General features: G+C 39.1%; 2 protein-coding genes and 1 non-coding gene across 4 annotated transcripts in view; 1 reads left to right on the top strand and 2 right to left on the bottom strand.

Moving 5' to 3' along the window:
• Nucleotides 1-2,458, bottom strand: part of HHIPL2 (HHIP like 2) — a 25,821-nt gene extending 23,363 nt beyond the window's left edge. The window contains 3 exon segments of the mRNA XM_007457025.1: nucleotides 2,140-2,276; nucleotides 2,279-2,353; nucleotides 2,356-2,458. Coding sequence (XP_007457087.1) covers nucleotides 2,140-2,276; nucleotides 2,279-2,353; nucleotides 2,356-2,458 — 315 coding nt within the window.
• A 4,718-nt stretch (nucleotides 2,459-7,176) lies between these two features.
• On the top strand, nucleotides 7,177-7,249 carry TRNAG-CCC (transfer RNA glycine (anticodon CCC)). Its single transcript has one exon. It is a non-coding gene; the product is annotated as a tRNA-Gly (tRNA).
• Nucleotides 7,250-9,216: 1,967 nt separating this feature from the next.
• Nucleotides 9,217-43,904, bottom strand: TAF1A (TATA-box binding protein associated factor, RNA polymerase I subunit A). Of its 2 annotated transcripts, none has more exons than XM_007457018.1 (11): nucleotides 43,830-43,904; nucleotides 42,334-42,456; nucleotides 38,276-38,445; nucleotides 33,628-33,741; nucleotides 28,336-28,534; nucleotides 22,951-23,081; nucleotides 22,017-22,175; nucleotides 15,483-15,549; nucleotides 14,253-14,376; nucleotides 12,586-12,740; nucleotides 9,217-9,690 (listed from the first exon to the last, which is right to left on the bottom strand). In XM_007457018.1, the coding sequence occupies exons 2-11, from the start codon at nucleotides 42,452-42,454 to the stop codon at nucleotides 9,578-9,580; spliced, it is 1,353 nt and encodes a 450-aa protein (XP_007457080.1). In that variant the 5' UTR covers nucleotides 42,455-42,456; nucleotides 43,830-43,904; the 3' UTR covers nucleotides 9,217-9,577. The 2 variants fall into 2 exon arrangements, with proteins under 2 accessions (XP_007457080.1, XP_007457079.1); XM_007457017.1 differs by lacking the exon at nucleotides 43,830-43,904 and adding an exon at nucleotides 42,696-42,789.
• Between the last annotated feature and the right edge of the window lie 20,590 nt (nucleotides 43,905-64,494).

Below are 64,494 nucleotides of genomic sequence, written 5' to 3' on the forward strand. Positions count from 1 at the left end.
TGAGTCCCTGACTGAGCTGTCCACCCCTGGGGAGTAGAAAGAGAGATGGAAGACAAAAATAAGGATGAAATACCCAGGAGCAAAGGAGGCTGTGGACATATAATCACTACCATGGCACACTCTTATGCAGCAATTTAGAGTTTGCACAGTTGCCTTTACTCAATCAGCTCAGTAACTGTCATTTCTCTGTCTTAGAAAATGAAGGCCCGGGCTTTCCTGGTGGCGCAGTGGTTGAGAGTCCACCTGCCGATGCAGGGGACACGGGTTCGTGCCCCGGTCCGGGAAGATCCCACATGCCACAGAGCGGCTGGGCCCGTGAGCCACGGCTGCTGAGCCTGCGCATCCGGAGCCTGTGCTACGCAACGCGAGAGGCCACTACAGTGAGAGGCCCGCGTACCGCAAAAAAAAAGAAAAAGAAAAAAAAAAAAGAAAATGAAGGCCCAGGAAGAGTCTCTACTGTGTGCCAAGCACTGTCCTCTGCACGGGGGCTATGACAGTGAGCAAGGTGCACAAAGGCTCTGTTCTAATGGACCTTACGCTTGCCCCAGGTCACAGAACCATCGAGTGGATGGGCCAGGGCTGTTGTGATTCTACTTTGGCGTGGTGTGATCAAAAGGGCACGAGACTTGGAGCCTGAGCCTCTGGATTTGTGCCCCGACACTGTTTGACCTTCAGTAAGTGCTTTAAAACTCCTGATTCCTCATCAGTAAAATGGGGGTCCTAGCAGCTGCCTACAGGATCATTGCTGGGAACACACCACGCGTGGGGGGGAAGAAAGAGGGAGAATAAAGTTGTGAATTTTAATAAATAGACACTTGTAGCTTATTCTTTTTTGTTTCACTTTTGGTTTTGTTTTTAATTTTACTGAAGTGTAGTTGATTTACAATGTTGTGTTAATTTCTGCTGTACAGCAAAGTGATTCAGTTATACATATATATATTCTTTTTTATATTCTTTCCCATTATAGACATGTGTAGGTTATTCTTATTCCTCAAATCCTTAAGGCAGGAGAGCTGTTGAATTTGGCTTTCTGAAACCTCACCCAAAAAGGAAGGGGGAGGCAGGAGAGAGGGAGGGAAGAGACATTTTTATCAGGGGAATATCTCAGAAATTAAGAGTCTCAGTGTTGCTCATAAGAGACCAGCTTCTGCCCAGATGGTTTTCCCAGAGTTAATTCTCCAGGAAGCAGCCAAGGGGTGGAACCCGAGGTAAGAGAGGACAGCCCGGAGCGATGCCTCACAGGTGGCTGGCTTCTGTGCCAGGCTCTGCTATGTTCCCTTCACTGGGAGTTGGGGTGGCCCGTTGGCTCTGGAATCACAGCAGGAGAGCCAAGTAATTGTGCTGACATGCCCAGGCGGGCCTTAGATCATAGGTCTGCCTGGATTTGCTGTGTCTCACCCCCAGCACATCATGAGAACACTCCTCCTCACGGCAACCTCTTTCACCTGCTCTCCAACACGGACTCTCCTCTGTACCCCTGAAGCCCTCTTCCCACAAAGTCAGTGTGTGCAGTCTGCATCCAGTGTGGGTTCGGGCTGAGCCCTGCGGAGGTGATGTCTGCCAAGGATGTGGGTTTTGGCTACTGGAGAGCCAGGAGAAGCAGAATCTCTGAGTCATTGCCACTCAGCAGCTTGAAGCTCTCCTAGGCCAGGTCTGGAAAGCTGGGGAGAGCCCCCATCATCACAACAGAGACCCCCTGGCACAAATGACCCGGACGAGGGCTGCATCCCCACGGATGCCACCACTCCCCCCCATGTGCTCTGTGAGCACCACAGGTGTGTGCTGTGCCCAGCTCTCAGAGCCCTGCAGGGAGGACCCAGACCACGGCTGCCCAGACAGCTCCATGAAGAATACCAATCGCATTCTTCTGGGGCCTGAGAAAGCATCAGGGCCCGCAGAACCCCAGAGGGAGAGCTTTGGGAAACCTGTGGAAACCAAACTCCGCCTCAGTGTGTCTGTCTAGAGCCCAAAGCCCCAGGTGGAGGCAGCTGGCAGGTGAGCAAGCTTCTAAAGGTCTGGGCACCCAAAGAGCCCTCCCTGCCAGGACCCCCACCGGCCAGCCCAGCACCCCATCAGCTGGGGCTGGGAGGCACTCTTCTAAGGTGGCTCCCTCACTTTCCCAGAGGGTTCCGCTCAGACCTACTGGCAAAGGATGTCTTTAATGTAACCGCTGCACAGGTCGTGGCCCTTCAGATCAAAGTATTCCATGATGTCCCAGTACCGGGCAGCAATGCAGTGGTCCTTACACTGGTCACAACAGCCAAAGGACTCATAGAGCAAAACTCGAAGTGCAGGAGGGGCTGGAAGGAGGGCCCATAATCCAGGCACTGGGGGTGCCCCTGAAGCAAGACCCCTGGCCCAACAAGACCATGAGGCAGAGGCAGAAAATTCGAGAAGAGGTAAGGAGCCAGGGGGCCTGCCAACTCCGACCACCCCTGGGAATGGACCTCCTGAGCATCCTGGTCCTGGCATTCTCCAGCTGCTGTGTGCTCAGGCTGGCTTCCTGCTCTCTGCAGTTTCCCTCCCTCCCTCCCTCCCTCCCTCCTGCGCTGACTTTTTCTTCCTTCCTTCTTTCCCCACCCCCCCATCACCAGGTTCACTGAGGCAGTTTCTGAGCCGTGTCCCTTCTGGGAGCTGGGTAGCTGTCTCTTGTGAAAGCAGTGAGAGGTGGCCCTGCCCCTCCAGTCCCCTAAACAGGAAGCTGGTACAAGGCCTGCCCTGACTGCGGAGCTACTGGGGTGCTGGCAGAAAGGTGCGGTGATGTCCACAGTAGATGTGCCATGGTTTATTAAAACTGCAAAGAATTCCTGCAGGAAATCCCCACTTTGTTTATAGCCCTTCACAAGCTGAGCAGCCCAGGATCTCCAAGGAGAACGTCACACGTTACGCGGTCCCAGACAGCAGATTGGAAGGCGATGCCGTGCCAGCAGCAACACGGGAACACGGGTGTGGGTCTGGGAAGACAGAGGGGGGATGTGGGAGGCAGTGGATGATGCAGTTCCTGCCATCCGGAAGGGTGCGTATTCTGAGGGGACATCTCACGAGTCAAGAGGAGACGGCAAATCGTAACTATCTTGGTGATCGTTCTGAAATGTATGGAAATAGCGAATCCCTACATTGTGTAAAAGGAACTAACATAGTGTTGTGGGTCAATTACACTTCAGAAACAAACAAACTTATAGAAAAAGAAATCAGATTCATGGTTACTGGCGGGGGCGGGGTGTGAGGAATTGGATGAAGGCCGTCAAAAGGTACAAACTTCCTCCTTATGTTATGTTATAAGCTAATTAAGTACTAGGGATGTATGTACAACATGATAAATATCGTTCACACTGCTGTATGTTTCATATGAAAGTTAAGAGAGTAAATCCTGAGTTCTCATCACAAGGAAAAAGCTTTTTTTCTATTTCCTTAATTTTGTATCTATGTGAGATGATAGATCATCACCAGACTTACTGTGGTAATCATTTCATGATATATGGAAGTCAAGTCATTATGCTGTACACCTTAAACTTATACAGTGCTGTAACACAATAAAACTGAAAGAAAAGAAAAAAAAAAAAGAGACGGTGAAGGAAAAGGAGGGAGGGTGGCCTGGTGAAAACACAGCATCGGCAAGGACTTTTAAGGACAGTTTCATCAGGAAGCACAGAACATCTGGGTTCTTTATTTTTGCCAAATCTATACTTGCTTTGGGGGCATCCCTCCTCACTTAGCATATGTTTCAACATTAGTACTGAAGAATACTAATACATGTTTTGCTTTATACATGTCCCTGGCACATAACGGGCCTTCGATAAATATTTCTTGAATGAGTGATAAAGGACACGGCACCCCAAACTCACACAGCCCCAAACCCAAACCCAAACACAGGCACGAACAGGGGATCAGGCTCACAGGGAACATTTGGTACCTGAGCTCACTTTCCTTTGGGTATTTTCCACAGTTTCACTCCAGCCTGAAATGTCCCTACTGGCAAAAACTGCCCTTTGAAATGCTGACAAAGTCAAAGATTCTTCTCACTGGCTCCCCATCACCACCACCACCAAGAGCCTTTGCCAGAGCGTCACAAAGAAGGGACACTGAGCCTCAATCTAGCCAAGGCTGTGCTCATGATGCTCTGGATTATGAAAGCCCAAAGTAGCTTTTAAAATACAAACAACGTTTTTGTAACTAAGAGAAAAGTCAAGGGGAGGGAGTCCTTAGAATGATCCCCAAACAGCCCTGCTCTCCTGGGGGTACTGTTCCACATCATACCTCATTGAATGTTGCTTTTTAAAACATAATACAGCATCAGTAATTCATTGGTGGCTGTGCTGATTCCATGGGGTTCCTGGGCCTTCTCAGAAATTCCTGAGGCCTTCTCAGAAATGGGAGGTGACCGTTTACCCTGCGACGTGTAAGAATGAGTGCATTCTCTTGTTCCGTGTAGGACCTGAAAGTACTTTTTGATTGTACTAACGTTTGTCTCAGTTTTCCTTTGCCATGAAAAAAGAAAATTGAGTCCAAAGGAATGCCTCCTTTTTGGAAAATAATTCTAAATGATTCTGTTTATAGAATTAGAACTCGGCATTAAAAAAATAAACTTGGACATATGAAAACACAAATCTTCCTACCTACCCAGGACATGTAAATCAGATCTTATTGCTTTGGGCAGAGTGATTACAAAATTAGCAGGGAGAGGTTGGCTTGCAGGTCCCATCAGATGTAATGACAGCATGAATTTCTCATTATTAAAATATGTAATATTTCAGATGGGACTGAATAATATTTTAGATATAATACCATAATACATGTGGTTATATAATAATTATGCAGTAATTAATTTTATAATAGATGTCTCAATGTCAGTTCAGTAGGTTTGTATGAGCATGTGCAAAGCATTATGCTGGAAGAGGAATGTTGAACAGAAAACTGATGTACGAAACAAACTTTTTCAAGAAATTTATGCTCTGAGAAGAAAAGTTAAAATAAATTTCCAAATAATACAAGGCAGATTACATTAAGATAATAAGGAAGGAACAAACTGTCAGTGGATTCCAAGGAAGGAGAGATGACATCAGGCTGGAGGGGACAAAGAAAAAAGTCTTAATGAAGGTTGATCAGGGTATTGAGATAAGGTACAGATGGGGAAGAACGGACTGTGAGGTGAGCTTAGGAGATAAACCTGGAACCACCAGCTGGGCCAAGACTGAGTATCTGAAATCACTTTAGCTCTCACTTTTGAAGTAGGCATGATATTTTCTTTAAAAATTATTGTATTAATTTGCTAGGGCTGCCGTAACCAAGTACCACAAATTGCGAGGCTTCAATAACAGACATTTATTGTCTCACAGTTCTGGAGGCTGGAAGTCTGAGATCAAGGTGTCAGCAGGGTGGGTTCCTTCTGAGGGCCAGGAGGGAGAATCTGGCCCCCGTCCCTCCCCTAGCTTTTCAGGGTTTACCAGCAATGTTTTGCATTCCTTAGCTTGTAGATACATCACCCCAATATCTGTCGTTGTGTTCATACAACTTTCTCCCTGTGTGCATGTCTGTGTCCAAATTTCCCCTTTTATAAAGACATCAGTCAGATTAGCATTCACTTTAATGGTCTTACTTTAACTTGATTACCTCTATAAAGATCCAATCTCCAAATAAAGTCACATTCTGAGGTACTGGGGGTTAGGATTTCAATGCATCTTTTGGGGGACACACAATTCATCCCATAGCAGTTACACACACACACACACGTTGTTTCCTATGGCAAGTGCCTTTTTTTTTTTTTTTTAATAAATCTATTTATTTTTGGCTGCATTGTGTCTTCGTTGCTGCACGCGGGCTTTCTCTAGTTGCGGCGAGTGGGGGCTACTCTTCATTGCGGTGCACAGGCTTCTTATTGTGGTGGCTTCTCTTGTTGCAGAGCATGGGCTCTAGGCACATGGGCTTCAGTAGTTGTGGCATGCAGGCTCAGTAGTTGTGGCTCATGGGATCTAGAGCACAGGCTCAGTAGTTGTGGCTCGTGGGCTCTAGGGCACACAGACTTCAGTAGTTGTGGTGCACGGGCTTAGTTGCTCTGTGGCATGCGGGATCTTCCCGGGCCAGGGTTTGAACCTGTGTCCCCTGCATTGGCAGGCGGATTCTTAACCACTGCACCACCAGGGAAGCCCAGCAAGTGCCTTTTAAAAACGTTATTGACTGAGTAATATTCCATTGTATATATGTGCCACTCGGCCATACAAAGAAACGAAATTGAGCTATTTGTAATGAGGTGGATAGACCTAGAGTCTGTCATACAGAGTGAAGTAAGTCAGAAAGAGAAAGACAAATACCGTATGCTAACACATATATATGGAATTTAAGGGGAAAAAAATGTCATGAAGAAGCTAGGGGTAAGACGAGAATAAAGACACAGACCTACTAGAGAATGGACTTGAGGATATGGGGAGGGGGCAGGGTAAGCTGTGACAAAGCGAGAGAGAGGCATGGACATATATACACTACCAAAGGTAGATAGCTAGTGGGAAGCAGCCGCATAGCACAGGGAGATCAGCTCGGTGCTTTGTGACCGCCTGGAGGGGTGGGATAGAAAGGGTGGGAGGGAGGGAGACGCAAGAGGGAAGAGATATGGGAACATATGTATATGTATAACTGATTCACTTTGTTATACAGCAGAAACTAACACACCATTGTAAAGCAATTATACTCCAATAAAGATGTTAAAAACGATATTGAGAGGTTAAGAGTCTGGTGTTTATCCTAGAATCAGGTCATGGAATAAAATAGAAAAAATATAAAAAGAAATGCTCCAGCTCAGTAGCCTTGCATATAGTTTACTGATTTCTCTGGCATCTACCTGCCTTCTCTCACAGTCTGAAAATGAGCAGGCGCGTTTGAGCTTAGGGAAAGTATTAACAATTCTTCTCATTTGTATTATGTACTATAGTTTATGAAGTACTTTCTCACTTCATCTCATGTGATCTTCACAATAATTCTATTAGCTAAACAAGGTAGATATGCCATTACCAATGTATAGACAAGTGGCTTAAGTCTGAGAGGTTTCATGAAACATTTAGGGTCACGCTTTAGGTGACTGTAAAAGATGGCAAGAAAATTTAGGTGTTCTGAATTACATCCCAGATTTTTCTCATTCCATCATGATGTATAAAAATATATTTTTTAAAAGAAAGTACACGAACTTCCCTGGTGGTCCAGTGGGTAAGACTCTGCACTCCCAATGCAGGCAGCCCAGGTTCGATCCCTGGTCAGGGAGCTAGATCCCACATGCATGCCGCAACTAAGAGTCCACATGCCACAACTAAGAAGCCCGCATATGGCAACTAAAGATCCTGCATGCTGCAACTAAGACACAGCACAACCAAAATAAATAAATAAATATTAAAATAAATAAAAAAGAAAGTACAGCAATTTTACTTGTCTCCATTCTGCAGCTAAAGAAACAATGAAAGCTTATGATAAACCCAGGTTTCAAACCTAACAGTCTCCTGAGGCCCTACCCTTGGCAGAAATTCACCAAGATTATTACTGCCTATGGGACAGGTGCACTCAGTCCATAGCTTTCATAAATTTTCATTCAGTTCTACTCAATATTTAATAAGCCATAAATTCTGTTAGGTGTTGGTGATATGGAGATTATTAAGGCTAGGTAATATACTACTGAGAAAGACAGATGTACAAAGACCATTAAACAATGTGGTGATTTCACAAGTCTGTATGGGGAGGGATCAGTGAGGACACAGAGAGGGAACCTTGCATGCCCAGGAGAAAGGATGGGTGATGGATCCCCTCTATTCTTTTTCTGCTCCCTAGCTCAGGGCGCTACAGGTTATAAACATGACTCAACTGGAAGGCAGTACACATAGCACAGAGTGTGACCTCTGGAACCACACTGATCGGGTTATAGTCCTGGAGCCAGCACCTACCAGCCGTGACCCTGGGCAAGTGACTTAATCTCTGAAGACACCACTTTCTTTCTTGTTAAGATAGGGATAATTCATAGGACTGCAGTGATGAGATGACGAAATGTAAAGCCCAAAGTTCTTGATAAATTTTAGGCATTATGACTCATGAAACTAGCTTTCAGTGGGCTTAAAAACATTTCACAGTTGGAAAAAATTTCACATTGCTCTTATTGCACAATTAGATACAAACATTTGATAACCATTTTCTCCCTCATTCTCAGCTCCATTCTGCTAGGGATCATGAGAATTCATAAATCCTATTTTAGGGTTTTTGACTATAGGTTTCAGGGAGTAGATGCCCTGACGATCTTGGCTTAGGCTTTGAGATTTTGTCCACATCCTCTGGGAATTTCACCCTTATAGTGTTGATCTTATACGGAACTCCTTTACCACCCAAGCATGGACTCCCAGTGGTGAAGCTGACCCTATTCATTGGTAGTTTTCACTTGCTTTACTTTGGTTCTGTGGGGCAACTACTTGTTTCACACAAATATTATAAAGTTGGGTAGTTATTTGTTGATATTTATTTATGAAGTATAAAATATCAAATTAAACTACTGACAAAGCATAATTTGTCCCCTAATTTTCTGACAGATGGTTTGAATTTGGTAGGAATATAAGCCAATGGGGAAAACGTGTGGTTTGCCATCTTAATATCGGACTTGCTCTGAAGTTAGGGAGCCTTCATGGAACTCAAATACTAGTTATCTGAACAGTAAATGTATATGAGCCAAGACAGTTTTCCAGAAGCACTTACTCCACCAGTTACCACAATATATTAGAAAGCTCAGCTGATATTCCAGGAAAGTTGTTCTTGGCTTCTGAGCAAAGCTTTCCAATGGGCTTCCTGGACGACCCTGGGACACTATTTCTCCACTGTCCAGCTACCTACTGCTGCATTCTGGTTCCCAAGAGAAAGGAGAGGGACACAGGAGTTCTGGAACATGTCTTCGATGCTGTGCAAGGCAAACAAGCAAAACCAACAAAGCTAGAATCCTTTAAAGTTAGGCCAGTGCCAGCTAAAAGCAACCAGGCCCCTCCTACCCTCTCTGACCCAAATGAGTCCTCCAGAGTCAAAGGTAGCTCTCTACCAGAAGTCACTTAACCCCACACTGCCATGTCTTACTACCAAGAGAGAAAGAGGAGAAGTTCTTTTCTAAATCCTTCTCTGTTTCCTCAACAGAACTCATCACCAATATGTTCTTCATGGTGGTAAACCTAACATGGATCATTTAGCATCTGAAAGAATACACACGTTCATTTAACAGTCCCACAAGTTATATTTTATTACACAATTATCAGAGGCAAATTATCTGCAAACAGCAATAACTGCTGTAGAGCTATATGCTCTGATTAAACAAATATATTTTTATTTGGAGATTATTCCTTAATAAATGTTACATTTAACAGTACAAAAGAAAGAAAAAATATATTTACAAAGAGCAAAGGCAATGAGACTGTTTCTTCAGCTACAACCGCTAGAAAAAGAAAATATAAATATAACCTTTTCATAGCCAAATAAGCTACCTTCTTAAAATATCAAATAAATAAATACATTTAAAGCTATCAACTGAGTTACTACTCTGTAGCTACTAATCTGAAGTAACTAAAATTCAGTATCAGAGTCCTGGATTTACAATGCTGTATTTTTTCACTGATTTCTTCATCTGCTTCATTTTCTTCTTTAAGACTTGATGATCTTGTTTTGAAATATTCCGAAAATATCTACAACCTAAGAACAAAACAAGGCAAAATAAAGTTTTAATACTTACCATCAAATTCTTCAAGTATATTTCTACATTTTAAAAATTTTGCTTCAACTCTGGCATACTGATGATTCTAAAAGTAGACGGATTTGTATTATCTATACCGATATGTCTAAGCCCATTCTCAGAGCTGTCACCAATGAAATGTACTGCTTCCTACATACAAAAATATTTCTGATGCATCATAATTAAAGCATATACTTTAGCTTGTTTTCTACCTTCCCTCCTAAACCTTAGTTAAGGTGATATGCATATTATATATATTCATATATTAAATGAGCCTTCTCCAGAAGCAAACTACTAGAGCTTCCTTCTCAATGATAAGTTGGTAAAAGAGCCAAAGACGCATCTATGACAATAAGGAAGTTCTCTGTAGAAAACCCTGATGTGAAGAATTAGAATAAACAAATCATAGGTTAGAAGAAATCAAAAATTTAATCTAGTCATTCCCGCCATCTAGCAGGCAGCTGGATGGTGATCATGCAGATATGCCAAAGGTGCCAAAGGTGCTCATCAGAAGTTCTACCTGCTTTTCATAGTCTTACAATGCTAAGAGGATCACTAGTTAAGTATTTCAGAGACATGAATCAAATTCCTGTAAGAAAAATGTAAACGGGGTATTATAAGAGATTTTCTCTATTTAATAAATGAGACCATAAAAAACATAGGAAAAATTAATTTTATTACAGTCTCAGTTTGCATTTATTCATATTCTCTGGGAACTTGCTAGAATATATATTGTACCTAGAGTAACAATTTTTTTTTTTTTTTTGTGGTACGCGGGCCTCTCACTGTTGTGGCCTCCCCCGTTGCGGAGCACAGGCTCCGGACGCGCAGGCTCAGTGGCCATGGCTCACGGGCCTAGCCGCTCCGCGGCATGTGGGATCTTCCTGGACCGGGGCACGAACCCATGTCCCCTGCATCGGCAGGCGGACTCTCAACCACTGCGCCACCAGGGAAGCCCTAGAGCAACAATTTTATTATCCCTGAAAATAGTAGGTGAGAACTGCTAATACTTTATTAGCTGGGAAGTGGTGGTGTGTGTGGTATTATATAATAATTTGTGTTTCTAAGCATATCTACCACTTTAGCAAAAACAAAATACTTTGTACACAGATTTCTGCTTCTGTCTAGAATACAGAAAACTGGAAAAAACTCTGCTACCAACCTAACACAGAGAAAAAGCCAAATAAACCACAATTCCTAACTTCAAGCCCACCAAGCTAAAGTCACAGGGCAGCCAAGCAGCCTGAACTGTTGGGAGGAAAGGCCCCTCCAAGGAGAAATAGGCCTGATTCACCTTGAGCAGAGCATGGGAGGAAGGGCAGCCACCGTACCCTACTCCAAGCACAAAGCAAAGGGAGGCCACGACTAAAATTCGAATCCCAGAATGTAATGAGGGTAACCAGATCAAGAACAAAACCCAGCACAACTCCCAACAGACTGACTCAACCCCCATACTAACAGCCTGAAAGAAGAAAAGGTAAGCCCATTCTCAGACATTTTATGCCTGATATTCGCAGGATACCTAAGAATGTATAAAGCACTTTGATGTGATGTTTGTGTGATGCTTAACAATCCTATAAGCAAATAGGGCCAGTGTTACACTGCCCATCTCAAACAGAAGGATCCCAAAAGTTAACTGCTTGACCTAAGTGACATGGCAAGTAAGGGACAGAATTGGAAGTTAACTCGGGTCTCCAGACCCCACTCAAAACAGGTACCTTTTGATATCTGTACCAGAAACCTCTACACTCATAAAGTAGAAAGTCACAGTCCAAATCACATTTGTTTCTTGTACATCAGAGAGACATCAGAGAGAAATTTTTAAACTACTTTCATGTTTACTAATCCCTTTCCTCCCATAAAATCAGTATTTTACTAATCTAAGTAACCATCTGAAACATTAACTGAGAATACTAATTCCAAATCAATACAAATTATATCTAAACCGACCTGAAGAATCACTTTAGGATACCTGAAATTCCCTGGCCACACTGTGCTTACTCATGGCCACTGTGAGGTCACTTTCTTCACCTCTGGACACGTTCTGTGGCAGTCTCATTTCAGTACTGGCTACCTTTCTATATTTCAGTGGTACAAAGCAGGTAAGGGTTTTAACAGCCAAGATATTCCCCAAAGAAAAGACCCATTTCCCTTTCTTTTAAGAGGACTTTTAAGTAAGTTAATAGGAGGTATTTTTTTTTTCTTTTCTGAAGGGGAAAAAATGTCTCATCCTTACAGCAACAGGTAAGTAAATATAAAGAACGTAAAGCTGTCATAAAAAATGAGGTCAAAAAAGAATATTTTTCTATGTCTAATATAGTAGATAATCTCAGTAAACTTTCTCTACAGCACAGCCAAATGGTCATTTGCTGTGAAAACGGTGCATCCTTTATCTTAATGGCCCCTAAAGATACTCAAGTTACAGCATAAAAACCAATGACGATCAACAATATGAAATCATGGGCTTCCCTGGTGGCGCAGTGGTTAAGAGTCCGCCTGCCGATGCAGGGGGCACGGGTTCGTGCCCCGGTCTGGGAAGATCCCACATGCTGTGCAGCCTGCGTGTCCGGAGCCTGTTCTCCGCAACGGGAGAAGCCACAACAGTGATGAGGCCCATGTACCGCAAAAAAAAAAAAACAATATGAAATCACTGTTTCTAATCCATGGAAATTCCCTACAAGCAGATCACCTGGCCCGAATTCAGTATTCATTTTTCCACTCAGCAGTTATTTTTCCAGCATCTAATACCCTTAGATACTGTTTAGGTAAACTCTAATATGAATGAATGGTCACACTTTGTAATTTCAAAATCACCTGAAAGCTATGGCTAGATAAAAAGAAAACAAAACATGTACCTTTTCCTAACAATAACCCAGCTACCAAAGCTTTCTCACAAGCCAAAGCTTTATCTTCCTTCCAATCACTTTTTGCCCGAAAGCAGCTGAAGTGAAAGCTTGGCCACCAGTTTTTCCTGGAGTTCCACTCTTCTTGAACCCAGGCAAGATGACTCCTGGAAAAGAAAAGTGTCAAAAGGGAAGGTCAGTGATGGAGACAGACCTATAGTGTCAGAATCTGAACTTAAGTAGGGTCTGTGGAAAGATGACAAGGAAGATGTTTCCAAACTAGCTTCCAAGTATGGCCATGGCATAGCACACGCATGAAAGCAAATCCTTTTTTGTCCTCTTTGATCTCCACGTCCCATTTTCCACTTAATGAAAGAGCCAGTTCAGTACAGCACAGCAGTTAACAGCATAGACTCTAAGGTCAAAATCTCAGATTCAAATCCCAGATGTTCCATCTACCATCTATGCGATCTTCAGCACATTGCTTAATCTTTCTGAGCCTCAATTTCCTTGAGGATATTAATGGTGTCCATCTCGTAGCATTGTTATTAGGATTAAACTGGTCCATAGTATAGCAAGTGTCATATAAAGCTCTTTGCATGCTGTCTGGTACAAAGTAAATTTTCAACAAATGTTAGCTACTGTTATTTATTTCTTAAAAGTTACTTTAAAACCTTACTTTAAAATTATATGCTACAAAGAATTACTATCCAAATTGAGATGGCCTTATTATACAAACACAGGAATACATAGGTTTGACAGTTGAACCCAGGCAGTGCTAAGTATTCCTCAATAATTTAATAGAGCAAAGACCTATTTAGTACCTATTTGCCCCTGTGGCAAAACTTCTAGAGGTTTAAAAAGTGAGCAGCACATTTCTCCGCCTTCAAGAACCTTGGGGTTAGTAAGGGTTTGTACAGTGCTTTAGATTTGGAAAGTGGTTTACAGTGAGTACATCAACATATCACACCAAAAATACTTCCTAATCAAGACTGTTCTAAGGTCAAGTCAGGTCTGAAGCCTGAAGCAAGTTCCCACTGATAATGAATTTCCTAAGCAACTAAAATGGATATAATAAATCAATGAAATTTAACTTTTGTGATATCCTTTATTCTCTCACACACAAGGTAAAAATGACAAGGGCCACTCCTTTTCTTTTACTCAAAATGTGGCACTGATGATTATTTTGATCAGAGGGATAGCTTTAGATACCCAGCTCACAAGGGACTTAATAAATATTTGCTGAATGAATAACCGTGACGATTTTATGAGGTCCTAAAAAAACCCACTGAAAATGACTGAGAACTGTTGGGAGAAAAGCTGCTTCCCATGTGATCTTACAAGTTGATGACACAAATCACAAACACCTTTACAAAGAATCTAGTGAAGAGTGGAGGTGACCCCTTCTGGTCCCTATTTCCAATTAGAAAGCACAAACTTAGCTCTTAGCAGAGTAGTGGTAAGGGCTATTACCCATTTTGATAGCACAAAAAAATCTGGATAGAATTTTTGTATGTTTTACTTGTGACTTCCTATTTCCTGTTCTTCTGACATACTCAGAAGAAAACAGCTGAAGACACAGTTCAAGAAATCCCAAAACATAGAACTTTATTAGCTAAAATATTATAAAACATTATTTATGTTGATCCAGTAATAAACGCTGTATGTTTCTTACTTACCCCATTAAAGTCTGTCTGAGATATTTTGCCAAGTATCTCCAAGCAGTTATATTTTTAGTGCATCCAGCAAAATCTAAGACTCCAAATAATACCTCCAACCCCAGTTTATGGTGTTCTTCGTTTTCTGCAATGGTCACAACAGTTAGAGTTTACAGAAAGCACTGAAGAGCACAAAGCTAAAAGATTATATTCCACTGATAAAGTATCACTGAATCATAAGCCTTCTAGTTTGATTAACAGTTTAAAACAATTCATTATGATCATACTCTCCTGTGATGAATCAGAAGAATTTGATAATTTAGTCCACATTAATGAAGGCAGGGTGGTGAGTCTGACCTCTATATGGGTTTATACTACTGAGAACATTACTTAAGGTACCGGCCCTATTTGCGCATTTTATATACGTTCTCTTCTATTAGGAGAAGAACCGAGGTAGTCCCAGTACCTACTGGACTTAGCAAGAGGATTTCCTATGAAGAATTATGTTCTTTTCTACACTGAGCTGAATCCCAGTAAAGATTAAAATGAGCTGAATCATATAAATTGAAGCCGTTTTTCTTTTGCTACCATTGCCTAAATTCTATAGCAGAGGTCAGCACACTTTTTCTGTAAAGGGCCAGACACTAAGTTTTGCAAGCCTTACAGGCTGTCATAACTACTCAACACTACTGTCGTAGGGCAAAAGCAGCCATAGACTGCTTTTATATTTACGTATATAAATAAATGGACATGGCTGTGCTCCAACAGAACTTGATTTATGGAAACAGGCAAGAGGGAACTTCCCTGGTGGTGCAGTGATTAAGAATCCGCCTGCTAATGCAGGGGACACGGGTTCTACCCCTGTTCCAGGAAGATCACACATGCCACAGAGCAACTAAACCCGTGCACCACAACTACTGAGCCTGCGCTCTAGAGCCTGTGTACCACAACTACTGAAGCCCGCGCACCTAGAGCCCGTGCTCCACAACGAGAAGCTACCGCAATGAGAAGCCCACACACTGCAACCAAGAGTAGTCCCCACTTGCCGTAACTGGAGAAGGCCCGGGTGCAGCAACGAAGACCCAATGCAGAAAGAAAGAAAGAAAAGAAAGAAAGGAAGGAAGGAAGAAAGAAAGAAATATTAAAAAAAAAAACAAAACAGGCAAGAGGTGGATCTGGTCCATAGCCACAGTCTGCTGAGCCCCAGTCTACAGCTTGTCTGCACAAAGAGATTTAAAACAAACTACTTACCTGATTTTCTCAGTAATCTATGGAATTCTAACATCAGTTTGTGAGATGGTACAATCTGATACAAAATCTGGAAGAAAGGATAATCTTGTAATTTTTACACATTCAAAAGGCGTTTCTGTAATTTCAGCTTACTTTCAAATAAAGTTCTTACTATCTAATATGCCCTTGGTAAAGGAATCAAGGATTTAAGAGATACTTTGTTTTGTTTTGGTTTTTTTTTTGCGGTACACGGGCCTCTCACTGTTGTGGCCTCTCCCGTTGTGGAGCACAGGCTCCGGACGCACAGGCTCAGCGTCCATGGCTCACGGGCCCAGCCACTCCGCGGCACTCCCAGTTCGATCCTCCCGAACCGGAGCACAAACCCGTGTCCCCTGCATCGGCAGGCAGACTCTCAACCACTGCGCCACCAGGGAAGCCCGAAAGATACTTTGTTTTTATCCAGTTCAATTTTGGTATAGAAAGGTGCTCTATGTAAAGCTATTAAAAAAAAAAAATCCCTCCTAATAACAAGATAGTTGGTTGGGAGGGTGGGGGGATGTGGATAGACGGAGACTTTTTATTTTCTCTATACTTATACTGTTTACCACACTTAAAAACTTAATTTCTTTTCAGTAGCCAGGACTGAGGAAAAAAAATAAAAAGAGAATCAATATCACATAGGAAAGATATTTAATATTTATTGATCACAAAAGGTCACAGAATATACAAAACAAAACCCAAAAAAGGCAAGGCTAGTTATTTTGGAAGATTGTGTTCAGGAACACAGTACATTAAGAGTATTCAAGAAAATATTTTTACAATCTTTTTACACAATAGGGAGAAGTTAAAGGTTTTTCTTTCTAAAAATAGGATGGACAATTTTTATGAATATGCAAAAAACAGGACTGAAAGTATATATCTCACTTAAACACATTTAATATTAGAGATGAATTTATTCTGTCTGCTGCTGAGGTAATTTAACCTTACACTGAAATAATTTCCCACAAAATGAAAAGTAAATTTGTTAATTTCTCTTAATAGTTTTTAAATTAGAGATCAATCAACATGATCAATATACCAATATCAGAGAGTATTATTAAAACTCAGTTTTTACAAAATCACATTTTTTTTTTTGATTTAGGGAATTCTGTATATGGTTCAATTCACTTAGATTTTTAAAAAATATTTTATTGAAATATAACATATGTACTAGAAAGGTACACAAATCATGAGTGTGCCATTCAATAAACTTTCACAAGTTATACACACTCACATACTCAGCACCCAGATCAAAAGATAGAACACTATCAGAACTCTGGAAGTCTTTCATCAGTTTTGTAAAATTCTTAGCCATTGACTCATTAAATATTGTCTTGCCTGTTTGCTTGCCTTTCAACCCCGTTCTCTCTCTCCTTTCCCTGGGCTCCAATTACAAGTAGCTCAGACCTTTCACCGAGTCTTTTGTACACTCTTTTCTGCACTTTTTATCCTTTTTGCTCTTCCTTCTTTAGCCTGATTTTCTACACAGTTCATTAATTCTCTCTTCTGCTATGTTCAATCTATCTAAACCCATTTATTGAGTTAATTTCAAATACTGTATTTTTCAAAAGGAAAACCAGAATTTCTCTAAATCTACCTTGTCTTGAAGATAAGTGTTGAATACAGTTATTTTGTATTCCATTTTTTAAAGTCTTTTCAGAACACCATTAATGAATGACAACCTGAGTGAAGTTCAGCATCTTGCTTTTGTTGTAACTGTCCTTAGTTATTTTCTTGCACAAATGCGTAAAGAGAAATCTTGAAGAGTAAAATTAAAATAGCAACTTTAAAAGTATATTACGCAGTCTGCAAGTACGACTGTGGTACTGATATTAAGACAGACATATAAATCAATGGAACAGAATTCAGTGTCCAGAAATAAACCATATATATCCATGATCAATTGATTTTGACAATGGTGCCAAGACAATTCAATGGGAGTAAGAAAATTCCTTTCAACAAACAGTGCTGGGACAACTGGATATCCACATGGCAAAAGAATGAAACTAGACCGCTACATCACACCACGTACAAAAATTAACTCAAAATGGATCAAATACCTAAAGGTAAAAACTAAAATTATAAAACTCTGAAGAAAACCTAGGTGTAAATATGTGTTACCTTAGATAACAGTAAATTGGACTTTATCAAAATGAATCATTTTTGTGCTTCAAAGAATACTATCAAGGGAACTCCCTGGCAGTCCAGTGGTTAGGACTCAGCACTTTCACTGCCGAGGGCCTGGGTTCAATCCCTCGTGGGGGAACTAAACTCCCACAAGCCGCACCACTCAGCCAAAAAAAAAAACCCATTATCAAGAAAGATAAAGATAACCCACAAAAAGGGAGAAAATAGAAAATAGTTGCAGATCATATACCTGATAAGGGTCTAGTACTCAGAATATATATAAAGAACTCTTACATGTCAACAACAAAAAGATAAGCAACCCAATTAAAAAATGGGCAAAGGAATATTTCTCCAAAGAACATAAACGAATAGCCCATAAGCACATGAAAAGTTGGTCAACATCATTAGTCATTAAGGAAATGCAAATCAAAACCACAATGAGATACTACTTTCCATCTACTAGGATGGCCATAATAATAATAGTAATATAGTAACAAATATGAGCGAGGATGTGGAGTAATTAGAACCCTCATACATTGCTGGGGAGAATGTAAAATTGTGAAGCTCCTTGGCAAAGCAGCTTGGCAGTTCCTCACAAAGTGAAACATAAAGTTAACATATGCTGGTGATTCAACTTCAAGGTATGTATACCCAAGAGAATTGAAAATGTATGTCCCACAAAAAGTTTTACACAAAAGTTCACAGAAGTATTATTCATAATAGCTGAAAAGTAAAAACAACCCAAATGTCTATCGATTGGTTAATGGATAAACAAATGTTTTATATTCATACAGTGGAATAATACTGAGACATAAAAAGGAGTGAAGTACTGACACATGCTACAACATGGATGAACTTAAAAATATGCTAAGTGAAAGAAACCAGTCACAAAAGGCCACATATTGTATGACTCCATTTATATGAAATGTCCAGAATAGACAAATCTATAGAGACAGAAAGTAAATTAGTGGTTACCTAGGGTTTGGGTGGAGAGGGTGGGCGTGGGCTAATGGGCATGGTGTTTATTTGGGGGGGGGGGGTCATTAAATGTTCTATAATAGATTATGATAATGGTTGCACAACACTGTACATACACTAAAAAAAATTGGATTGTGCATTTAAAACAGTGAGTTTTATGTTATGTAAATTCTATCTCAAAAAAGCTGTTAAGAAAATGTAAAGTGCCTTGAATCAAGAATAAACCAGATTTTCTTTAAGAACATTTTTTTAAGTATTATGCAGTAAAACAAAGCCTGTTGAAAACTTTATAAAATGTACAGTTTCCACATCTGAAGGTTTGATAATGTCAATTTTGATGACTATACAAGTACAGATTAGAGCTAATTGGCTTTTTAAAAGGAAGATTGGTAGAAGAGGATTTTTCTCAGTCGTTTGTTTAGGCTGAAAAGGACCTTTCTTTTTCTTATTCCTCTAAAATATGATTAGAAACTGACCATGAAATATATAAAGAACTCCTAAATTCAATAACAAAAAACTGAAACACCTAGTTCAAAAAAAGGATGTAAACAGACATTTCTCCAAAGAAGGTACACAAATAACCACTAAGCACATGAAAAGATGCTCAACATCAGGAAAATGCAAATCAAAATAAAAATGAGATACCGCTTCATACACCTCAGAAGACCTATTATCAATTTCTTAAAAAAGAAAAGTAACAAAGTGTTGGTGAGGATGTGGAGAAATTTAAACCCTCATGCACTGCTGGTGGGAATGTAAAATGGTACAGCTGCTGTGGAGACAGCTTGATGGTTCCTCAAAAGGTTAAACAAGGAAGTATCATATGATCCAGCAATTCCACTCCTAGGTATATACTTAAAATAACTGAAAGCAGGGACTCAGACACATACTGTACACCAATGCTCATAGTGGAGTTATCCACAAGAGCCAAAAACTGAAAACAACCCAAATGTCTACCAAGAGATGAATGGATAAATAAAATGTGGAATATATTTGTATAATATATAATATTCCATTATATATATATATAAAATGGAATATTATTCAGGCTTAAAAAGGAAGCAAATTCTGATACATGTTATAAGATGGATGAATCTTGAAAACATTATGAAATAAGCAAGACATAAAAGGACAAATACTATATGATTCCACTTAGATGAGGTTCCTAGAACGAGCAAATTTATAAAGAGACAGAAAGTAGAATAGAGGTTGCTGTATGCCTGAAACTAACACAGTACTGTAAATCGATTATATTTCAATATATTAAGAAAAAAAGGAGAATAGAGATTACTAGGGGTTGGGGGAGCCGTATTGTTTAATGGATACAGAGTTTCTGTTTGTGATGATGAAAAAGTTCAGGAAGTGGACAGTGGTGATGGTTGCACAAAATTGTGCATGTACTTAATGGCAACGCCACTAAAATGTGCACTTGAGGGACTTCCCTGGCGGTTCAGTGATTCAGACTTCGAGCTTCCAATGCAGGGGGCACAGGTTCGATCCCTGATCAGGGAACTAAGATCCCAGATGCCACATTGCACATGCCTGATCAGGGAACTAAGATCCCAGATACCCCATTGCGCATTTTCTTTTTTCAAAAAAAAAGAAAAAATGTGCACTTGAAAACGGTTAAAATGGTAAATTTCATATTACATATATTTTACCACAATAAAAAAAAATTTAAGGAATACCATATACAGTAACAATCCCAAACTTGAAACACTCAGGGGTAAATTTAACAAAATATATACACTAAAAACTACAAAACATTTCAGAGAGAAATAAAATACCTAAATTAATGGAGAGACATAACCATGTTCACAGTTCGGAAATCTCAGTATTACTAAGATGTCTATTCTCTCAAAATTGATCTACAGATTCAAAATCCCAACAAGATATTTTTATAGCAATTGACAAACTGATTATAAAATGTACATGAAAAGTCAAAAGACCTAGAGAAGCTAAAAGCAATTTTGAAAAAGGACAAATTTGTATGACTTTCATGACATGATTCCAAGACTCTCTGTAAAGCTACCATAGTCAGGATGTGCGGTATTGGTATACGAATGGAAAAACACATCACTAGAACACAATAGAGTCTATATGCATGGTCAATTGACTTTCAACCAAGTTACCAATGTAATTCAACAGGGAAAGGATAGTCTTTTCAATGACCCTTACCTCACACTACACAAAAAACATGAGCTCAAAACCTGTCCCAGACCTAAACATAAAACTGTAACACTTCTCACAAAAAAAAAACACAGAAGAGAATCTTCATTATCTTGGAGTAGGCAAAGATTTCTTAGACAAAAAATACTAACTGTAAAAGAAAAATAAGTAAATTGTACTTAATCAAAATTAGAAAGTTCTGCTCTTTCAAAGATACTGTAAAGAAAACAAAAAGGCAAGCCACAGACTGGGAGAACATATTTACCATCCATATAGCTGACAAAGGACTTGTACCCAGATTATATAAAAAAACTTCCAAATCAATAAGACAAATAAGAGAAACTGAACTTTCATACTTTGATGGTGGGAATGTCAATGGTATAGTCTCCTCAGAAAACAGTTGGGCAGTTTCTTAAGTTAAACATATACCTTCCAGCAATTCCACTCTTAGGTAACTACCAAAGAAAAATGAAAATATATGTGCAGACAAAAACTTGTACATGAATGTTCACAGTGGTATTCATAATAGGCAAAGAGTGAAAATAATCTAAATGTCCATCAAGAAGTGAATGTATAAAAATGGAATAATACTCAGCAGTAATAAGGAACAAATTACTGATATAATAATATGGATAAATCTCAAAAACATTCTACTGAGCAAGAAAATCCAGACCTAAAGAAAAAAAAAGAGTACATACTGTCAGATTTCATTTATATGAAATTCTAGAAGAGATAAAACTAATCTATAGTGACAGAAAGCAGATCAGTGACTGCCTGGGGCCAAGAGTACATGGGCGGCTTGGCTGCAAAGGGAAATGCAGGACTTTCTAGGGTGATGGAAATGTTCAATATCTTAATTATTATGGTGTTACATGGATGCAAATATTTGTAAAAATGCATCCCAGTGTACATTTAAAATATGTTTTATTGTATGTAAGTTAAATTTCAATAAAGATGATTTCCTAAAAAAAAAAGCAATGCAGAACTTTCCAACCAGGGTGACAAAACAGTTTCTGAAATATTGATCCTCTCCCCTCCATCTCACTTGGGCAGAAGATGGGGGAATGGTAGTGATGGTGGGTCTGCTGGGAGGCTGCAGCCTCCTGTCTTTACCTCAGGGTGCCATACATACACTGTCATTTTCTCTGGATGTTACAACATGAAAGTTGGAAAGCAGTGACCTAAGAATGTCTTAAAGTAGATCCCCAACCCTGTTCAAACACTGACATAAAAATTCTCTACCTTAAGCACACTTATCAGTTTCTCTCTTGGTGCCTTCTCTCTCTTTAAAAAGTTGTATAAGTAGATATGAGCATTTGGATTTGATGGGAACTTTTCATCATAGGCGTAATTGGTAAGCACCTCTCGGGCTCCATCTTGATCCCCATAGAATTCCAGCATCTATATAAAATAAGTCATGATATCTTAGCTAAATTCTGTAAGATAGCTATATGAAATATCACGTACAACTTAACTTTATTGATGAGCACAAAAAAAGTCATACAACTGAAAAACAGCATTTACTATATAGGGAACAATAGTGATGCCAGTTTTTGCTTCCACCAGCATATGTTACAACCTCCATAGAACACAGAAGATCATAAAAAAGGCCTACATGGTTTCCCATTTTTCCCTTATCATATTTCGTTACTGAAAAATGCAGCAACTTCAACATAAGAAGTGTTCCTATGAGAAATAAAGTCTTCAAAGTAGGGCACACTAGGACCAAAAAAAGACCATACGACGCAACTAACCTCAGTGCCCTACATAACTTTAGCCACAAAAGGAGTGCATAAGGAATTATAATTCCTTTCCTTTCATTCCTTCCCATCCTGACACAGGAATTTCCAGATTCACTAGCATATGGTTTCAGAGATTATCTTCAGATAACATAATTATCACTTTAGCACTAATGAAACTTTCAAAAAGCAAGGGACTTCAGCATCCATGGATACTGAGGGATGACTGTATTTGGCCATGACACATTATCCAGTGGTGAAAATAAACACAGTAACGTTTACAGTATATTGGTAAAATAAATAAAAATTATTCAGACCAAAAGAAAGCATCATATTCTTATTTTTAAACAATTTTCTCCATTAGTTCCTTTCTGATCAATAAAGATTAAGCTTATAACAAAATGAAACTAATAAAACCTTATGAAAAGTTCACTTACCTCTACATAACTCTTCACAAAAGGGTCCCAAACTCCAGGAATTTGAATCAATGCACAAAGGTTTATAGATGTCTTCCAGCTGTGGTTGAGCATATTCTGGGACGCTGTGTTGTAAGCATAATCATCCTCATCTGTCCAAAGAAAAGATTTTTTAAAGTTTTCAGTACTGAGGACTTCTTCACAATCAGTACTCAATAAACTACCCACAAGAAAAGCTCAGACCCTGATGGCTTCACTAGTGAATTCTAACAAACACTTCAAGTATAGTAATAATTCATCACAAACTCTCCCCCTAAAAAAGGACAGAGAGAAAACACTTTACAACTGATCTATGAGATCAGAATCACCCTGATACCAAAACCAGACAAAGACAACACAAGAAAATTACAGACCAATATCTCTTATAAGTATAGACGCAAAAATTCTCAACAAGATACTAGCAAACTGAGTCTAGCAACACATAAAGTGGGATCTATTCCAGGGATGCAAGGTTGTTTAACATCTGAAATCAATTAATACAATATTCCAAATCAATAGAATAATGACAAAAACCTCATAACCATCTCAATTGTTGCAGAAAAAGCATTTGGCAAAATTCAATAACCTTTCATGATAAACACACTGAACATCTAGAAAAGAAGGAAGTTCTTCAATCTGATAAAGGGCATCTTATGAAAAACCCACAACTAATATCAGAATTGATGGTGAATGGCTGCATGCAAGAGACAATGTCCTCTCTTGCAACTTCTATTCAACATTATAATGGAGGTTCTAGGCAGGGCAATTCAACAAGAAAACAATACAAACAATGTCCGGATTGGAAAGGAAGAAGTAAAACTATCTCTACTTGCAGATGACATGATCTTGTACACAGAAAATCCTACGAATACATTAAAAACTTATTATAACTAATAAATGAGTTGAAAGTTGCATAATATAAAATCAACACAAATAATCAATTGTATATCTATATACTTGCAATGAACAATCCAAAAATGAAATTAGGAAAATAATGCCATTTACAATAGCATCAAAAATGATAAACTACTTAGGTATGAATTTTACAAAAGAGACATAAAATTATAGTCTGAAAAGTAGTATTGTTCAAGGAAATTAAAGAAGACCTAAATAAATGGAAAGACATCCTGTGTTCATGGGTTGGAAGATTTATTAATCTATAGCTTTAATGCAATTCTTATCAAAGTCTCAGCTGGTCTATTTGCATAAATTGACAAGCTGATCCTATAATCCAAATGGAAATGCAAGGGACCAGGAATAGCCAAAACAATCTTTAAAAAGAAGAACAAATTTGGAGGATTCACACTGTGACCTCAAAAGTTACTATAAAGCTACAGTAATTAGGACTGTGACACGGGCATAAGTATGGATATATATAGATCAATGGAAGAAAATTTAGAGTCATAAATAAAACTTCATATATGGGCAACTGATTTTTGATAAGGGTACCAAGACAATTCAGTGGGAAAATAATAGCCTTTTCAATAAATATGCTGGAACAACTGAATACCCACATGCAAGATAAAGTTGAACCCCTACCTACCTCACGTGATACAAAAAAATTAACTCAAAATGAATTAAAAAAAAAACAACTGTAAAACTATATAACTCTCAGAAGAAAACATAAGTCTAAATCTTTGTGACCTTGGAGTAGGCAAAGGCTTCCTGGATGCGACAACAAAAGCACAAGCAACAAAAGAAAAAACAAACAACTTCATCAAAATTAAAACCTTTCGTGACTCAAGAAACACCATTAAGAAAGTAAAAAAGATAACCCACAGAATAGAAAAAAAACCATTTCCAAATCCTACACCTATCTGAAAAGGGACCTGTACCTAGAATATATAAAGAACTCTTATAACTCAATAATAAAATAATAAGTAATTCAATTAAAATACGAGGAAAGGATCTGAATGCAAATTTCTCCAAAGAAGATATACAAATGGCCCACAAGCACACGAAGAGATGCTCAACATTATTAGCCTCTAGGGAAATGCAAATCAAAACCACAGGATACTACTTCACACCCAGCAGGACAGCTATATCAAAGACAGATAATGGCAAGTGTTGGGAAGGATGCGGAGAAATTAGTACCCTCCTCATACACTGCTGGTAGGAATGGAAAATGGCACAGCTGCTTTGGAAAACAGTCCAGAGGTCCCTCAAAAGTTCACAGCAACATTATTCAAATAGCCAAAAAGCGGAAAACAACCCAAATGTCCATCACCCGATAATGGATACATAAATGTGGTGTATCCATACAATGGAATATTAATAAATAAAATAAATAAAAAGGAATGAAGTGCCATTACATGCTACAATGTGGGTGAACCTTTAAAAACATAAGGCTAAGTGAAAGAAGTCAGTAACAAAGAAGTCAGTCCTACATATTTTAGGACTCCATTTGAATGAACTGTCCAGAATAGACAGATCTCGAGAGACAGTAAGTAGTTTAGTGGTTGCCTAGGACAGGAGGAACTGGGGAGAGTCAAGAGTTACTGCTAATGGCTACAGCGTTTCTTTTTGGGGTGATAAGTGTTCTAAAATTGATTGTGGTAATGGATACACAACTATGAATATTCCACAAACCACTGAATTTATACTTTAAGTGGCTGAATCATATTAAGAATCAGATCTCAATTCTTAATAAAGCTGTTGTTCTTAAAAAAACCATGAGATTACCACACCCAATAAATTGGGTGACATGAAAACTCTGACAATAACAAATAATGAGAAGACAGACAAAAGAAAGCCCAAATCAGACTACTAGTGGAATATAAATTGGAAACCACTTTGGAAGGAGTTCAGCCTATATTATACAGTAAAGCTGAAGACATACATACTCTGTGACAACAATTCTACTCCTGGAAATACACACATATGTGTATCACTACACATGCCCAAGAATTTCAAAGCAGCATTAATTATAATAGCCCCAAACTATTAACAACCTAAATGGCCATCAATATATAGAAGGAATAAGTTGCATGAATATCATACAATGTATGGTTTTACAACAATAAAAATGAACAAACTAGAGCTAATTCAACTATGTGAACACATGTTAAATGTGGAACAAAATATGCAAGGCCCCAAAAGAATATATACAGTGTGAATTGAAATATGACACTGAGATATAGGCAAAACTAAATTACAGATACATATTTGAGTGGTAAAAGTATTTAAAGAAAACAAGGGAGTAATTACCCTTAAAGTCAGGACAGTCTTCTTGAGACAGTGGGAGGAGGTGTGATTAGGCACACATGGGGAACTTTTAGGGGGTCAGCAATGTTGTGATCCTTAATCTGGGTGTAGTTACATGGATGTTTGCTTTATAATTATCCATTCTACCAGACATTTGTCTTACACACTGTTTCAGGATATATTTCACAATCTTAAAGGTTTAAAAGGAGAATCAGTCTTTCGAAAGCAACAGCTGATAGAAGCACAAAACACTTTTTGGTACCAGTGCTACTTTTTGGCCAAAAAAGTAGCCCCCACACCCAAACAGGGATTGGTATTCTCTTCCCAGTGGGTCAGTTGAATAAATATCAATACGAACCTGGAAATGAAGTGATAACAGGAAAGTAGGTGTGAAATGATATCCAAAAAAATGGTTAAGAAAGAAAGGCAGATCCCTGAGTAAGTACAAGTTAGGTATGGATTTACCATGGAAGGGGATTCCCAGCCACCAAGTGCATCAAAACCAACAAGCACAGGCCACAGCAGCAAGGGAAAATCCCAAACCAGCTCTGAGCATACATTCACATGTTCCATTCTTATGAGTTGGTTATACAGAACTAGTCCTAACTTTTTTTGCTCTTTAAACAGACACATGAGGTTAAAGACCATCTAAAGAGCGCCATATATTATCCCATCTTTATCTCTTGTTGCTACAGAAGAGTGTCAGCTGCAGAAGGTACTGAATTATCTATCCATGGGAGTGATGGTGTAAATGCCACATTCCAACTGCTTTAATCATCATACATTTGCTTGAGTTCTACTTGAAGTGCAGGAAGAAAAGTAAATACTGACTTTAAAACTTACCTAAATCAGTATCAGCAAGCCTTTACGGCAGGCATTATGGCAAAGTTAGCAAAAGAAATAGAGGACAGATATATGACCTCAAAAGACTGATGAGTCTAGACAGGGAGATACAACACAAAATACACATGAAAAAACTTAGAATGACAAAAAAGCAAAAGGTGAAGAGCCAAATGATATAGGCTGAACATGCAGCTGATACGTTAGACTTAAGGTAAAAGAAGGTGGGGTCTAATGAGTCTTGAAGGGCAGATGGCATTCTAGAGGAGGAGAATGCACAAAGGCCTCACAATATTATCAGGATGAAGACAGCATTTCAGAAGTGTCTTGGGGGAGATCAAAGATGGGAAACAGGGGCTTCCCTGGTGGCGCAGTGGTTGAGAGTCCTCCTGCCGATGCAGGGGACACGGGTTCGTGCCCCGGTCCGGGAAGATCCCACATGCCGCGGAGCGGCTGGGCCCGTGAGCCATGGCCGCTGAGCCTGCGCGTCCGGAGCCTGTGCTCCGCAACGGGAGAGGCCACAACAGTGAGAGGCCCGCGTACCGCAAAAAAAAAAAAAAAAAAAAAGATGGGAAACAGGAAGGGAATTTTGAGATTAGTAGCCCACATGCCCAGAGACCAAGGAAATACTATCACATAAGGACAATAAGGAAACACTGCTTAACACAAATGACGTGATAAATGTCAGAACTGAGACTTGCATGGAGGATGTGAAAATAGAAAGGAAGGGGTCAATCCTAGAGGAGTTATGGAGAAAAACTATACAAGGGGAAAAAAAGTACAGAGAATCACACAGCTCCAAAGAACAGAAATTTAGGGACAGGAGAGGATGACATCACCACGGAAAGTGAGACTGAGAAGAACACACAGTCAATTTTTGGGGTGGTCAGTAAATCAAGAAAACTGTCTGTTCTGACCTTTACACAGAAATGAAACAACATTATCTTGCCCTACTTTTTAAACGTATTTTCCTAAGAAACAAACTAAACTCCACTGTAAACAGAGGAAATAATGTTTCTTATATGCAATAATGCCTGCTGAAGAAAATTTGTAACCTATCTTGGAAATCATGTTTAAGAAAGCAGTGAATCTAAAATGGTCATGAATTTAATCTATAAATCACCCATAACTGATGTCTGAAAAGTTTTTTTAAATATCAGAAATTTTATAAAGGACGATCAAGGATTAAACATCCACAGAAATGTCTGCTCTCTGTACTATCTGGATAAAGACAGGCTTGGAAGTAGGGGAATTAGATTACTCCTCCAGACCCCTTCTGTCCCTCTGAGTCAGTCTTACTACTTATCACTCATATTCACTCACCAAGCTGAGACAATTCCATCTTCTTTTTAGACCAAATATAATACTGCAAAAGCCCTTTATAGGCCTGAATAAGGTTGATTAACACTTCCTGAGAAGACGACTTTTCACCGTATCGCCATGTCTCTGCCTGGCTGAGATTTCTGTTCGCATCCTCAAGCATACCATGATGCAGAAGGTATAATGCATGTTGTAAGGAGATCTGCAACAATAAGAAAAAGCCCACCGTCATATAGGTCATTAGATAACCCTTAGTCAAAAAGCTCAGTAAATATATGATACATTCGGGCTAAGACCTTGGCAGGACACAAATGATGGAGCAATATTGTCCTCATTATCAAAAATTTCAATCTAGCAGAAAGACAAATGAAAAATTTTCATTATGTAAATGAGAACTAAATTATATAAACTTACAAACAGAAGGCAGTGTGAAAAGAACAGGGATGTTGAAGACAGAGTCCGGGCTCAAATGCTACTTTAAAGCTACATAAACCTGAGTAAGTTACTCTCACCCTTTGTGAGTCTCCTCTTTTCTATGGAACAATTATAATTAAACCTTTTGAAGGGCATTAAGGGGATTAAGTGAGATGATATATTTGTATACCACCTAATACCTAGTTTAGCCCATAGCAGACAATAAATTATTTTATACATGTTATATAAACTCAGAGAAAACATCTTAATAAGGGGTGTTGAAGAATGGCACTGGTTCAAATGGAAAGTGTATGCCTGATACAGGAGAAGCAATAAGAATAATTCCACACAGAAGGGAGGGGCAATATAGGTGTGGCAATCTTAATAAGAGGTACAAACTAATATGTGTAAAATAAGCTACAAGGATACATTGTACAACACAGGGAATATAGCCAATATTTTACAATAACTGTAAATGAAGTATAAGCTTTAAAAACTGTAAATCACTATACTGCACACCTGTAACTTACACAGTATTATACAGCAACTATACTGCAATTTAAAAAAAAGGAATAATTACACAAAGAACGAGCAATACAAATAGGGAGGACATTAAGGAGGAGAATAATGGGAAGTACAGTTAATCATCTGAACAGAGTCAGAGTTCAAACCTTCATCTTAAACTACTGTAATAATTTCTCAACTGGTGTCTCTAATCCTGCCCTGCTACAATCCATCTTCCACGTGACCGCCAAGGAAATCTCATTGGTCATTTGTGTAAAATCCTTCAATAGTTCCCATTGCCTATAGAATAAAAATCTAAGCTCCTTAGAAATGGCACACAGAGTTCAGCTTACTTCCCCTGGCTTCTACCCACATGATTTTTAGAGTAACTAAAGCATTAGACACAGAGCTATTAAACTCTTTATTTACTATCCCCTGCCATGCTAGACTACTCTTTCTCCCAGTATGCACTGTGAATACCCACTAGCTTTATCAGACTCATCTCAAGCCTCACTTCCTTTCTTTTCCGACTCCCCTATTCATTCAATCCCAGCCCTTTCCAAAATTCCAGAGAGCCGACCATTTTCCACTTTGTCTTCTCACTGTACAGTACACTTCTACTATGGCACCCATAACCATTTATTCCATTTACATGCCTGTCTCCCCCTACTGCAAGAACCATGGTTAGCACATTGTCTGGAAAACAGCAGCAAGTGTTTTTAAAATTGTTAACAGCAAAACATGTTTTATTGCCTATCCTAACTACCACCCTCAGACTCCAGAGTATGAAATAAGGTTCCTCTCAGGTTTCTTTACTTCAACTGAGTAGATTCTATGAGCTTAAAAGGATCTAACCAATACATTACTTAAAACTCTACCTTCCCTCCCCAATCAAATGGCTATCCAGTTTCTCCCTGAAAGAAGAAAATGGGAGCACACAACACCAAGGCAGGCCATTCCCTTTTTCCAATTGTTCACTTACAAAATTCTTCCTAAAGTAGAACCATATGCTGCCTCCATTTAGTTTCTACTTACAATGTATGTGGTCTACCAGAAAATAAGATCATAAGGGAGAACCTGGCACATAAGAGAAGCAAAAAACTTTTCCTAAATTAATAAAATCTGAAAAGAATCCTAAACTAGGTAAAATCATTTTTCAAAATTAGAGAGCAGTGGGAATATAAAATGCTACAGCCACTATGGGAAACATTTTGGTGATTCCTGAAAAAGTTAAACATAGAATTATATGTTCATACATACTTTATATATATATATATATGTATTTGTATATATGACAAAAAATATGATCCAGCAATTCTAGTCCTAGGTATATATCCAAAGGAATTGAAAGCAGGAACTCAAACAGATACTTGCACGCCAATGTTCACTGCAGTGTTATTCACAACAGCCAAAAGATGGAAACAACCAAACAAGAGATGAAAGGATAAACAAAATTTCACAGATACATACAACAGAATATCATATCGTATTGAGCCATAGAAAGGGATAAAGTCTGATACATGCCAACACATGGATAAATCTTGAAAACATTATGCTAAGCAAAACAGCAGAACATAAAAGGACATATATTATACAATTCCACTTATATGAAATACCTAGAATAGGCAAATGCATAGACACAGAAAACAGATTGGAGGTTACCAGGGCCTGGGAGGAGGAGGGAATGAGAAGTTATTGCTTAATGGGTACAGAGTTTCTATTTGGGGTGATGCAAAAGTTTTGGAAATACTGGTGAGGGTTACACAACAATGTGAATGTAATTAATGCCACTGAATTACACACTTAAAAATGTTTAGAATACCACATTTTATGTTATACATATTTTACAGCAATTTAAAAATATTTGGAAAATAGGAAAAGTAAAAACAAAAAACCAGAGGGTAAATATTTTAGGCTTTGCAGGCCATATGGTCTCTATCACAACTCTGCCATTGTCCTACTAAAAGCAGCTACTGACAATATGGAGATGAATGGGTGTGGCAATGTTCCAACAAAACTTTGTTTGGAGGCACTGAAAAAAAATTAAAAAGCAAAGCATTTAAAAACTTTATTGAGAAAGTGCTTTTAGTCTCATATATACCAGAGAGAGGGAGATGTCATAACATTTTGGAGTGTGTCAATTCTTTTGGATAAGGCTTTTATTAAGGGAGAAAGTTCCACCTAAACATTAGAAACATTGAAACATTTTCACACATGGATCAGAAGAGTCAATATTGTGAAAATGTCCTTACTACCTAAAGCAATCTGTAGATTCAATGCAATCCCTATCAAAATACCAATAGCATTTTTTACAAAAATGGAAAAAAATAATCCTACAATTTGTATGGAACCATAAAAGACCCTGAATAGCCAAAACAAACTTGAGAAAGAACAAAGCTACAGGTATCATATTTCCTGATTTCAATCTATATTACCAAGCTACAGTAATCAAAACAGGATGGTACTGGCATTAAAAACAGACACATCAGACAAGTGGAACAGAACTGGGAGTCCAGAAATAAACCCATCCATATATCATCAACTAATATTTGACAAGGGAGCCAAGAATACTCAAAGGGCAAAGGACAGTCTCTTCAATGAATGTTGTTGGGAAAACTAGATATTTACAAGCAAAAGAATGAAACTGGACCCCTAACTTACACCACTCACAAAAATTAACTCAAAATGGATTAAGGACTTAAATGTAAGATCTGAAACTATAACACTCTTAGAAGAAAATAGAGATAAAAATTCCTTGATATTGGTCTTGGCAATGATTTTTTAGGGTGTGACACCAAAAGCACAAGCAATAAAAGCAAGAATAAACAAGTGGGACTACATCAAACTAAAAAGCTTCTGCACAGCAAAGGAAACCATCAACAAAATGAAAATGCAGCCTACTGAATGGGAGAGAATATTTGCAAATCAAGTATCTGATAAGGGGTTAATACCCAAAATATATAAAGAATTCATACAACTCAATAGCAAACACAACAAAAAACACATTACAATTAAAATTAGACATTTTTCCAAAGAAGATACACAAATGGCCAACAAGTACATGAAAAGGTGCTCAACATCACTGTCAGGGAAATACAAATCAAAACTACAATGAGACATCACCTCACACCTGTCAGAATGGCTAGCATCAAAAAGACAAGAGATAACAAGTGTTGGTGAGGATGTGGATAAACAGGAACCTTTGTATACTGCTCATGTACATTCTCTTCAGGATGTAAAGTGGTCCAGCCACTATGGAGAATGGTATGGAGGTTCCTCAAACAAATTAAAAATAGATCTACCATATGAGTCAGCAATCCACTTCTGCATATATATCCAAAGGTGAAATCACTATCTCGACAAGATATCTGCACTCCCATGTTCACTGCAGCACTATTCACAAAAGCCCAGACATGGAAGCAATCTAAGTGAGCATTGATGGATGAATGGATAAGGAAAATGTTACACACACACACACACACACACACACGATGAAATATTATTCAGCCACACAAAAGAATGAAATAGTGCCATTTGTGACTACATGGATGGGCTCTGAGGGCATTATGCTTAGTGAAATAAGTCAGACAGAAAATCATAATATTGTATGATCTCACTTTTATGTGGAATCTACAAACATCCGACCCATAGAAAGAAAGTAAAATGCTGGCTGCCACAGGCTGAGGGGTGGAGAAAATGGGGAAATGTTGGTCAAAGGACACAAACTTTCAATCATAAGATGAGTAAGTTTGAGGATCTAATGTACAGCATGGTGACTATAGCACTGTTAACTTGAAAACTGCTATGAGGATAGAGCTTTAACATTTCTCACCATAACAACAACAACAAAATGGTAATTTGTGAGGGGATGGAGGCATTAACTAATCTCATTACGGTAAACATTTGGCAATATATCCATGCATCAAATCATCACATTTTACACCTTAAACTTACATGAGATATGTCAATTATATCTCAACAAAGCTGGAAACAATTTTTTTCTCAAGTATTCAAATTCCCAATTTGTTTAGCTGTTTCCCTTTTCCAAAAGCATCAATTCTCAGAGACCTCAACTGACTTAAGTAAACATATTAGAATTTGACCCATCATCATAATGAAGCACAACTGCCATCTCTGAAGGACTGACTCTGGCAGCCAGGGATACACAAAGAGAAGATACTTTCAGACAACGTGGTAGGCAACAGGAAATGGAAAAGTAAATGGTTCTCACGATGCTGCTTTCTTTCAGCTTCTCTTACTGACCCAGGTGTCTTACCCCTTTTCTCATGCTTTTTACATTACATACCTCATCACCGAGACAAGCAATTTTTAGAAATGAATGCCGCAGATGTAAATTCACAAAACCTATATACTCACCTTCAAGTAATTCATGACACCAATATTTTTCATCCGGTCAGCAAAGGTATTGAAAGTCTCCACACTGCTTTTGGGATGATAATAAAGAATTTCACTTCCAAGCCTCCAAATAATCTGTCAAAACAGAAATTACTAACAAAACTGTAAAATCCTTGCCTTAACCTATATCTAAGAAAGCTATTTTTTTCTGATTACAGCGTTAAAAAACCACCTATAGGGCTTCCCTGGTGGCGCAGTGGTTGAGAGTCCGCCTGCCGATGCAGGGGACACAGGTTCGTGCCCCGGTCTGGGAAGATCCCACGTGCCGCGGAGCGGCTGGGCCCGTGAGCCATGGCCGCTGAGCCTGCACGTCCGGAGCCTGTGCTCCGCAACGGGAGAGGCCACAACAGTGAGAGGCCCGCGTACAGAAGAAAAAAAAAAACAAAAAAAAACCACCTATAGTTCATTTTTCTAGACACCACTACCATCAACATTTTACTGTACTTTACCCAGTGAAACTAATATTATATCTTATGGGATAAAAATCTTTTCTGCTGATTAAATGAAAATACCAGGTAACTATTATAGTAGTTAGTAGTCTAAAGAAGGTAAGCAGTTGAGATACATATTGAAAATAACATTTTTAACTAGTATAGCAGGAAGAATATTAATGTCAGAAAACTTGGGTTCTATTAATATTGGCTTCTTCACTGCTATCAGCCTCATCTTTATTATCTACCAAATGAGAGCTATGGACTAGATGTTTCTTGAGATCCCATCAAGTACCTACAACTATTGACTATATTTAGTCTATATTTAGAGCTCCAATTTAAGAATTTTCATCAGCTATGGACAAATTTTAATAAAAATATTTTCACCCCAGAGCACCAAAACTCTGGTGACAGAACTTGGAGCTCTTCTTTTGCATGGTCTATTCTCTTACCCCAATTTAAAGTACTTCAATAATAGTGACTTCAAAGTAAAGTTAAGTGGATTTTAAATCAAGTCTTTCTCTGAACATACATACTGACTGTTTTGTGTAATCATAATACTCATCCTCCCAACTCAGAAAGACCAAGATTTCATTTACAGAACACCAAATTGCAGTATTTTGATGCTTAAAGAAAATGTGGAGATTATCCTATCACAGTGGTTCTTAAACCTTGTTGTATGTAAGAATTACCTGGGACACCACTTAAAAATAAATATTCTAGGGATTCAGACTTCAGTTCAGTAGAACTGGAGTGCAGCACAGGAATCTATATTTTAAACAAAAGCCCTATGTGATTTAAACAGAGCCCAAACAAGTGTCTGGAAACCACTGATTTAATCCTTTCATTTTGTAAAACAAACTCTGGACCAAAAGAGACTGTAACTTGCCCAATGTTTTACAGATCTATATAACTTTAGTCCATTACTAAACTTTCAATCAATGGTTAAATTTTTTCTTTAATATTTTTTGGCTCTATTAAATATCTAACTGATGCAATGGTTACTGTAATAGTAAAAGCTACTTGAGATATTCATGTGAAGTTATTTGTGGATAAACTGTCTTTTACAGAATAAATTTAACAATATATGCCAGGCACTGTTCTAGATCCTTGCCCTTGTGGAATTTACACTCTATTGTAGAGAGACTGACAATAACCAAGAAATATAATAATTAAATTGGCAAGTATTATGGGAAAAGAATGAAGCAGGATAAAGGGATCAGGAGTGCCAGTTGGAAAGTGAAGGGGGTTGGTGTGCAGTTGCAATTTTATTTTATTTATTTATTTATTTATTTATTTTTGGCTGCGTTGGGTCTTCATTCCTGCGCACAGGCTTTCTCTAGTTGCAGTGAGCGGTGGCTCTCTTTGTTGCGGTGCACAGGATTCTCATTGCGGTGGCTTCTCTTGCTGCGGAGCACGGGCTCTAGGCACGCGGGTTTCAGTAGTTGTGGCTCGCGGGCTCTGGAGCGCAGGCTCAGTAGTTGTGGCACATGGGCTTGCTCCACGGCATGTGGGATCTTCCCGGACCAGGACTTGAACCCGTGTCCCCAGCACTGGCAGGCGGATTCTTAACTACTGCGCCACCAGGGAAGCCCCAGTTGCAATTTTAAATAGTCAAGGTAGGGCCCACTGAAGGTGTGACTTGAAGGAGGGTGACCATAGTGATATCTGAAGAAAGACCTTCCTAAGTAAAAGAAATAGCAAAGGCAAAGGCAATCAGGAAGGAGTATGGTTGTTCAAGAAGAGCAAGGAGGCCAGTGAGGTTGGAGAAGGAAAAGCAAGTTGGACAGTAATAGGAGATGAGGTCAAAGGGGGAAAGGGAGTGGGCAGAGCACGGAGAACTTGCAGGCAATCAGAAGGACTCTGGCTCTTACTCTAAGTGAAATGGGAAGACACTGCAGTGTTTTCAGCAGAAGAGTGACATGATTTGACTTATGTTTTAAAAGGACTATGCTGGGCTTCCCCGGTGGCGCAGTGGTTGAGTCCGCCTGCCGATGCAGGGGACACGGGTTCGTGCCCCGGTCCGGGAAGATCCCACATGCCGCGGAGCGGCTGGGCCCATGAGCCATGACCGCTGAGCCTGTGTGTCCGGAGCCTGTGCTCCGCAACGGGAGAGGCCAAAACAGTGAGAGGCCCGCATACCGCAAAAAAAAAAAAAAAAAAAAAATAGGACTATGCTGCATCATTAATCATTAGGAAAATGCCAACCAAAGCTACAATGAGATACCACTTTAGAAACACTAGGATGGCTAAAATCAAGAAGACAGACAATAATACAGTTGGCGAGGATGTAGGGATGTTGGGACCCTCGTATATGGCTGGTGGGAACGTAAAATGGTGCAGTCACTCTGGAAAACAGTCTAGTGGTTCCTTAAGAGGTTACATGTATTTTATGCCCCCGCAATGCCACTCCTAGGTACACACCCAAGAGAAATTACAACAAACATCCATACAAAAACTTGTACATAAAAAAAAAAATCTTGTACATAAATGTTCAAAGCAGCATTATTCATAGTAACCAAAAGTGGAAACTACCCAAATGTCTAAAAACTGATGAATCGATACATAAAATGAGATAGAGCCATACATTGGAATATTATTTTGCAATAAAAAGAAATGATGTACTAATATGCTACAATATGGGAAGGCTTGAAAACATTATGTTCAGTGAAAGAATTCATTCACAAAAAGCCATATGTTATATGATTCCATTTATATGAAATGTCCAGAATATAAAGTAGATAAGTGGTTGCCAGGGGCTGGGGGTTGGAAAGGAGCAACTACAAGTGGGTACAGGGTATCGTCTGGACAAGACGAAACTATTCTAAATTTAGATTGCCATAATGGTTGCACATCTCTGTGCAACTGAACTGAACTGTTCAATTTAAATGGGCGAGTTGTATGGTGTGTTAATATATCTCAATAAAACCAGTTTTTTTTTAAAAAAGGGTCAGTCTGGTTATGCTTAAAATAGACTGCGGGGGTGGGGGAGGGCAAGAAGTCATCTAAGTGAGGTGAGAGGGACTTGAGTCCAGGCGCAGCAACGGAGGAGGTGAGAAGTACTCAGAATGCAGGGAGCGTGCTTTCAAAGTAGAGCTAACAGCGTTTTCTGATGGTTTGGATATGGGGTATAAAAGAAAAAACACCCCAGAGTTTGGCCCTCGCAATTAGATACATAAAGGAAATGTCATCTGAGATGAGGAAAATTAGGCTGGACAGGGAATATCAGAAGAGCTAGTTTAGATCTGTTACTATGATATGACATACCATACAAGCTGATATTAGACATCAAGAGGTGACGTTGAGTAGACAGCTGGATACAGAAATCTGGACTTGAAGAGAGACGTCAGGACCCCAGATACACAACTGGAGATCGCCAGCATGCAGACTGAATGTAAGGCTATGAAACTGAATGAGATCATCAAGAGTGAGTTCAGATAACGATAACAACTAAGGGTTAGAGTTCTTGGGTAGTCCCATGTCAGAAAGCAAAGGAAAAGGAGACCGACGAATGGCCAGTGAGGTAGGAGAAAAAACTGAGAGTACCGCGTCCTGGAAGCCGGACAAGGAAGCTATGTCACACAGGAGGGAATGATCTACTATGTTTAATATTGCTGACAGATCAAGTTAGATGAGCACTGAGAATCTGCCACTGGATTCAGCAACATGGAGATCACTGTTGACCTTGACAAAGCAACTTGGTGGAAATGGTGATGGCTGGTGGGTAGTCTAACTGGAAAGGGTTTGGAATGGACAGGTACACACAACTCCCTCAAGGAGTTTTGCTGAAAGGCAGAATGGAGAAATGGGGCACAGCCTGTGGAAGAAGTAGGGGTCAAGAGATGATGCTAAATGGGAGAAATAACAACATGTTTGTTTGAAGATGGGGAACATCCTACAGAAAGGGGAAAATAAGGACACAGGGAAAGAATTATTTAAATGAATGAGTATTGGGGAATCTGAGAATTCAGATTTAACATTATTTTTGTCTCCTTTAAAATGATAATAGGAGAAAGAAGTGTGCAAAAAAATGTCCTCATACAAACTCTCTACCCAAAACCACTTTTAGTAGCTTTTAGTAAAATCAATCAATAGCAAAAGCTATTCTGGGTGGAGTTCAAAAGGCAGAAACTCCCAGGACTCTGTCCTATCTTCCAGCAGACTCAGACCTTACTTACCTCCGGTGCAACCTGTCTCTTGTTGCTATCTGAATCTTCCAAGATCTGAAGGTAACTGTGCATGTATTCTGCAGCTCGCTGCCACTGGTGCTTCAGCAGAGCTTCTTGGATAAGACTTAAACAAGCACTTGTTGTCTGAGCAAAATCCTTCTCCTGTCTTCCTCCAGTCGCTATCAAGGTTAAAGAGGAGAGTCTTGACCCACAGTGACCCCAAATCAACAATTCAAGAAACATTTCTGATAAGCATAGTTTTAACAAGTAGAGCAGTAGGTATTACTTAACCCAACCCATCCCCAATTCCAAAGCTGGTTCCATTTGAAACAAACTCTTCCACCCATTTTAACTAGTTTTCGCAAATGAAAAAAATGTCTAATTAGAAGATGTCTAATTTGACATTCTTGGGCTACCGGGATCACCAGATCCTTCAAATCTGATTCAATTGTCCTTTCATCCTTGCACTAAACAATCTGGGAAGAATCTCTTAAAGAGGGCCCCAAAAGCACAGTCCCAAGTATTTAGAATGGGTAAAAATCATCAGGGTCATCCTAGGAAAGTATGGTCTTTTTTACCTACCTATGTTCTGAAAACACCAAGAGGTGCACTTTTATTTTTTAAGGACTGAGTTCCCAGTAACTCAATGATGTAAATGCAAATGAGATTATAATAACTGTAGACATTGGCATTTATATCTCTGAAGTACTGGGAATCCTCTTGTTAAGAATATTTGTGCTTAGTTACAACCCTGGTTATGAGTAACAGGTGGCATGTTGCCACCTCTTCTCTTCCCACACTACTGAAGACGCGTACAGGCCATCAGTCTTCCATTTGGGGTACCCTCACCCCTGGGAGTACACAGAGACTAATAAGTACCATGCAAAGATAGTTTTACAGCAATCAATTTGCAGATCTTCAACTTTCTCACATACTCTTTCCTAAAACTGATCTCCTAGGAAACTGTGCCTATACACAAGGCTTCATGATCAAAATCATCATATTTTGCCTTAAGGTGAAAATACAGGTGTTGAGTGTTGAGAAAGTGAACGACTCTAACACATCCATTTGCAAGTCAGGTGATTTTTAATTCTTTGCTTATCAAAACTGTAGGAGAACCTAATAATTTTTTATTTTAGATCACTGTGATTTTTTCATAAATAATTCAGAAGGAATCCAAAGACCTGATACATTGCTATAATTAAACTCCATTCATTGCCAGCTAGTTACTTATGTGACTAAACTTCCTCAGAATTTCCACCAATTAAAACAAAATACGGTAGAATTGAAGCTAAATCTTTTCTCATTCTAGGAATACGTAATATCCAACCAAACATATAAGAACTGGAAAAAAGTGATAACCTTACCCATTTTATTGAGACAAATAAGCAATAAAAATTTACCTTTAATACTTAACAAAAATTGTAACACTACTTATGTTATTTTGATTAGGTGGGTACAAAAATCAATTACAATGATTTCTCAATCCAGAAGAGATTTTAATACTTAAAACCTTACAGGATATTAGCAAAAATTAATTAAATGCAGACACATACTTTATGGCAAGAATAAAAGTATAAAAGAAAAAGGAACAATATAAAATTTCTATTAAAAGCTTTTTCATAAATACTAAATGGATGATAAAGGTATCACCTCCCTATATTATTTAGATTCCACCAAATTATTTTTTTAAGTCACATGATAATTTCATTTAAAAGTGCCAATATATGCCGAAAATTATGCCTTTTGCAACTCTCAAACTTATGATACAAGTTTTAGATGGCACCTTAAAACTGTACAAGATAGTACCTAATTCTTCAGGGGAAAAAAAAGTAGAATACTATTTCTCTCTCTCTCTTTTTTTTTCCCCCTTAAATATTTATTTGGCTGTACCAGGTCTTAGCAGCGGCATGCGGCATCTTCATTGCAGCACGCGGGATCTTCAGTTGCGGTGTGCCGGATCTTTTAGTTGCCGCATGCAGGATCTAATTCCCTGACCAGGGATCAAACCAGGGCCCCCTGCATTGGGAGCACAGAGTCTTAATGGCTGGACCACCAGGGAAGTCCCAAAGACTATTTCTCTTGACCAGTGCTTTTCAAGCTTTTTAAATGTACATACAAATCACCTGGGGATCCTGATGTAGTCTTAGTATCCCCAGGGAGCTTATTAGAAATGCAGAATACTATGTCCTACACACCTCTCTGAATTAGAAGCTGCATTTAACAGGATCTACACCCAAACTCCCAGTATCAGCAGCAACACCAGGCAGCTAGGCCAAGAAAGTGACAAAATACCTCTTCCCTAAAACCTCGGTTATTCACCTAAAGGAAAACTGATCTCAGGCCAGACTCCCTTCTACCTCTCAAGATTTCACAGCTCAAACTGGAAATCAACTTTAGACTAGGATATATAAATGCTTGGAAAATTCCCCTCCTGTCTTCCAACTGAGCCTAATTACCTCAGGAGTAGCTCTCATTTCACCCTTTGTGAGCAAAAGATAATCTTATTTGTTGCTGATAAACTTTAAGAATAACTGTCAAGGAAAATAAATTTGATGGAATGAGGTACAATAAAGAACCAGTGCCATCAACCTAATTTCTAATTTCCTTGAAATAACCTGGAAACTTGTCAGCCTGTCAACGAATGTTTTTTGAGCACTACCATAGCCAAGCACTATTCTAAGTGCTCAACATACAGCTTTATTCCAGACTGGTGCCCACCTTCCAAGTTTTTATTCTAGGGGACACACCCTTCAAAACGCCAAAAGAAATTTAAGAGAATAAAATATAAATAATTGTTAGGCAATTGTGTTTTCCGGTTATGGTTAATTACCACTACAATGTCAATATTACCTGCAACTATATTCTCATTGCAGACAGAAAGTATTTGGGGTTTAACAGGCTATCTGTAATATATGAAACATGTCTAAGCATGTAAATTCTGGTCTTAAACCTACTTGTTTGTGGACTGACTCAAGCTCTCTATAGAACACTGGTGACAGACACATGCCCAGGTATGCCTTAAAACTAGCAGAAACTTTAGATTACTAGTTCCCTACAAGGGGTGTGGTAGCATCCCCTCTAAAGTACCATTCATTCAAACCTGGCTCAAACCATGTACATTAATTCAGCAAAAATAAAATGAGGAAAGGGGAAGTAAACTATTATTTTTTCAACACTCACTATGCATGAGGCTCTATGCTAGGCACTTTACATATGTTATCCCTTTTTTCGATATATGTATCTCAATGTAGGGTTTGAGATCAGATAGGCCTGGATTTGACTCCTGATACTCACATTAAGAATTTTAACTTCTTCTGAAGTTCAGTTCCGTCACCTCTAAAATGCCTAGCACATAAATTTACTGAGGATTAATTTACTGAGATAATTAAGTGAGATGATATTTAGATTAAAAAATAAAGAAATAAGAGGTAAACTCTAGCAGCCAGGGAATCTCAGTCAAGGGGAAAGAAAGCCAGGCTAAGAAAGATATATTTGTGGGCAATTAGAAAAGTGCTGGTTCAAATGTATTCCCAGGACTACACGGCCCAACATGCCAACATACAGACAACTGCTTCTTTTATATATTCTGATAAGGAATTTATTCCATAGAAAAACTTGTTTATTTCTACATTAGATGAAAATAGAAGAAAATACTCCTTTCTTGAAATCTATTATAGATCAATTCTATTAGGGCTTATTTCAGTGCAATTCAACAGAAACTTCTGGTATGTACTCCTCAGTGGTAGAGATCATATCTTCTTCAACTATGTATCCCCAATATTTAACCAATGCCAGGGATATAATAAATGCTCAGTAAGTATTACTGGGGGGAAAAAAAGTGTATCTACCATAATACAGACTGTTATTAATTCAAAGGAAAAGAATTCTAAAAGAAAAAAAGAATCTATTTTTATTATTTCTTTTTTATTAACAGCCTAAAAAAAAATCCTCATACATTCTTATTTTGAAAGTTGACCCAGCTTGGTTATCCATTTTTGTACCCATATTGAATCTTATCATCTCCTTGCATTAGAGCTGAAATGGTTATATGTTACTTTACTTACCTATGGTTTCTATATGCTTTTGGAGCCAAGGAAGACACATTCCTGTACCAGAGGGCACACACGGTTCCCCCTGTTCATCCTCTGTTGTGGGCCTTATCAATTCTTCACTGAAATCACTCATACCTATTCCAGACTGAGAATATCAGTTACTTTTTGTACATCTTAATCCACAGGCTTCTCAGTTATACAGAAAGACAGCCATCTTTTATCAACAAAATTAATTGTACCTGGTAGTTCCTTTAAAGTAAGAAATGAATTTAATTATGTCAGCAGCAGCCAAAATCAATGACCCATTTAAAAAAAAAGACAATTGCAACTACTACTATATTTCAAGAAGATACAAAGATAGATAAGATACTAACCTTTTAAGTTAAAAAAAAAGTCATCTAGGGGAAGAAACATCAAAATAATGTATAATAAAACAATGTGACAAATAATAACAGTAGTAGTTAACATTTATTGGGCCCTTTCTATACACCAGGGCTACAAAGTATCTAATTTAATCCTTACAGAAATCCGGAGGTAAGTGGTATTACTTTCTTCCATTTTCATGCTGAAAAAAACTGAAGGGCTCAGTGAAACTATGTAACCTGGCTCAGTGTCACAAAAAGGTGAGGACAATATTCCGGTAACTAGAACATCAAACACACTTGGCATGTACAGAGTTTGGGGTGTGCGTGGAGGAGGGGGGCGGAAGGCTGATGGCGGGAAAAGAATCTACAAAAGCAGCCTTGTGCCAAGCTGAGTTTGGACTTAACCGTTCAGATGTTCAGGACCCCTCTCCCTCCTTCCACATATCCAATTGATTATTAGGTCCTGCTAGTACTAGTATTTCTCCTATCGTCTCTCTGCCCCGCAACTCTACAACACTCCCCTAGCTCGGGACACCTTCAAACTGTGTCTGGATTGCTACATTAGCTTTCTAACTATTTACCCTGCCTCAAATTTGGCTTCTCCACATCACAACCCGAATAAACCTTTCAAAATCAAATTCTGGGCCTTCCCTGGTGGCGCAGTGGTTGAGAGTCCGCCTACCGATGCAGGGGACGCGGGCTCGTGCCCCGGTCCGGGAAGATCCCACATGCCACGGAGCGGCTGGGCCCGTGAGCCATGGCCACTGAGCCTGCGCGTCCGGAGCCTGTGCTCCGCAACGGGAGAAGCCACAACAGTGAAAGGCCTGCGTACCGCAAAAAAAAAAAAAATCAAATTCTGTGGTTACGAGCACGGGTTTGAAATAACACTTTAGTTTGAACCCGACTCACATTTTAAGGAGTCATTCCAGAAGAAGCTCTCCCTTCCCAAATTCTCAAAGCCTAAACTGGTGTCTTGCAGTTGTCACGGTAACCAAAGCTGCCCCACCCCTCCAGGCTCGCCCTCAGAACTCAAGGTTTCAGAGGATCAGGAGAAAATATGAGAACACAGGTGAATCCTACTACAGCCATTCCCGTTCCACTGTGAACGCAGGCAATGAGGTGGAAGACAACCGTGGGACTTACCTGCCTAAAGCCAGAGTTCTTCTGCGACACCAAACTCAGTCTCCCGACTCCGGACCAGCGTGAGCAAACTCTCACGGACTTGAGAGCGAAAGTGTGCAAAACCTGGCCCCGGCGTTCCGGCAGCGCGCAGACGCAGCCCCGCCCCTAACTCCCGATTGGGCGCTGGAGGCGCCTCGACCCGGAAGTGACCCGGAAGTGGCCGTGGACAGCTTCCTTCCCATTGGATTGGACCGAAGTGTACATCTTAATCTGTCTCAGCGGAAAAAAGTGGGAGACTTTAATTGCAAATGAAGATTAATGCAACGTGAGGTCGGCTGGATCAGGGTAACAGTACAAATAAAAGAATGGCACTTTACCCGAGTAGTTCCCCGTACGACGACCTTTCAGTTACTACTTGGCTTGCTGGCGCGAGCAGCGAGCCTCGGAGGCGCGGCTCGTGGCCCTAACAAGATAAATCTCTGCATAGCCTGTTAATTGCTTCCTTGAAATCTTTTTTCTTTCTTATTAAAGGTTTAGCTTTGAATTTAAATGACTCTGACTGCTTCCCCAAAATTTGGACAAGAATATTTTTTCCTTCTCAGCGGCAGTGGTTCTGTGCACTGGTCTGGAGTCATTTTTCATGAGGAACGTTGACGAACTTATGAAATAAGGGTTGAAAGTAAGATGGTTAAATGTGAAATGAGGGGAAATTGAGAGGTTCTAGGGAAGATGATCCTGGAAAAGCAGAGACTCGTTGGAACACAATATTTCCAAAATGTGGGGGGTTCATCTGTGAAGGAAGAGTCAGACTTTTTTCGTAGCTTCAGAGAACGGAACTAAGTAGTGAAAGTTAAAAGAGAAGCAGCTTTAAAGTCATTACAACAGTTTTGTTCATAACTAAGGCTGCACAAATAATGGCATGGGCTCCCACAGGAATCTTTTGAGTTTCCCCTGCCCTGAAAGTGAAGCATTTGAGCAGAATCACAATATTGTACAGGTGATTAAAGGGTCTAGTGAGAGTTTGTACAGGGATTCCTTAAAATGCTGAAATACTTGATTATATGTTGTCTTCATAAATACTGTGCAGTAGCTATGGGCTTGTGACAAAAATTCTCCTGCTGCTTTTTGTGTCATAAATCCTTGGTCTCACTCAAGCCCCTGCTCTAACTCCACAGGCAAGGCTGACTAAATGACAGTTGTGGTCCAAGAGGACACACAGAAAATAATATAGCCATACTTTTCTAGTATAAAGGTTTGGTCTGGCTACATTTCTTCCCTTGTTATGAAGTATAATTTCACCAAAGGCAAACTAGAATGGATTTTATCTGGCTAGAAATTCATGCTCCCACAAAAATGGGGAAGATTTTTCCGATTTACCTTAACATTATCAGACAACTGTAGACAACAGTAGACAAAAAAATAAAGTTAAGAACTAACATTGATATCTTTCTGTGCTCTACCTACCTTTTTCATTTTCCGTGGTACAATTCTGGTAGAAAATGTGTTGGAGAGAAGAGAGTAAAAAGAAAATGACTATACTATCGATAGCATAAACAAGATTAAAAAAAAAGAAATGCCATGACAAAAATGCAAACATAAAGCAAAGCATACCAAAGACTTCTAGATTCCAATCTAGGCGAAAACATGTTCTAAGGACAAAAAGATGTTCTTACAATTGCATTGTGCCAAAGAGCAACTTAACATGATGAATTACATTTTTTTTAAACTGCAGACTCTTATTTAGACAATATTATTCCCACAAACCTTTCAGTTATTTCCCGTGAAGCTTTATTAGATTCCCTGCAATCTAATAAAGAATGTTTCAGACACCAATTAGAAAGATTAGATTCACCTGAAAATTCTCTAGAAAAGCTACTTCTTAAATCTCATTAAAATGAACTTCACCAGGTTTTCTCACCTCTGACATGAGACAGTGTCAAGATTTCCAGTCCTAAATGCTCCTCTATAAGGAAGAGACCTTGGCCCAAGACAACTAACAGCTCCTTGATCTCATTCCATAAAATTCATTCTAGCCATAAGAAAAGAAAAATCATTTGTGTAGGTTTTTCGCTGACCTTTAGCTTACAATCTGCAGCAGGGGTCAACAAACTCTTTCTCTAAAGAGACAGTAAATATTTTAGACTCTGTCGGTGATACAGTCTCTCTATCACCACTACTATTTAACTCCTGTTGCCGCACAGAAGCAGTCATAGATAAATGTAAGTGAATGAGAATGTCTGTGTTCTAATAGAACTTTATTTACAAAAACAGGTGGCAGGCTGGATTTGGCCTACTGACCATAGTTTGCCAACAGTTGCTCTAGAGTACCAATTAATATTTATGCTCACAACAGATTCGATTAGTATACATACATACATATATAAAATTTTAAAGATACATGATCATATTAGTGATGATTGTTGTATCCAAAAGATATCTATACTAAAAATAATTACTGATATCATCATACATCTCAATCATTATGGTAGTCACTGACTATATTGCTTCTCCTGGGTGCTTTAACATACAACTTGTAGCTGTTAATGCCGAGGAGTAACTGCGTTCTATTGTGGAGAAACCTGTTTATAAGGGGTAAATGAGATCAGCCATCATGAAGATGATGTATATTTACTTCATTGCAATATTTTTTTTACCGCGCCACCTCGCAGCTTGTGGGATCTCAATTCCCCCACCAGGGAGGGATCAATCCCAGGCCACGGCAAGGAAATAGCCAAGTCCTAACCACTAGACCACCAGGGAATTCCCGCTTAATGACAATTATTATCCAAATAACTCTACATACTGCATCTCAACCTATATTCTCCTAAGTTTTAATTGAGAAGCATGTTCTTTTGTTAAGAATAAAGGGGAAAAAATCCTCTACAGTCATTCCAAATAATTCAAAATATATCCATGATTTGACTATTAATACAAAGAAAAAATACAATTAATTCAGGTATAAATTTAAGATAAGATAGTGCAGAAGAGGGAACAAATGTGGGAATGTGGAAGTAGAATAATATAAGACCCCTCTCAGAGGAGAGAAAATTCAAATTCAGACATGTAAGACATCTAGCAAGGTAGTATTAGCTTTAATTATATATATATATATATATATATATATATATATATATATATATATATAAAATCTCTCTTGTAGATCCAAGTAACTTTGATATATAGGGATTTTTTTCTTAGGTTGATATTATAATTCGTTTCTTTTACAGAATATTCTCAACCGCAGGTGCTTTGTTAACTGATCAGATTTTAACAAAAGTCTTAAGCAGTGCTTCTCAACTGGGAGGTTGGTGTCCTTTCTACCGGGGGTTGTGGCTGCATGGGGGCAATTTTTATTTTGTTACCATGACTAAGGATGGTACTAAAATTTCATAGCCAGGGCTAGGGTTTTTGTATATCCTGCAACTGGTAGGAATGTTCCACCCAAAATGACAATAGAGCTCTAGTGAGAAACATTTGCCTAAACAAGTAACATGTTCTGCAACTGTGTTTTCCTACAGTTCAACCTAAGGGGATAAGGGCTCTTGTGCAAATTGTTTTATTACACATTTAAATGTCATTCTTGGTTTGTTTATGTTTGCCAAGAATAGTAAATGTGTTTAAGGTAATTACGAAAAATAAATGATAACAAAATAACAAAAGTCTGATTGCAAACAAAAAATTGGAGGTTTTGAGATAATCACCATCATTTTCTCTTTCCACAGAAGTTCCAAGAGAGGTTGGCCAAAAATATTTTAAATCCTAAAACACAATTTTAAGCTTTGCTTTTCTTTAAAATGTATACAAAATAATGTGCAAATATGTATAATATATGGTTTGGATCTGGTGTTAATATTTAATCCCTGCTTTCTAGAGCTGTGCTGCCTTTAAATGTGCCTAAATTGAGATGTACTGTAAGTGTAAAATACACACCAGATTTCAAAGATATCATATGAAATAAAGAATGTAGGGCTTCCCTGGTGGCGCAGTGGTTGAGAGTCCGCCTGCCGATGCAGGGGACACGGGCTCGTGCCCCGGTCCGGGAAGATCCCACATGCCACGGAGCGGCTGGGCCCGTGAGCCATGGCCGCTGAACCTGCGCGTCCGGAGCCTGTGTGCCGCAACGGGAGAGGCCACAGCAGTGAGAGGCCCGCTTACAGCAAAAAAAAAAAAAAAGAATGTAACATGTCTCATTAATATTATTATATTTATTACAAGTTGAGATGATAATATTTCGGATATATTGGATTAAATAAAATTTATTAAAATTAATTTCATCTGTTTTGATTTTAATGTGACTTCTAGAAAATTTAAATGACATATGTAGCTGGCATTATATTGCTATTGGACAGCATTGTTCTAGAGAATCAGTGAGAACTAAGGGAAATATCAAGTTATATTTAGATTCTCTGTTTAATCATTCTAGTTTGATGTGATTGATTCATCCTCTTACTTATTTCATACCGTTTCAAATCCCATGTAGAATTAAATTGGAATGAGCTTTTGTATTTGCCGAGAAATCTTATTCTTTCCGTGTGCAATTGCTTAGGATCCACTCTTGAGTGCAGTCTTCATAATGGTATTTATGTTCTGGTTCCTAATTTATACTGCTTGTATCAATCAAAATGCTGAACCTTCAGGAGGTTTGCTGTGTATGATCTGTAACATCTGCTGTGATTTTATGTTACATCAAGGGCATATTTTCTCCCTCTCAGATCTCAATGTCTCCTTCCAGAGGGCACATTTGACCTCACAAGCACACTGTGGGGGTTCTGTTACCCTCCATGCTACCTTTTAGTAAGAAGGGAACAGTTTCCATGGCAGAGGTACTATCAAAAAATGTCTCCTCTGTGACAAAGTCATTGATTTGCAGAGTCTTGTACCATCAACCATTCCTATTGGCTGTAAGAGCCTGAAGTTCTGCTGTTTAATTATTTATACAACATAAATGGGCAACATTTTAATATATTATCCCATTGCTTCTATGTATGTATTTATTTATGGCTGTGTTGGGTCTGTTGCTAAGCGTGGGCTTTCTCTAGTTACTGTGAGCAGGGGCTACTTGCAGTGCGCGGGCTTCTCATTGTGGTGGCTTCTCTTGTTGCGGAGCACGGGCTCTAGGCACACGGGCTCTGTAGTTGTGGCTCATGGGCTGTAGAGTGCAGGCTCAGTAGTTATGGCGTTCCACGGCATGTGGGATCTTCCCAGACCAGGGATCAAACCCACATCCCCTGCATTGGCAGGTGGATTCTTAACCACTGCGCCAGGGGGGAAGTCCCTCCCATAGCTTCTTATAGAAACGTTATGAAGTTTTACCATGAGCCCCAATGTTATAGACAAGGAATCTGAGACTCAGAAAAGTTAGCAAGTTTGCCTAAAGTCACACAATTAGACTTCTGATACCTAATTTAATGCTTTTGACTACATTCTCTGCCTATGCTATTGTCCTAGTAAGGAAGTAATTCCTATTGAAAACCATAAATAGGTAAAGCCAGTTTAAACTGTGGAAATTGTGTTGTCCAGGCCCTACCCTGGAATTTGTTCTGTATTTATTCAAAGCACCAAATATTTGACTTCTGTGAAAATAGTGCCAAGGTAAATTAGGCAGAACCAGAAACAAGAACTTCTATATAAGCCTATGTGTTACTGGCAATTTCAGATGTTTGAGTTTCTTTCTTCGTTCAGTAGAAATGGGAATAATATTTGTCAGGACTAGACAAATAGTACGTGGTGATAGGAGACCTTGCCTTGTATATGACGCACTCCCAGGTGAGCATACCCTTTGACATGACTTTGACGTGGCTTTTTAATTGTAGGAAAAGGATTTAACTCTACTGGCCATGCCCAACACAAATCTTCATTCTCCTTGGCTTTTAGAACAGGATACATGCTTAAATTCCACTTCAGTTATATGATCCCTTTACTTAAAGTCTGATAGCTTTCTGTTTTTTATTCTAAGTCTAAATTATTGTGCTTGATTAATAATCTTTCAAAATCCGACCTACCCTAGCCACCCAAATTTATCTCCCACTACTTTTTAACAGGATCATTTCACTCTAGTAAGATTAGGTCTCATTACTGTGGTCTTTTCTCTTATGTTTCTTTATGTCAATCCCTAGTCTCCCTGCTCTATCAATAAGCAACCACTGTCATAGGTTAGTTCGAAATTTCTAGAATTTTATATAGATGCAGTTTTACAGTGTGTATTATTTTTGGGGTCTGTGTTATTTCACTCAGAATTTCTTTGCTGTTGCTAGTATCAATAGTTCCTTGTTATTGCTGAGCAATATGCCAAAATTTAACATCTATTTAGCTGTTGATAGACAGCTGTTTTTTGTTTGTTTTTGTTTTTTGTGGTTTTTTTTTTTTTTACTATTACCAATGAAGCCACCATGAACATTTGCGAACAAGTCTTGGTGTGGACATATACTTTTATTTCTCTTGAGTGAATACCCAGGAGTGGAAAGACTGCATTCATATGATAAGGTGTAATTTTTAAAGAAATTGTCAAACTGTTTTCCAAAGTGGTTGAATCATTTTAAATTATAACCAGCAGTGTTATGAGAGATCCAATTATCCTCATCCTTGGCAACATCTGTTATCAGTCTTTTAAATCAGACATCAGTCTTTTAAATTTTAGCCATTCTAGCGGATGTGCAATAATATTATGGTTTTGATTTGCACTTCCCTAATGACATTCAATATCTTTTCTTACATTAATACATACCTGCCACATTTGTATCTTCTTTAGTGAAGTGTCTGTTCAAATTTTTGACCCATTTGTTTCAAATTGTTTTTTTTGTCTTCTTATTAATAAGTTGTAATAGTTATTTATATATTCTAGATACATGTATGTTTTGCAAATATTTTCTCCCAGTCTGTGGTTTACCTTTCCATTTTCATAACAGTGAATGTAGAAGTGAGAGCAAACTTTTTTTTAAATTTATTTATTTTATTTTTGGTTGCATTGGGTCTTCGTTGCTGTATGTGGGATTTCTCTAGTTGCGGAGAGCGGGGGCTACTCTTCATTGCGGTGCACAGGCTTCTCATTGCAGTGGCTTCTCTTCAGGAGCACGGGCTCCAGAGCGCAGGCTCAGTAGTTGTGGCACACGGGCTTAGTTGATTCGCAGCATCTGGGATCTTCCTGCACCAGGGCTCGAACCCGTGTCCCCTGCATTGGCAGGCAGATTCTTAACCACTGCACCACCAGGGAAGCCCCAAAGCAAACGTTTTTATTTTTATAAAGCCCGTATTACTGATTTATTTATTTTAGAGTTTGTGGTTTTTGTGTGTATTTTTGAAATCTTGGCAATCCTGAGGTTAAAAACATTTTCTCCTATGTTCTCTTCAATAAGTTGTTCTTACATTTAGGTCAATGATCTATTTCCAGTGAGTTTTTGTATATGGTGTGTAGTAAGGGTTGAGGTTGATTTTTTTTTTTTTTTAACGTATGGCTATTCAATTGTTTCAGCACCATTTATTATAAAGATTAACATTTTTCCATTGAACTGCCTTGGCATGTTTGTTGAAAATCAGTTGCCTATATATGTGTAGGTTTATTTCTAGACTGTCTATTCTGTTCTGTGGACCTATTGTGTGTCTGATTACACCAATATCACAATATTACAATTAATGTAACTATAATAAGTCTTTTTTTTGCTTCAAAATAGTAATATATTTTTAATACCACCTCATTAAAGAGCTAGCCCACTTCTTCCCAAAATCATCAGAACATTTTTTCAACTTTAGAGTACATTAAGGCCAGAGACTTATTTTCTGTTCTTTTTTTTAAAAAAAAAATCTTTATTGGAGTATAATTGCTTTACAATCGTGTGTTAGTTTCTGCTTTATAGCACAGTGAATCAGTTATACATATACATATGTTCCCATATCTCTTCCCTCTTGCGTCTTCCTCCCTTCCACCCTCCCTATCCCACCCCTCTAGGTGATCACAAACTACCGAGCTGATCTGCCTGTGCTATGCGACTGCTTCCCACTAGCTTGCTTCCATGTCCTAGCTATTGTAAATAGAGCTGCAATGAACATTCTGGTACATGACTCTTTTTGAATTATGGTTTTCTCAGGGTATATGCCCAGTAGTGGGATTGCTGGGTTGTATGGTAGTTCTATTTTTAGTTTTTTAAGGAACCTCCATACTGTTCTCCATAGTGGCTGTATCAATTTACATTTCCAACAACAGTGCAAGAGGGTTCCTTTTTCTCCACACCCTCTCTAGCATTTATTGTTTCTAGATTTTTTGATGATGGCCATTCTGACCGATGTGAGATGATATCTCATTGTAGTTTTGATTTGCATTTCTCTAATGATTAATGATGTTGAGCATTCTTTCATGTGTTTGTTGGCAATCTGTATATCTTCTTTGGAGAAATGTCTATTTAGGTCTTCTGCCCATTTTTGGATTGGGTTGTTTGTTTTTTTGTTACTGAGCTGCATGAGCTGCTTGTAAATTCTGGAGATTAATCCTTTGTCAGTTGCTTCATTTGCAAATATTTTCTCCCATTCTGAGGGTTGTCTTTTCATCTTGTGTATGGTTTCCTTTGCTGTGCAAAAGCTTTTAAGTGTCATTAGGTCCCATTTTTGTTTTTATTTCCATTTCTCTAGGAGGTGGGTCATAAAGGATCTTGCTGTGATTTATGTCATAGAGTGTTCTGCCTATGTTTTCCTCTAAGCGTTTGATAGTATCTGGCCTTACATTTAGGTCTTTTATCCATTTTGAGTTTATTTTTGTGTATGGTGTTAGGGACTGTTCTAATTTCATACTTTTACATGTACCAGTCCAGTTTTCCCAGCACCACTTATTGAAGAGGCTGTCCTTTCTCCACTGTATATTCTTGCCACCTTTATCAAAGATAAGGTGACCATATGTGCATGGGTTATCTCTGGGCTTTCTATCCTGTTCCATTGCTCTATATTTCTGTTTTTGTGCCAGTACCATACTGTCTTGATTACTGTAGCTTTGTAGTATAGTCTGAACTCAGGGAGCCTGATTCCTCCAGCTCCATTTTTCATTCTCAACATTATTTTGGCTATTTGGGTCTTTTGTGTTTCTATACAAATTGTGAAATTTTTTGTTCTAGTTCTGTGAAAAATGCCAGTGGTAGTTTGATAGGGATTGCATTGAATCTGTAGATTGCTTTGGGTAGTAGAGTCATTTTCACAATGTTGATTCTTCCAATCCAAGAACATGGTATATCTCTCCATCTATTTGTATCATCTTTAATTTCTTTCATCAATGTCTTATAATTTTCTGCATACAGGTCTTTTGTCTCCTTAGGTAGGTTTATTCCTAGATATTTTATTCTTTTTGTTGCAATGGTAAATGGGAGTGTTTTCTTAATTTCACTTTCAGATTTTTCATTATTAGTGTATAGGAATGCCAGAGATTTCTGTGCATTAATTTTATATCCTGCTACTTTACCAAATTCATTGATTAGCTCTAGTAGTTTTCTGGTAGCATCTTTAGGATTCTCTATGTATAGTATCATGTCATCTGCAAACAGTGACAGCTTTACTTCTTCTTTTCCGATTTGGATTCTTTTTATTTCTTTTTCTTCTCTGATTGCTGTGGCTAAAACTTCCAAAATTATGTTGAATAATAGTGGTGAGAGTGGGCTGTGGGTTTGTCATATATGGCCTTTATTATGTTGAGGAAAGTTTCCTCTATGTCTACTTTCTGCAGGGTTTTTATCATAAATGGGTGTTGAATTTTGTGGAAAGCTTTTTCTGCATCTATTGAGATGATCATATGGTTTTTGTCCTTCAATTAGTCAATATGATTTATCACATTGATTGATTTGTGTATATTGAAGAATCCGTGCATTCTTGGGATAAACCCCACTTGATCATGGTGTATGATCCTTTTAATATGCTGTTGGATTCTGTTTGCTAGTATTTTGTTGAGGATTTTGCATCTATGTTCATCAGTGATATTGGCCTGTAGTTTTCTTTCTCTGTGACATCTTTGTCTTGTTTTGGTATCAGGGTGATGTTGGCTTCGTAGAATGAGTTTGGGAGTGGTCCTCCCTCTGCTATAGTTTTGAAGAGTTAGAGAAGGACAGGTGTTAGCTCTTCTCTAAATATTTGATAGAATTCACCTGTGAAGCCATCCGGTCCTGGAACTTTTGTTTGTTGGAAGATTTTTAATCAGAGTCTCAATTTCAGTGCTTGTGATTGGTCTGTTTATATTTTCTATTTCTTCCTGGTTCAGTCTCAGAAGGTTGTGCTTTTCTAAGAACTTGTCCATTTCTTCCAGGTTGTCCATTTTATTGACATACACTTGCTTGTAGTAATCTCTCATGATCCTTTGTATTTCTGCAGTGTCAGTCGTTACTTCTCCTTTTTCATTTCTAATTCTATTGATTTGAGTCTTCTCCCTTTTTTCTTGATGAGTCTGGCTAATGGTTTATCAATTTTGTTTATATTCTCAAAGAACCAGCTTTTAGGTTTATGGATCTTTGCTATTGTTTCCTTCACTTCTTTTTCATTTATTTCTGATCTGATCTTTATGATTTCTTTCCTTCTGCTAACTTTGGGGGGCTTTTTATTTCTTCTTTCTCTAATTGCTTTAGGTGTAAGGCTAGGTTGGTTATTTGAGTTGTTTCTTGTTTCTGGTGTTAGGATTGTATTGCTATAAACTTCCCTCTTAGAACTTCTTTTGCTACATCCCACAGGATTTGAGTCATCGTGTTTTCATTGTCATTTGTTTCTAGGTATTTATTGATTTCCTCTTTGATTTCTTCAGTGATCTCTTGGTTATTAAGTAGTGTATTGTTTAGCCTCCATGTGTTTGTATTTTTTACTGATTTTTTTCCTGTAATTGATATCTAGTCTCATAGCGTTGTGGTTGGAAAAGATACTTGATATGATTTCAATTTTCTTAAATTTACCAAGGCTTGATCTGTGACCCAAGGTATGATCCATCCTGGAGAATGCTCCATGAGAACCCAAGAAGAAAGTGTATTCTGTTCGTCCTGGACAGAACGTCCCTTAAATATCAATTAAGTCCATCTTGTTTAATGTATCATTTAAAGCTTATGTTTCCTTATTTATTCTCATTCTGGATGATCCGTCCATTGGTGATAGGGGGTGTCAAAGTCCCCCACTGTGATTGTGTTACTGTCAATTTCCCCTTTTATGGCTGTTAGCATTTGCCTTATGTATTTAGGTGCTCCTATGCTGGCTGTATAAATATCTACAGTTGTTATATCTTCCTCTTGGATTGATCCTTTGGTCGTTATGTAGTGTCCTTCTTTGTCTTTTGTAATAGTCTTTATTTTAAAGTCTACTTTGTCTGATACGAGAATTGCTACTCCAGCTGTCTTCTGATTTCCATTTGCATGGAATATCTTTTTCCATCCCCTCACTTTCAGTCTGTATGTGTCCCTAGGTCTGAAGTGTCTTGTAGACAGCATATATACGGGTCTTATTTTTGTATCCATTTAGCCAGTCTATGTCTTTTGGTTGGACCATTTAATCCATTTACATTTAAGGTAATTATCAATATGTATTTTCCTATTAACATTTTCTTAACTGTTTTGGGTTTGCTATTGTAGGTCTTTTCCTTCTCTTGTGTCTTCTGCCTAGAGAAGTTCCTTTAGCATTTGTTGTAAAGCTGGTTTGGTGGTGCTGAATTCTCTTAGCTTTTGCTTGTCTGTAAAGGTTTTAATTTCTCCGTCAAATCTGAATGAGATCCTTGCTTGGTAGGTTAATCTTGGTTGTAGGTTTTTCCCTTTCATCGCTTTAAATAAGTCCTGCCACTCCCTTCTGGCTTGCAGAGTTTCTGCTGAAAGATCAGCTGTTAGCCTTATGTGAGTTCCCTTGTATGTTATTTTTGCTTTTCCCTTCCTGCTTTGAATATATTTTCTTTGTATTTAATTTTTGAGAGTTTGATTAACATGTGTCTTGGCGTGTTTCTTCTTGGATTTTCCTGTGTGGGACTCTGCACTTCCTGAACTTGATGAACTATTTCCTTTCCCATATTAGGGAAGTTTTCAACTATAATCTCTTCAAATGTTTTTTCAGTCCCTTTCTTTTTCTCTTCTTCTCCTGGGACCCATATAATTCGATTATTGGTGCATTTAATGTTGTCCCAGATGTCTCTAAGACTATCCTCAATTCTTTTCATTCTTTTTTCTTTATTCTGCTCTGCAGTAGTTATTTCCAGTATTTTATCTTCCAGGTCACTTATCCATTCTTCTACCTCAGTTATTCTGCTGTTGATTCCTTCTAGAGAATTTTAAATTTCATTTATTGTGTTGTTCACCATTGTTTGCTTTTCAGTTCTTCTAGTTCCTTGTTAAACATTTCTTGTATTTTCTCCATCCATTTCCACGATTTTGGATCATCTCTACTATCATTACCCCGAATTCTTTTTCAGGTAGACTGCCTATTTCCTCTTCATTTGTTTGGTCTGGTGGGTTTTTACCTTGCTCCTTCATCTGCTGTGTGTTTCTCTGTCTTCTCATTTTGCTTCACTTCCTGTTTTGGGGGGTCTCCTTTTCGCAGGCTGCATGTTCGTAGTTCCCGTTGTTTTTGGTGTCTGCCCCCAGTAGCTAAGGTTGGTTCAGTGGGTTGTGTAGGCTTTTTGGTGGAGGGGACTAGTGCCTGTGTTCTGGTGGATGAGGCTGGATCTTATCTTTCTGGCGGTCAGGACCGTGTCCGGTGGTGTGGTTTGGGGTGTCTGCCACCTTATTGTGATTTTAGGCAGTCTGTCTGTTAATGGGTGGGGTTGTGTTCCTGTCTTGCTGGTTGTTTGCCATAGGGTGTCAAGCACTGTAGCTTGCTGGTCGTTGAGTGGAGCTGGGTCTTAGTGTTGAGATGGAGATCTCTGGGAGAGCTTTCGCTGTTTGATATTACATGGAGCCAGGAGGTCTCCAGTGGACCAATGTTCTGAACTTGGACTGCCACCTGAGAGGCACAGGCCTGACACCCGGCCAGAGCACCAAGACCCTGTCAGCCACACGGCTCAGAAGAAAAGGGAGAAAGAAGGAAGCAAGGAAGGAAGGAAAGAGAGAGAGAGAGAGAGAGAGAGAGAGAGAGAAAGAAAGGAAGAAAGATTAAAAGTAAAAAATTAAAAAGTAATAAGAAATAAAGAAAGAAGAGAGCAATCATACCAAAAAACAAATCCACCAATGATAAGAAGTGTTAAAAACTATACTAAAAAAAAAAAAAAAAAGGAAAAACAGAACCCTAAGACAAATGGTAAAAGCAAAGCTATACAGACAAAAAGGTCACACAAAGAAGCATACACATACACACTCACAAAAAGAGAAAAAGGAAAAAAAATATATATGTCTATATATTAAAAGGAAGAGAGCAACAAAATCAATAAACAAATCTACCAATGATAATAAACTCCAAATACTAAACTAAGATAAACATAAAGCCAGGAATAAATTAGATGCAGAAAGCAAACCCCAAGTCTACAGTTGCTCCCAAAGTTCACTGCCTCAATTTTGGGATGATTTGTTTTCTATTCAGCTATTCCACAGATGCAGGGTACATCAAGTTGACTGTGGAGATTTAATCCGCTGTTCCTGAGGCTGCTGGGAGGTGTTTCCCTTTCTTTTCTTTGTTCGCACAGCTCCTGGGGTTCAGCTTTGGATTTGGCCCTGCCTCTGCGTGTAGGTAGCCTGAGGGCGTCTGTTCTTCGCCCAGACAAGACGGGGTTCAAGTAGCAGCTGATTACGGTGCTCTGGCTCACTCAGGCCAGGGTGAGGGCGGGGTACGGAATGCGGGGTGAGCCTGCTGCTGCAGAGGTCAGTGCCACGTTGCAACAGCCTGAGGAGCGCTGTATGTTCTCCCGGGAAACTTGTCCCTGGATCACGGGACCCTGGCAGTGGCGGGCTGCGCAGGCTCCCAGGAGGGGAGGTGTGGATAGTGACCTGTGCTTGCACACAGGCTTCTTGGTGGCTGCAGCAGCAGCCTTAGCGTTTCATGCCCGTCTCTGGTGTCTGCGCTGATAACTGTGGCTCTCTTCTGTCTCTGGAGCTCATTTAGGCAGTGATCTGAATCCCCTCTCCTCGCGCACCCCAAAACAATGGTCTCTTGCCTCTTAGGCAGGTCCACACTTTTCCCTGGAGTCCCTCCCAGATAGCTGTGGCACACTAACCCCTTCAGGCTGTGTTCACGCAGCCAACCCCAGTCCTCTCCCTGGGGTCTGACCTCCGAAGCCTGAGCCTCAGCTCCCAGCCCCATCCCACCACCCACCCACTACAGCGGGTGAGCAGACAAGCCTCTCGGGCTGGTGAGTGCTGGTCGGCATGATCTTCTGTGTGGGAATCTCTCCACTTTGCCCTCTGCACCCCGGTTGCTGCATTCTCCTCTGTGGTTCCAAAGCTTCCCCCCACCCACCCGCTGTCTCCACCAGTGAAGAGGCTTCCTAGTGTGTGGAAACTTTTCCTCCTTCACAGCTCCCTCCCCAAGGTGCAGGTCCTGTCCCTATTTATTGTCTCTGTTTATTCTTTTTTCTGTTTCCCTACCCAGGTACGTGGGGAGTTTCTTGCCTTTTGGGAAGTCTGAGGTCTTCTGCCAGCGTTCAGTAGGTGTTCTGTAGGAGTTGTTCCACATGTAGATGTATTTCTGATGTATTTGTGGGGAGGAAGGTGATCTCCACGTCTTACTCCTCCGCCATCTTGAAGGTCTCCCTATTATAGTCTTCTTAGTGGATATGAAATGATAGCTCATTGTAGTTTTGATAGTTCATTGTGGTTTTGATTTTCTAATGGCTAATCGTGTTAATTATCTTTTCATCAACTTATTGACCATTATATATTTTCTTTGGAGAAATGTCTATTCAAATTATTTGCCTATTTTTAACTAGGTTATTTGTCTTTTTATTATTAAACTTAAAAAGTTCCTTATATATTCTAGATCTAAGTCCCTTATCAGATGTATGAATGGCAAATATGGTTGGCTTTTCACTGTCTTGATTAGATCCTTTGAAGAGCAGAGGTTTTAAATTTGATAAAGTCCAATTTATCTATTTTTTATTTGGTTGCTTATGCTTTTAGGGTCATACCTAAGTCATCATTGACTACTCCAAGATTTCTCCCTATGTTTTCTTCAAGGATTTTCAATCTTCCCAATTTTACATTTAAGACTGTGATCCACTTTGAGTTAATTTTTGTATGTGGCTAAGGTAGGGTTCAATTTTATTCTTTTGCATGTAGATATTCAATTGTCCCAGCACCACGTGTTGAAAAGACTTCACCTTATCTTTGAAAAATATTTTCATTTGATATACAACTCCAGAATTTCATATTTTACCCCCAGCAGTTTAAATATATTGATCTTCTGTCTTCTGGCTTGCATGTTTTCAAAGAGAAATTTATCTTTACTCTATGTACATAGTGTGTCTGTTTTCTCTAGATGAGTTTCAATTTTTTTTCATTACCACTGGTTTTAAGCAATTTGACATGCATCGGTTTAATTTTATTCATGTTTCTTGTGTTTGGGGTTTGTTGAGCTTTTTAGATCTGTGAGTTTTCATCTTATTTGGAGTGCTTTCATTCATTATTTCTTCAAACACCTTTTCTGTCTCCTACCTCCTTTAGGGACCCCAATTACATAAATATTGGGCTAACTGGAGGTGTCCATACTGATGCTCTGTTCATTTCTTTCAGTCTCTTTGTTTCATTTTGGGGAGTTTATATAACTATGTCTTCAAGTTCACTAATATTTTCTTCTTCTGTGTCTAATCTGCTGTCAATCCCGTCCAGTGTATTTTTCATGTCAGCCATTGGTTTATTCACCTAAGTTTGATTTGGATCATTTTTCTATCCTCTGTGTTTTCCTTTACATGTTTATGCTTTCCTACAGAATCTTGAACATATGAAATATAATTGTGTTAATGTCCTGTGTAATAATTCTATCATCTGTGTCATTTTGGAACATTCCTATTGATTTTTCTTTTCATTATGGTTTGTATTTTCCTGCTCCTTTGCATGCTTCATTTTTTTTTTTTTGTATTCCAGACATTGTGAATTTACCTTGTTGAGTGTTGGATATTTTGTACTCTTTTAAATAATCTTGACCTCTGTTCTGGAATGCAGTTAATTTACTTGAAAACATTTTTATCTTTTCAAGGCTTGTTTTCAAGCCTTGTTAGGCAGGATAAGAGTAGCTTTAGATCTTAGGCTGATTTTTCCCTTTACTGAGTACTCTACCTGATGCACTGAATGTGACAGGTTTTTCACTGTGGCTAGTGAAAATACAAACTATTCTCTACTGCAGTGACTGTTCTCCTTGTCCTCTCATTGGTTCTTTCCCTGGCCTCAGGTAGCTCCTCACACACAGGCAGTTATCATTACTCAGTTGAAGACTTGAGAGAAACCTTCTGCAGATCTCTGGAGCTCTCTCTGCAACGTTCTTTTTTTTTCCATGTAGCTCTCTTCTCTCCTGTACTCTTCCCTTATGCATTCCAGCTGTGTTGGCCTCCCCAAACTTTCAAATCTGTCTCTTCAACTCAAGGAGATCACCTGTTTGAGTTTCCCTTTTCTGGTTGTGTCCTGGAAACTTTATATGGGAAGTAAGTTGAGACAATCATAGCACTCACCTCATTTGTTCCACTTATTTTAGGGGTCACTGCCTATACTGCTTGTTATCCAATGTCTAAAAATTATCATTTCATATATTCTGTCTAGTTTTCTAGATATTGAATTGAAGCACAGAGGGAGGGTAAATCTAGTCCCTGTTACTCCCTCTAGACTGGAAGCCGTAGTTCTTAGGAAATGTTTTATCCTATTCTCTGGACTCTGAGTGGTTTCAGCATTGGGAATAGACTGGCTTATTTCTGATAACTTCAGTGTTAGGCCTTATGGATGTTCCTGGGTAGGCACGATGGGAGGTTTACAATGCTATATGTTATCATGCTGTCTTCTATTTGTTTCAGATGTACTTGTGTTGTTTTCTCAATCAGATTGCAAATTCTCTAAAGTCAGGGACCCTCCATACCTTATATTTTATGCTCAGCCCCCTACCAAACTAGACACATTTATTTTTTGACTTTTACTCAACCTTTACTTAGTGAAAATTCCATTTGAGGTGTTAACAAATAATACACTTGAGATTAGAATTTATGTTGAACATCTGTGGGGTTTTTTTTTGGTTTTGGTTTTTGTTTTTTGCTGTGTTGTGTCTTCGTTTCTGTGCGAGGGCTTTCTCTAGTTGTAGCAAGTGGGGGCCACTCTTCATCGCAGTGCCTGGGCCTCTCACTATCGTGGCCTCTCTTGTTGCAGAGCACAGGCTCCAGATGCGCAGGCTCAGTAGTTGTGGCTCATGGGCCTAGTTGCTCCTCAGCATGTGGGATCCTCCCAGACCAGGGCTCGAACCCATGTCCCCTGCATTAGCAGGCAGATTCTCAACCACTGCACCACCAGGGAAGCCCTGAACATCTGTGTTTAAATGCTATGAGTAAAACTGAATGCTGATTCATCCACTATAATTATATATATGCAGGCCGGAAGAACTACTACCACCACTCTCACTGTGGTCAGCTGAGTGTTTTTTTGATTAGCCACCAAACTTGTTAATATCTCTTTAAGGCAATAATAATAGTAAAAAAATAATGCACATAAACACCTAGAAAATCTACAAACTAAGCAGCCAGTTCCTTAGCAACTGAGTACTCCCACTCCTCATATAAAAGCGTATGTGAAAATCAGTCAAATTAAATATTAGTGAAGTGATAGGTCATTTTGGAATTTTGCTTTTTCCACCAATGAATTGTCATTAATACTACTCTAAATAGAAATAAGAAAAATTAAAATGACCTCTTTATCTGCTTTAATATTCCGATAAGATACAGGAAAAGAGTACAGTGCAATTTCATTCACTCCCTCCACAACAAATATGCCCTCAATCAACAGTGCATATATTCCAAGTTTTGTTTCCAGCATTGAGGATGCCGCTGAAGGGAAAACAGAAAATGCCTTGCTCTCATGGCATATTCCCTCTTGGTGCTATTTATATATGGAGCCTCCATGTAGGTTAATAGTGTAGTATATTTACAATACATGAGGAATGATGGGTTCATCTATCAAATCATTTGTTGAGTACCTCATTCTAGACATTTTAGACATTTTCCCTGGGGATTACCTTACACAATGAGTGAGGCAAATTCCTTTCTCCCATGAAGCTTATATTTGGGGGAGGGGGGCAGTCAAATAGATAAACAAATGTAAGGCAAGTGGTAACTGCTCTGAAGAAAAATAAAGCAGGGTGATGGGCTAGGTAATCATGGGAAGGAGCTCTTGTTTATGTACGGTGATCAGGGAAGGCACCTCTAATAAGATATGGTATTGTTACAGACTCTTGACTAAGTGAGCAAACTAGTTAGCCAAGCAGACTATTTAGGGGAACTGTTCCAGGCTGAGGGAAAATTGCAAGTGCACATGCTCTGATGCAGGAGTGGGCTTGGTGTATTTGAGTGAAACTAACAGAGCCAGGGGAGAGTGCTAGGAAATGGGGGTAAAAGGGATGAGCAGGGTCAGATCAAATAAGACAGTACAGTCCATAATAAAGTCATTGCATTTGACTTGGAAGTGGAAAGCTAGAGGAAGGTTTTGAGTAGAGGAGAGACATTTATATCAGGAAATGATCGCTCTGGCTGCTATTGAGACAGTAGACTTTGGGAGGGCAGGGCAGAGGCAGGGAGAACAGTGAGGAGGCTACTGCAGTCTTTCAGTTGAGAGATGATGGTGGCTTGGCCTGCAATGTTAGCATAGGAGACTGTGAGGAGTGGTCAGATCCTGGACGTATTTCAAATGCTTATGCTGAGTGAAAGAAGTCAGACAAAAAAGAATACATAATGTACGATTCGATTTATATCAAATTCTAGAAACTATTCAATACAAATCAATCTGTAGCAACAGAAGGTTGTTTGGAGACAGGCAGGGGAGGGGAGGGAGGGATTGCAAAGAAGCATGAGGACTCTTTGGGGTAATAGATATGTTAATTACCTTGATTGTGGTGGTGGTCTCACTAGTGTGTATGTGTCAAAACTTATCAACTTGTAAACTATAAATATGTGCAATTTATTGTATGTCAATTACACCTCAGTGAAACAATTCAAAGAGAGTGCCCAGGATTGTCTGATGGATTAGACTTGGGGTATGAGACAAAGAGAAGTCAAGAACAGTTTGTAAGTTTTTGACTTGAACACCTGGAAAATAGAATTAAATGGCCAGTTATTGAGATAGGGAAGATTGAAAGGAGCATGGTTTGAGAGAGAAAATAAGAAGTTTGCTCTTCAACATATGAATTTGGAGATGCCTATTAGACACACCTAAGATTCTAAAGCAATGAAACACAGAGTAGAAAAGAAAAGAAGAACTCCTCATGGCACTGCTATTTGGACAGTCACCTAATCTTATTGTACATTCTCTCCAGACAGCATGGAAACGACACTGGACCAATGGGACATCTCATGGCCCCTATAGATAAACAACTGTGAACATCTCTCATCTTTTCCTTTATTCAGCATTATGGTTTGCATGGATGGGCCACATTCTTTCCTCTTGCTTTTAAAGAATCCAGTCAGTTTGGGAAACCAACTAATGCATTCGATTGGCATTCAAGGTTGATAAATAGCCTTGGCAGAGACAACAGTGAGAAGACCCTGGTCACAGACAAATGCAATGTACTCATCTTGAAAATGAAGATAGTAATAGGACCTACTATTGTTGTGAAGATACATTAAACAAAAACATTAAACAAATTGATATATATATATATATATATATATATATACACACACACACACCTTAGAATAACACTTGGACGTTAAGAAACCGCTCAATAAATGTCAGCCGCTATTGATTAGCTTTTTCCTCCTAACGACATTTATTCTTCAGTCGTTTTGATGTGAGTTGTTTCCACTAAATTGTGGGCTTCTTTAGACAAAGGCCTGATATCTTGTCTGTTGATCTACGTGTTTCCCCTCACCATCCTAATGCTTTGTCCAGCATCTGGCCAGAAATAATAGCGTAAAAGGGAAGCTCAATATATTTGCATTGAATTAAATTATTCTCCCCTTATGGATAAAGACCCGCAAATCTGAAGATCTCAGCATGAGGACCCATTGCCCACCTCCAACCCCCAGGGCCGGGGGTGGGGAAAATGAGCAAGCAGGCTACCGGCTCTATTGTACGTCACCGACCCACCATTCCACTGACACCTCCCTTTCCTAATATAAGGGGATCATGGGATGGGGCCCCCCAAAACCCCTGGGAGTCAGAATAAGGGAATCTCGAACTGGAGACGATCAGTGGTAAATCGTGGGTGGGATTTGGTAGTTCGGAAAAGGAAGTACCAAACCAGGAAGGGGGGTGAGGGTGAGCAAGCTTGGGACGAACCAGAAATCAGAAGCTGCAAGAAGGTGTCAAAGAAGACCTGCTGTTGGGATGGCGCGGGGTCGGGGGATCCAAAGTCAAAGAGAGGGGTGGGCGAGGGAGGGAGTCTCGCGGGGGGTCGACTGCGAATGGACAGGGGCAAAGGCAGACGATTGGACGAGGGAGAAGATAGAGTCCCGGTTGCCAAGGCAGCAATCGGAGGAGAAAGCCTTGGCAAGGAGGTGCGAGTGTTGGTCCTCCTCCTCCTCCCGGACCCCCTCCATCCCCTCCCGGAGGCCGTGCTGACGTGTCCGCCAGGGACTCACACCCCGGCGGGC

Source organism: Lipotes vexillifer, unplaced genomic scaffold (assembly GCF_000442215.2).
Source record: "Lipotes vexillifer unplaced genomic scaffold, Lipotes_vexillifer_v1.1 scaffold1675, whole genome shotgun sequence".
In the NCBI taxonomy this organism is placed as follows: Eukaryota; Metazoa; Chordata; class Mammalia; order Artiodactyla; family Lipotidae; genus Lipotes; species Lipotes vexillifer.

Coding starts and splice junctions, on each gene's coding strand:
- TAF1A (XM_007457017.1), bottom strand. CDS start 42,789: ATGTTAACTACTACTGTTATTATTTGTCACATTGTTTTATTATACATT. Junction 33,742..38,275: donor AGAGACAGGTTGCACCGGAG/GTAAGTAAGGTC, acceptor CTGTTTTGACAG/ATTATTTGGAGGCTTGGAAG. Junction 14,377..15,482: donor TAGATTACTGAGAAAATCAG/GTAAGTAGTTTG, acceptor TGACCATTGCAG/AAAACGAAGAACACCATAAA.